This window comes from Rattus norvegicus, chromosome 1, assembly GCF_021556685.1.
Source record: "Rattus norvegicus strain SHRSP/BbbUtx chromosome 1, alternate assembly SHRSP_T2T, whole genome shotgun sequence".
NCBI lineage: Eukaryota > Metazoa > Chordata > Mammalia > Rodentia > Muridae > Rattus > Rattus norvegicus.
Window position 1 is genome coordinate 69,494,959 of NC_141534.1, and position 72,089 is coordinate 69,567,047.

Genomic DNA, 72,089 nt, shown 5'->3' on the forward strand with positions numbered 1-72,089 from the left:
TTTTTTGTCTAGTGCTGAGGCTTAACAAATAACACAAAAGCATCGCCTTCCATATTAAATGCTGTCTGGGCAGTAGTAAGCGTAGGAAAAGGCTTTTATTCCAGCTTTCCTTGTCTTCCAGGCTCTCCAAGAAAGGAACACAGTGCCCACAGCCTCCCTCTGTTATTTCATCAAACAAAAAAAAATTAAACTGTCATCATAGAAGAGATTGAGGGACAATCACCACAGCAAAGATCAGATAAGTATTCTTCTTCAGCACTATCTACTGTTTAGGGCTACTCATATCTCATTTTGTCGTGCTTTAAATGGCTCATATACAATTCAAAATCTTGTTGAGTATTCACTTTCTATTTCCATTATGTATTCTTGTGTACGCCTGGAACAAATTCACTTGTTCGCTATCTTCCCTCTGCTAATTAGTCTGTTGATTTTTTTCTGATATTCAAATGTCAACTTAACTTGTCCCTAATCTCTGTTTCAGTGGATTTTCAATCAGAGACTGCAAATTGCTCCAAATTTGTCAGTCCTAGGTGTTTCTGATGGAATTTCCAACAAACCTGAATATTTACAATCTAGATAGCTCCAAAGTGGCTAACAGCAAATGCTCTACTCTCACAGACTGCTCCAACATGATCAGGATTTTTCTAGAGATGATCTTGGAGCTTCAGAACACTTCATGTGCTCTAAAACGTGGAGACCACATGGCTAGGGAAAATGGGTCCCTGCTGTAAAATATATTATAAAATATATAAATATATATAAATAAAATATATAAAATATATTATATATATATAAATATGTTATATATATATATATATATATATATATAAAATCTATTAATTTATACATGACACTGGCCTGGATGGAAGTTTTTATTTAGTGTCCTCCAGAAAAACCTGTGAGGTAAATGTTATAATGCTCATTTTACATAAAAAGAAACCAAGACTCTACTATATTCAGTGAAATATAGAAAGCCAGTTCTTGGAGATAGGAGAAGGATGTCCAGGAAGAAGAGAAAGACGGTAATGGAATAAATATTATGAGAACAGAAATGGGGACTATTTGGGTGGTGAGGATCAAACAAGAATATCTCCTCCAACACTGAATTTATATAAGTGATTTTCTCTTTGAGCTCCACTTTCCCTCCTGTGTCTCTTGGGACAAAGATTGCATCAGAGATTGCACAATGACATAATGACATATATAGGTAGTAAGCCAGCTCATGGTCTCCAAAGCTAGCTCTGAGTTTCAGTGCCCAGAATTTGAGGATACTGGTCTGTTCTGTAGACAGAATAAGGTTAAGGACTCTGAGATGAGCTCATCCTCTGTGTAGGGTGGGTCCTAAATGCCAGTAAAGCTGAGAAAGTGACTAGAAAACAGGCTGGGCTGTGACGAATTTGTGAGCCAAGCATATTCATTTGTTACAGCTTCCATGGTAACGAAGACTGGTGAGACAACAGAATATTGCTACTGCACAGTTCTGTAAGCTATAAATTCAAGATTAAGGATTTAACAGGACTGTGAGAGATTTGTTCCAAGTCCATAACCCCAAAACTCAGCTGCTACTGATATGTTGACATTCTTTAACAATGTTTTCTGTCTCTCTGCCTTCTCCCTTTCTCTCTTTCTCTCCCCCCTCCCCACTCCCCACCCCCCGTGTCCAGATTTCCCTTTACCCAAAGATTTTGGTCATATTAGATTACAGCTCTACCCTGGTCTGATGTATGTATGTATGTATGTATGTATGTATGTATGTATGTATGTATGTATGTATGTATGTATGTATGATGTAACCTTAACTTAAATAATCATATTTTCAATGGCCTAGTATGCAAACAGGTAACATTCTGAGGCATTTTAGAGTGGTGTTAGAAATTACAAGAAGTTTTATGCAGCTGGGAGAGGGGTGTGCCTGGAAGAAGGGAGAAAGGAAGTTTCTTAGAAAAGTTATGAAGTTTCTCTTCTCCCCTTTTCTTCCCTTTCCCTTCCCTCCCTCCCACTCTTCCCTTCTCCTTTTCTTTCTTTCTTCATTTGAAATAGTGTCTCATACAGCACAGGATAACCTAGAACTTTCTACAAACTGAAAATGATCTTGAAATGATTTTTTTTTACTTCCTGAGTGCTGGGTTGACAGGCATACATTACATAATACCTGGTTTATTTGATGCTGGAGATAGAACTCAGGGATAGAACTTTGTAAGCACCCCTCCAACTTAATATTATCTGCGGATTCAGCAGTAATTTTCTAATTCAATTGCCAACAATTATGTTACAATATCAAACAACAAATAAAACATAGCACATGGCAGGAGAAATGACTTGGCAGTTAAGAGCACTGGTTGTTTTTCCAGAAAATCTGGGTTTGCTTCTCAGTAGCATGGACACTCACAATCATCTGTAAGTCAGGTTCCAGGGAATTCAATTCCACTTTCTGATCTCTGTGGACACCAGGCATGCACATAGTTTACAGGTGTATGTGCATAAATACTCATATACACAAAATAAATCTTTAAAAATAAAGAGAAAGAAAAGTGTCTCTACATTACCCTACAGTCACCAACAGCCAATAGCTTCTCTGCCATGGTGTTGCCTCAGAAGCCCACCCCCAATCCACACTGGAATTCTTAATTAGCTTGATCTTCTGCAGATATTGTATATGTAAAAAGAGCAGTCTGTGTGAGTTCTTATGGGCAGCAGTCATGGCATATCCAGAAGATCTTATTTCACAGCACTTCTCCTCTTCCAGCTCTAACATGTTTTAGCCTCTGCTCTTCCACAATGTTCTGAGACAGAGGGGTTTGATGTAGATGTCTTATGTCTGCTGTATTTAATTTATCTCATTGAATAACATATTAATAATAGGTGCAACATTTTTATGCATACTACACTTCAAAACTTTTACTGAGATGGACAGGACATATTGGGGGCAGAGAGGAAAACCATAAAATTCTTTTTTTCATCTTTATTAATCTGAGTATTTCTTATTTACATTTTGATTGTTATTCCCCTTCCCAGTTTCCGGGCCAACATCCCCCTAACCTCTCCCCCTCCCCTTCTATAGGGGTGTTCCCCTTCTCATCCTCCCCCCATTACTGCCCTCCCCCCAACAATCACGTTCACTGGGGGTTCAGTCTTGGCAGGACCAGTGGCTTCCCTTTCCACTGGTGATCTTACTAGGCTATTCATTGCTACCTATGAGGTTGGAGCCCAGGGTCAGCCCATGTATAGTTTGGGTAGTGGCTTAGTCCCTGGAAGCTCTGGTTGGTTGGCATTGTTGTTCATATGGGGTCTTCAAGCTCTTCCAGTCCTTTCTCTGATTCCTTGAACGGGGGTCCCGTTCTCAGTTCAGTGGTTTGCTGCTGGCATTCGCCTATGTATTTGCTGTATTCTGGCTGTGTCTCTCAGGAGAGATCTACGTCCGGTTCCTGTTTGCCTGCACTTCTTTGCTTCATCCATCTTGTCTAATTGGGTGGCTGTATATGTATGTGCCACATGTGGGGCAGGATCTGAATGGGTGTTCCTTCTGCCTCTGTTCCAAACTTTGCCTCCCTATTCCCTGCCAAGGGTATTCTTGTTCCCCTTTTAAAGAAGGAGTGAAGCATTCGAATTTTGATCATCCCTCTTGAGTTCCATGAATTCTGTTCATCTAGGGCAATTCAAGCATTTGGGCTAATAGCCACTTATCAACGAGTGCATACTATGTGTGTTTTTCTGTGATTGGATTACCTCACTCAGGATGATATTTTCCAGTTCCATCCATTTGCCTACGAATTTCATAAAGTCATTGTTTTTGATAGCTGAGTAATATTCCATTGTGTAGATGTACCACATTTTCTGTATCCAATCCTCTGTTGAAGGCCATCTGTGTTCTTTCCAGCTTCTGGCTATTATAAATAAGGCTGCTATGAACATAGTGGAGCACGTGTCCTTGTTATATGTTGGGGAATCTTTTGGGTATATGCTCAAGAGAGGTATAGCTGGGTCCTCAGGTAGTTCAATGTCTAATTTTCTGAGGAACCTCCAAACTGATTTCCAGAATGGTTGTACCAGTCTGCAATCCCACCAACAATGGAGGAGTGTTCCTCTTTCTCCACATCCTCGCCAGCATCTGCTGTCATGGGAGCTTTTGATCTTAGTCATTCTGACTGGTGTGAGGTGGAATCTCATGGGTTTTTGGTTTACATTTCCCTTATGACAAAAGATGTTGAATGCTTGAATTACGCTAGATGCCTAGAACAAATGAAACTCAAGACGGATGATCAAAATGTGAATGCTTCACTCCTTCTCTAAAAGGGGAACAAGAATACCCTTGGCAGGGAAGAGAGAGACAAAGATTAAAACAGAGACTGAAGGAACACCCATTCAGAGCCTGCCCCACATGTGGCCCATACATATACAGCCACCCAATTAGACAAGATGGATGAAGCAAAGAAGTGCAGACCGACAGGAGCCGGATGTAGATCGCTCCTGAGAGACACAGCCAGAATACAGCAAATCCAGAGGCGAATGCCAGCAGCAAACCACTGAACTGAGAATAGGACCCCCGTTGAAGGAATCAGAGAAAGAACTGGAAGAGCTTGAAGGGGCTCGAGACCCCAAAAGTACAACAATGCCAAGCAACCAGAGCTTCCAGGGACTAAGCCACTAACTAAAGACTATACATGGACTGACCCTGGACTCTGACATCATAGGTAGCAATGAATATCCTAGTAAGAGCACCAGTGGAAGGGGAAGCCCTGGGTCCTGCTAAGACTGAACCCCCAGTGAACTAGACTGGTGGGGGGAGGGCGGCAATGGGGGGAGGGTTAGGAGGGGAACACCCATAAGGAAGGGGAGGGGGGAGGGGGATATTTGCCCGGATACCAGGAAAGGGAATAACACTCGAAATGTATATAAGAAATACTCAGACCCAACCGCCTGGTCAGGTGGGCACTCCTGAGGCTGCAGAGCGGAAGAGACCACGAACTCTGCTCACCCCTGCCCACATCCCTGGCCCAAGAGGAAACTGTATAAGGCCTCTGGGCTCCCGTGGGGGAGGGCCCAGGAGCGGCAGGACCCCTGCCTGAGACACCACCAGAACCTGAAAGAAACAGACCAGATAAACAGTTCTCTGCACCCAAATCCCGTGGGAGGGAGAGCTAAACCTTCAGAGAGGCAGACAAGCCTGGGAAACCAGAAGAGACTGCTCCCTGCACACACATCTCGGATGCCAGAGGAAAAAGCGAAAGACCATCTGGAACCCTGGTGCACTGAAGCTCCCGGAAGGGGCGGCACAGGTCTTCCTGGTTGCTGCCGCTGCAGAGAGCCCGTGGGCAGCACCCCACGAGCGAACTTGAGCCTCGGGACCACAGGTAAGACCAAATTTTCTGCTGCAAGAAAGCTGCCTGGTGAACTCAAGACACAGGCCCACAGGAACAGCTGAAGACCTGTAGAGAGGAAAAACTACACGCCCGAAAGCAGAACACTCTGTCCCCATAACTGACTGAAAGAGAGGAAAACAGGTCTACAGCACTCCTGACACACAGGCTTATAGGACAGTCTAGCCACTGTCAGAAATAGCAGAACAAAGTAATACTAGAGATAATCTGATAGCGAGAGGCAAGCGCAGGAACCCAAGCAACAGAAACCAAGACTACATGGCACCATCGGAGCCCAATTCTCCCATCAAAACAAACATGGAATATCCAAACACACCAGAAAAGCAAGATCTATTTTCAAAAACATATTTGATCATGATGCTGGAGGACTTCAAGAAAGACATGAAGAACTCCCTTAGAGAACAAGTAGAAGCCTACAGAGAGGAATCGCAAAAATGCCTGAAAGAATCGCAAAAATGCCTGAAAGAATCGCAAAAATCCCTGAAATAATTCCAGGAAAACATAAATAAACAAGTAGAAGCCCATAGAGAGGAGACACAAAAATCCTTGAAAGAATTCCAGGAAAACACAATCAAACAGTTGAAGGAATTAAAAATGGAAATAGAAGCAATCAAGAAAGAACACATGGAAACAACCCTGGATATAGAAAACCAAAAGAAAAGACAAGGAGCTGTAGATACAAGCTTCACCAACAGAATACAAGAGATGGAAGAGAGAATCTCAGGAGCAGAAGATTCCATAGAAATCATTGACTCAACTGTCAAAGATAATGTAAAGCAGAAAAAGCTACTGGTCCAAAACATACAGGAAATCCAGGACTCAATGAGAAGATCAAACCTAAGGATAATAGGTATAGAAGAGAGTGAAGACTCCCAGCTCAAAGGACCAGTAAATATCTTCAACAAAATCATAGAAGAAAACTTCCCTAACCTAAAAAAAGAGATACCCATAGACATACAAGAAGCCTACAGAACTCCAAATAGATTGGACCAGAAAAGAAACACCTCCCGTCACATAATAGTCAAAACACCAAACGCACAAAATAAAGAAAGAATATTAAAAGCAGTAAGGGAAAAAGGTCAAGTAACATATAAAGGGAGACCTATCAGAATCACATCAGACTTCTCGCCAGAAACTATGAAGGCCAGAAGATCCTGGACTGAAGTCATACAGACCCTAAGAGAACACAAATGTCAGCCCAGGTTACTGTATCCAGCAAAACTCTCAATTAACATTGATGGAGAAACCAAGATATTCCATGACAAAACCAAATTTACACAATATCTTTCTACAAATCCAGCACTACAAAGGATAATAAATGGTAAAGCCCAACATAAGGAGGTAAGCTATACCCTAGAAGAAGCAAGAAACTAATCGTCTTGGCAACAAAACAAAGAGAATGAAAGCACACAAACATAACCTCACATCCAAATATGAATATAAAAAGAAGCAATAATCACTATTTCTTAATATCTCTCAATATCAATGGCCTCAACTCCCCAATAAAAAGACATAGATTAACAAACTGGATACGCAAAGAGGACCCTGCATTCTGCTGCCTACAGGAAACACACCTCAGAGACAAAGACAGACACTACCTCAGAGTGAAAGGCTGGAAAACAACTTTCCAAGCAAATGGTCAGAAGAAGCAAGCTGGAGTAGCCATTCTAATATCAAATAAAATCAATTTCCAACTAAAAGTCATCAAAAAAGATAAGGAAGGACACTTCATATTCATCAAAGGAAAAATCCACCAAGATGAACTCTCAATCCTAAATATCTATGCCCCAAATACAAGGGCACCTACATACGTAAAAGAAACCTTACTAAAGCTCAAAACACACATTGCACCTCACACAATAATAGTGGGAGATTTCAACACCCCACTCTCATCAATGGACAGATCATGGAAACAGAAATTAAAAAGTGATGTCGACAGACTAAGAGAAGTCATGAGCCAAATGGACTTAACGGGTATTTATAGAACATTCTATCCTAAAGCAAAAGGATATACCTTCTTCTCAGCTCCTCATGGTACTTTCTCCAAAATTGACCATATAATTGGTCAAAAAACGGGCCTCAACAGGTACAGAAAGATAGAAATAATCCCATGCGTGCTATCGGACCACCACGGCCTAAAACTGGACTTCAATAACAATAAGGGAAGAATGCCCACATATACGTGGAAATTGAACAATGCTCTACTCAATGATAACCTGGTCAAGGAAGAAATAAAGAAAGAAATTAAAAACTTTTTAGAATTTAATGAAAATGAAGATACAACATACCCAAATTTATGGGACACAATGAAAGCTGTGCTAAGAGGAAAACTCATAGCTCTGAGTGCCTGCAGAAAGAAACAGGAAAGAGCGTATGTCAGCAGCTTGACAGCACACCTAAAAGCTCTAGAACAAAAAGAAGCAAATACACCCAGGAGGAGTAGAAGGCAGGAAATAATCAAACTCAGAGCTGAAATCAACCAAGTAGAAACAAAAAGGACCATAGAAAGAATCAACAGAACCAAAAGTTGGTTCTTTGAGAAAATCAACAAGATAGATAAATCCTTAGCCAGACTAACGAGAGGACACAGAGAGTGCGTCCAAATTAACAAAATCAGAAATGAAAAGGGAGACATAACTACAGATTCAGAGGAAATTCAAAAAATCATCAGATCTTACTATAAAAACCTATATTCAACAAAATTTGAAAATCTTCAGGAAATGGACAATTTCCTAGACAGATACCAGGTATCGAAGTTAAATCAGCATCAGATAAACCAGTTAAACAACCCCATAACTCCTAAGGAAATAGAAGCAGTCATTAAAGGTCTCCCAACCAAAAAGAGCCCAGGTCCAGACGGGTTTAGTGCAGAATTCTATCAAACCTTCATAGAAGACCTCATACCAATATCATCCAAACTATTCCACAAAATTGAAACAGATGGAGCCCTACCGAATTCCTTCTACGAAGCCACAATTACTCTTATACCTAAACCACACAAAGACACAACAAAGAAAGAGAACTTCAGACCAATTTCCCTTATGAATATCGACGCAAAAATACTCAATAAAATTCTGGCAAACCGAATTCAAGAGCACATCAAAACAATCATCCACCATGATCAAGTAGGCTTCATCCCAGGCATGCAGGGATGGTTTAATATACGGAAAACCATCAACGTGATCCATTATATAAACAAACTGAAAGAACAAAACCACATGATCATTTCATTAGATGCTGAGAAAGCATTTGACAAAATTCAACACCCCTTCATGATAAAAGTCCTGGAAAGAATAGGACTTCAAGGCCCATACCTAAACATAGTAAAAGCCATATACAGCAAACCAGTTGCTAACATTAAACTAAATGGAGAGAAACTTGAAGCAATCCCACTAAAATCAGGGACTAGACAAGGCTGCCCACTCTCCCCTACTTATTCAATATAGTTCTTGAAGTTCTAGCCAGAGCAATCAGACAACAAAAGGAGATCAAGGGGATACAGATCGGAAAAGAAGAGGTCAAAATATCACTATTTGCAGATGACATGATAGTATATTTAAGTGATCCCAAAAGTTCCACCAGAGAACTACTAAAGCTGATAAACAACTTCAGCAAAGTGGCTGGGTATAAAATTAACTCAAATAAATCAGTTGCCTTCCTCTACACAAAAGAGAAACAAGCCGAGAAAGAAATTAGGGAAACGACACCCTTCATAATAGACCCAAATAATATAAAGTACCTCGGTGTGACTTTAACCAAGCAAGTAAAAGATCTGTACAATAAGAACTTCAAGACACTGAGGAAAGAAATTGAAGAAGACCTCAGAAGATGGAAAGATCTCCCATGCTCATGGATTGGCAGGATTAATATAGTAAAAATGGCCATTTTACCAAAAGCAATCTACAGATTCAATGCAATCCCCATCAAAATACCAATCCAATTCTTCAAAGAGTTAGACAGAACAATTTGCAAATTCATGTGGAATAACAAAAAACCCAGGATAGCTAAAGCTATCCTCAACAATAAAAGGACTTCAGGGGGAATCACTATCCCTGAACTCAAGCAGTATTACAGAGCAATAGTGATAAAAACTGCATGGTATTGGTACAGAGACAGACAGATAGACCAATGGAATAGAATTGAAGACCCAGAAATGAACCCGCACACCTATGGTCACTTGATTTTTGACAAAGGAGCCAAAACCATCCAATGGAAAAAAGATAGCATTTTCAGCAAATGGTGCTGGTTCAACTGGAGGGCAACATGTAGAAGAATGCAGATCGATCCATGCTTATCACCCTGTACAAAGCTTAAGTCCAAGTGGATCAAGGACCTCCACATCAAACCAGACACACTCAAACTAATAGAAGAAAAACTAGGGAAGCATCTGGAACACATAGGCACTGGAAAAAATTTCCTGAACAAAACACCAATGACTTATGCTCTAAGATCAAGAATCGACAAATGGGATCTCATAAAACTGCAAAGCTTCTGTAAGGCAAAGGACACTGTGGTTAGGACAAAACGGCAACCAACAGATTGGGAAAAGATCTTTAGCAATCCTACAACAGATAGAGGCCTTATATCCAAAATATACAAAGAACTCAAGAAGTTAGACCACAGGGAAACAAATAACCCTATTAAAAATGGGGTTCAGAGCTAAACAATGAATTCACAGCTGAGGAATGCCGAATGGCTGAGAAACACCTAAAGAAATGTTCAACATCTTTAGTCATAAGGGAAATGCAAATCAAAACAACCCTGAGATTTCACCTCACACCAGTGAGAATGGCTAAGATCAAAAACTCAGGGGACAGCAGATGCTGGCGAGGATGTGGAGAAAGAGGAACACTCCTCCATTGTTGGTGGGATTGCAGACTGGTAAAACCATTCTGGAAATCAGTCTGGAGGTTCCTCAGAAAATTGGACATTGAACTGCCTGAGGATCCAGCTATACCTCTCTTGGGCATATACCCAAAAGATGCCTCAACATATAAAAGAGACACGTGCTCCACTATGTTCATCGCAGCCTTATTTATAATAGCGAGAAGCTGGAAAGAACCCAGAAGCCCTTCAACAGAGGAATGGATACAGAAAATGTGGTACATCTACACAATGGAATATTACTCAGCTATCAAAAACAACGAGTTTATGAAATTCGTAGGCAAATGGTTGGAACTGGAAAATATCATCCTGAGTGAGCTAACTCAATCACAGAAAGACATACATGGTATGCACTCATTGATAAGTGGCTATTAGCCCAAATGCTTGAATTACCCTAGATGCCTAGAACAAACAAAACTCAAGACGGATGATCAAAATGTGAATGCTTCACTCCTTCTTTAAATGAGGAAAAAGAATACCCTTGGCAGGGAAGGGAGAGGCAAAGATTAAAACAGAGACTGAAGGAACACCCATTCAGAGCCTGCCCTACATGTGGCCCATACATATACAGCCACCCAATTAGACAAGATGGATGAAGCAAAGAAGTGCAGACCGACAGGAGCCGGATGTAGATCGCTCCTGAGAGACACAGCCAGAATACAGCAAATACAGAGGCGAATGCCAGCAGCAAACCACTGAACTGAGAATAGGTCCCCCGTTGAAGGAATCAGAGAAAGAACTGGAAGAGTTTGAACGGGCTCGAGACCCCAAAAGTACAACAATGCCAAGCAACCAGAGCTTCCAGGGACTAAGCCACTACCTAAAGACTATACATGGACTGACCCTGGACTCTGACCCCATAGGTAGCAATGAATATCCTAGTAAGAGCACCAGTGGAAGGGGAAGCCCTGGGTCCTGCTACGACTGAACCCCCAGTGAACCAGTCTATAGGGGGAGGGCGGCAATGGGGGGAGGGTTGGGAGGGGAACACCTATAAGGAAGGGGAGGGGGGAGGGGGATGTTTGCCTGGAAACCGGGAAAGGGAATAACACTCGAAATGTATATAAGAAATACTCAACTTAAAAAAAAAAGATGTTGAGCATTTCTTTAGGTGTTTCTCAGCCATTTGACACTCTTTAGCTGTAAATTCCTTGTTTAGGTCTAAACCCCAGTTTTAATAGGTTTATTTTTCTCCATGCAGTCTAACTTCTTGAGTTCTTTGTATATTTTGGATATAAGCCCTCTATCAGTTGTAGGATTGGTAAAGATCTTTTCCCAATCTGTTGGTTGCCGTTTTGTCCTAACAAGTGTCCTTTGCCTTACAGAAGCTTTGCAGTTTTATGAGATCCCATTTGTTGATTCTTGATCTTCGAACATAAGCCATTGGTGTTTTGTTCAGGAAATTTTCTACAGTGCACATGTGTTCAAGATTCTTCCCCACTTTTTCTTCTATTGTTTGAGTGTATCTGGTTTGATGTGTAGGTCGTTGATCCACTTGGACTTTAGCTTTGTACAGGGTGATAAGCATGGATCGATATGCATTCTTCTACATGCTGACCTCCAGTTGAACCAGCACCATTTGCTGAAAATGCTCTTTTTTTCCCCATTGGATGGTTTTGGCTCCTTTGTCAAAAATCAAGCGACCATCGGTGTGTGGGTTCATTTCTGGGTCTTCAATTCTATCCCACTGGTCTATCTGTCTATCTCTGTACCAATACCATGCAGTTTTTATCACTATTGCTCTGTAATACTGCTTGAGTTCAGGGATAGTGATCCACCCAGAAGTCCTTTTATTGTTGAGGATAGTTTTAGCTATCCTGGGTTTTTTCTTATTCCAGATGAATTTGTATATTTTTCTGTCTAACTTTATGAAGAATTGGGTTTGAATTTTGATGGGGATTGCATTGAATCTGTAGACTGCTTTTGGGAAAATGGCCATTTTTAGTATATTAATCCGGCCAATCCATGAGCATGGGAGATCTTTCCATCTTCTGAGGTCTTCTTCAATTTCCTTCTTCAGAGGCTTGAAGTTCTTATCATAAATATCTTTTACTTGCTTGGGTAAAGTAACACTGAGGTATTTTATATTATTTGGGACTATTATGAAGGGTGTCGTTTCCCTAATTTCTTTCTCGGCTTGTTTCTCTTTTGTGTAGAGGAAGGCTACTGATTTATTTGAGTTAATTTTATACCCAGCCACTTTTCTGAAGGTGTTTATCAGGTTTAGTAGTTCTCTGGTGGAACTTTTGGGATCACTTAAATATACTATCATATCATCTTCAAATAGTGATATTTTGACTTCTTCTTTTCCAATGTGTATCCCTGTGATCTCCTTGCTCTGGCTAGAACTTCAAGAACTATATTAAATAAGTAGGGAGAGAGTGGGCAGCCTTGTCTAGTCCCTGATTTTAGTGGGATTGCTTCAAGTTTCTCTCCATTTAGTTTAATGTTAGCTACTGGTTTGCTGTATATGGCTTTTACTATGTTTAGGTATGTGCTTGAATTCCTATTCTTTCCAGGACTTTTATCATGGACAGGTATTGAATTTTGTCAAATGCTTTCTCAGCATCTAATGAAATCATCTTTTGGTTTTGTTCTTTCAGTTTATTTGTATAATGGATCACGTTGATGGTTTTTCGTATATGAAACCATCCCTGCATGCCTGGGATGAAGCCTACTTGATCATGGTGGATGATTGTTTTGATGTACTCTTGGATTCGGTTTGCCAGAATTTTATTGAGTATATTTGCGTCGATATTCATAATGGAAATTGGTCTGAAGTTCTCTTTTTTGTTGGGTTTTTGTGTGGTTTAGGTATAAGTATAATTGTGGCTTCATAGAAGGAATTCGGTAGTGCTCCATCTGTTTCAATTTTGTGTAATAATTTGGATAGTATTGGTATGAGGTCTTCTATGAAGGTTTGATAGAATTCTGCACTAAACCCGTCTGGACCTGGGCTCTTTTTGGTTGGGAGACCTTTAATGACTGCTTCTATTTCTTTAGGAGTTATGGGGTTGTTTAAATGGTTTATCTGTTCCTGATTTAACTTTGTTACCTGGTATCTGTCTAGGAAATTGTCCATTTCCTGCAGATTTTCAAGTTTTGTTGAATATAGGCTTTTATAGTAAGATGTGATGATTTTTTGACTTTCCTCTGAATCTGTAGTTATGTCTCCCTTTTCATTTCTGATTTTGTTAATTTGGACACACTCTTTGGGTCCTCTCATTAGTCTGGCTAAGGGTTTATCTATCTTGTTGATTTTCTCAAAGAACCAACTTTTGGTTCTGTTGATTCTTTCTATGGTCCTTCTTGTTTCTACTTCGCTGATTTCAGCTCTGAGTTTGATTATTTCCTGCCTTCTACCCCGCCTGGGTGTATTTGCTTCTTTTTGTTCTAGAGCTTTTAGGTGTGCTGTCAAGCTGCTGACATATGCTCTTTCCTGTTTCTTTCTGCAGGCACTCAGAGCTATGAGTTTTCCTCTTAGCACAGCTTTCATTGTGTCCCATAAGTTTGGGTATGTTGTATCTTCATTTTCATTAAATTCTAAGAAGCCTTTAATTTCTTTCTTTATTTCTTCCTTGACCAGGTTATCATTGAGTAGCGCATTGTTCAACTTCCATGTATGTGTTTTCACTCTTCTCTTATTGTTATTGAAGACCAGCTTTAGCCCATGGTTGTCTGATAGGACGCAGGGGATTTTTTCTACCTTTCTGTATCTGTTGACGCCTGTTTTATGACGAATTATATGGCCAATTTTGGAGAAAGTACCATGAGGTGGTGAGAAGAAGGTATATCCTTTTGTTTTAGGATAGAATGTTCTATAAATATCTGTTAAGTTTATTTGGTTCATGACTTCTCTTAGTCTGTCTATGTCTCTGTTTAATTTTTGTTTCCATGATCTGTCCATTGATGAGAGTGGGGTGTTGAAAACTCCTACTCTTCTTGTGTGAGGTGCAATGTGTGCTTCAAGCTTTAGTAAAGTTTCTTTTATGCATTTAGGTGCCCTTGTATTTGGAGTATAGATATTTATGATTGAGAGTTCATCTTGGTGGATTTTTCCTTTGATGAATATGATGTGTCCTTCCTTATCTTTTTTGATGACTTTTAGTTGAAAATTGATTTTATTTGATATTAGAATGGCTACTCCAGCTTGCTTCTTCCAACCATTTGCTTGGAAATTTGTTTTTCAGACTTTCAGTCTGAGGTAGTGTCTGTCTTTCTCTGTGAGGTGTGTTTCCTGTAGGCAGCAGAATTCAGGGTCCTCATTGCGTATCCAGTTTGTTAATGTATGTCTTTTTATTGGGGAGTTGAGACCATTGATGTTGAGAGATATTAAGGAATAGTGATTATTGCTTCCTGTTATATTCATATTTGGATGTGAGATTATGTTTGTGTGCTTTTCTTTTCTTTGTTTTGTTCCCAAGATGATTAGTTTCTTGCTTTTTCTAGGGTGTAGCTTGCCTCCTAATGTTGGGCTTTACCATTTATTATCATTTGTAGTGCTGGATTTGTAGAAAGATATTGTGTAAATTTGGTTTTGTCATGAAATATCTTGGTTTCTCCATCTATATTAATTGAGAGTTTTGCTGTATACAGGAACCTGGGCTGGCATTTGTATTCTCTTAGGGTTTGTATGACATCTGTTCAGGATCTTCTGGCTTTCATAATCTCTGGTGAGAAGTCTGGTGTGATTCTGATAGGTCTGCCTTTATGTTACTTGTCCTTTTTCCCTTACTGCTTTTAATATTCTTTCTTTGTTTTGTGCATTTGGTGTTTTGAATATTTTGTGATGGGAGAAGTTTCTTTTCTGGTCCAATCTATTTGGAATTCTGTAGGCTACTTATATGTTTATGGGCATCTCTATCTTTAGGTTAGCGAAGGTTTCTTTTATGATTTTGTTGAAGATATTTACTGGTCCTTTGAGTTGGGAGTCTTCACTCTCTTCTATACCTATTTTCCTTAAGTTTGACCTTCTCATTGATTCCTGGATTTCCTGTGTGTTTTGGACCAGTAACTTTTTCCATTTTACATTATCTTTGACAGTTGAGTCAATGATTTCTATGGAATCTTCTGCTCCTGAGATTCTCTCTTCTCTCTCTTGTATTCTGTTGGTGATGTTTGTATCTATGGCTCCTTGTCTCTTCCTTTAGTTTTCTATATCCAGGGTTGTTTCCTTTTGTGCTTTCTTTATTGCTTATATTTCCATTTTTAATTTTTCACCTGTTTGATTGTGTTTTCCTGAAATTCTTTCAGGGATTTTTGTGATTCCTCTCTATAGGCTTCTACTTGTTTATTTATGTTTTCCTGCGTTTCTCTAAGGGAGTTCTTCATTTCTTTCTTAAAGTCCTCCAGCATCATGATCAAATATGATTTTAAATCTAGATCTTGCTTTTCTGGTGTGTTTGGATATTCAGTGTTTGCTTTGGTGGGAGAATTGGGTTCCGATGATGCCATGTAGTCTTGGTTTCTGTTGCTTGCGTTCCTACCCTTGCCTCTTGCCATCAGTTTCTCTCTGGTGTTACTTTGTTCTGCTCTTTCTGACAGTGGCTAGACCGTCATATAGGCCTGTGTGTCAGGAGTGCGGTAGACCTGTTTTCCTGTTTTCTTTCATCGCATTATGGCAACAGAGGGTTCTGCTTTCGGGTGTGTAATCTTTCCTGTCTACTGGTCTTCAGCTGTTCCTGTGGGCCGGTGTCCTGAGTCCACCAGGCAGGTTGCTTGGAGTAGAAAAGTTGGTCTTACCTGTGGTCCCGAGGCTCAAGTTACTCGTGGGGGACTGATTTTGGGCTCTCCGTGAGGGGGGCAACCAGGAGGGCCTGCGCTGCCTTTTCCCTGCCCCCCCTTGCACAGGGCTCCCGGATGGTATTAGGTGTTTTCCCCTGGAGTCAGAAATGTGGGCAGAGTGTAGTCTCTTCTGGCTTCCCAAGCATGTCACTCCCTTTGAACTTTTAGCTCTCCCTCCCATGGGTTTTGGGTGCAGAGAACTGTTGACTGGGTCCCTTCAGGTCCGGGCGCTGTCTCCATAACATTCTTGAAATTGGAGCAAGGATTACATTCCAGCCTGCTCTAACCATCACAGTACCTGACTGGGGAGGGAACCCTGTTCATGTGGAAGAGAAACTGGGGGACTTTTCATTTCTGATTTCCAAAAATCAAAGCCTCTGCCTATTGTGCGGTATGGAATTTAAGCAGGCCACCCACTCCTGATGGAAATAATAAGGCAATAGAATGAATTTGTCAGATGTTACATCTCTACCCTAGAAGTAGTCCAGATCTTTCGGTTTCATAGCAGACATATGCTTTGTGTTCAGACATTCCTATCCTCAGACTTGGTGTCTTCGCAGTCTACCCTCTGTACCTCTAGACTTTCAGATGAAGGATGGGGTAGGAAAGGAGTGGAAATGATTTTAAAGTCGTTTCATTTGTTTGTTTGTATGTAGGGAATGCATAGTGTTAAACAATGTATCCACATGGTGACACAGAGTATAACTTAAAGGAATTATTTCTTTTCTTTCAGGAATGCTTGGGCTGGAACTCAGGTCACTGGACTTGCTAACTAGAGTGTTTACCTGATAAAGCATCTTGGGCCCCAGATATGAATTTTCACTGGTTTTTCCTGTTCTGCCATGCTCAGCTGCTAAACACTTTAAAAGCCATCTTTCATTTGTTACATGCCAGGAAATACTCTCTTGCTCCCTCTGCTTTTTCTCTCTTTTTTCTCCATCCCTATACGTTCTTAATCTTTGTCATTTCTGGCCCTTCCTTCTCTTTATTTTCAGTAAAAAAGGATACTATACACAGAAAACATTGTACTTAGCACAGACCATTGCTTGATAAATCTTTACCTGTTTAATATGTCTGTGTTGACTCTGCTCCCAAACCCCGTGGGAGAGAGACCTCACCGCCTGATCAGGTGGGCACTCCTGAGGCTGCAGAGCGGAGGAGACCACCAACACTGCCCACCCCTGCCCACATTCCTGGCCCAAGAGGCAACTGTATAAGGCCTCTGCGTTCCCGTAGGGGAGGGCCCAGGAGCGGCAGGACCCCTGCGCCTGAGACACCGCCGGAACCTGAAGGAAACAGACCGGATAAACAGTTCTCTGCACCCAAATCCCGTGGGAGGGAGAGCTAAACCTTCAGAGAGGCGGACACGCCTGGGAAACCAGAAGAGACTGCACTCTGTGCACATCCAGACTCCAGAGGAAAACACCAAACGTCATCTGGAACCCTGGTGCAAGGAGGCTCCCGGAAAGAGCGGTGCAGATCTTCCCGGTTGCTGCCGCCGCAGAGAGGACTTAGGCAGTACCCCACGAGCAAACTTGAGCCTTGGAACCACAGGTAGGACCAACTTTTCCCCTGCAAGAAACCTGCCTGGTGAACTCAAGACACAGGCCCACAGGAACAGCTGAAGACCTGTAGAGAGGAAAAACTACACGCCCGAAAGCAGAACACTCTGTCCCCATAACTGGCTGAAAGAAAACAGGAAATCAGGTCTACAGCACTCCTGACACGCAGGCTTATAGGACAGTCTAGCCACGGTCAGAAATAGCAGAACAAAGTAATACTAGAGATAATCTGATGGCGAGAGGCAAGCGCAGGAACCCAAGCAACAGAAACCAAGACTACATGGCATCATCGGAGCCCAATTCTCCCACCAAAGCAAACACGGAATATCCAAACACACCAGAAAAGCAAGATCTAGTTTCAAAATCATATTTGATCATGATGCTGGAGGACTTCAAGAAAGACATAAAGAACTCCCTTAGAGAACAAGTAGAAGCCTACAGAGAGGAATCGCAAAAATCCCTGAAAGAATTCCAGGAAAACACAATCAAACAGTTGAAGGAATTAAAAATGGAAATAGAAGCAATCAAGAAAGAACACATGGAAACAACCCTGGACATAGAAAATCAAAAGAAAAGACAAGGAGCTGTAGATACAAGCTTCACCAACAGAATACAAGAGATGGAAGAGAGAATCTCGGGAGCAGAAGATTCCATAGAAATCATTGACTCAACTGTCAAAGATAATGTAAAGCGGAAAAAGCTACTGGTCCAAAACATACAGGAAATCCAGGACTCAATGAGAAGATCAAACCTAAGGATAATAGGTATAGAAGAGAGTGAAGACTCCCAGCTCAAAGGACCAGTAAATATCTTCAACAAAATCATAGAAGAAAACTTCCCTAACCTAAAAAAAGAGATACCCATAGGCATACAAGAAGCCTACAGAACTCCAAATAGATTGGACCAGAAAAGAAACACCTCCCATCACATAATTGTCAAAACACCAAATGCACAAAATAAAGAAAGAATATTAAAAGCAGTAAGGGAAAAAGGTCAAGTAACATATAAAGGCAGACCTATCAGAATCACACCAGACTTTTCGCCAGAAACTATGAAGGCCGGAATATCCTGGACAGATGTCATACAGACCCTAAGAGAACACAAATGCCAGCCCAGGTTACTGTATCCTGCAAAACTCTCAATTAACATAGATGGAGAAACCAAGATATTCCATGACAAAACCAAATTTACACAATATCTTTCTACAAATCCAGCACTACAAAGGATAATAAAGGGTAAAGCCCAACATAAGGAGGCAAGCTATACCCTAGAAGAAGCAAGAAACTAATCGTCTTGGCAACAAAACAAAGAGAATGAAAGCACACACATAACCTCACACCCAAATATGAATATAACAGGAAGCAATAATCACTATTCCTTAATATCTCTCAACATCAATGGCCTCAACTCCCCAATAAAAAGACATAGATTAACAAACTGGATACGCAATGAGGACCCTGCATTCTGCTGCCTACAGGAAACACACCTCAGAGAAAAAGACAGACACTACCTCAGAGTGAAAGGCTGGAAAACAACTTTCCAAGCAAATGGTTTGAAGAAGCAAGCTGGAGTAGCCATTCTAATATCAAATAAAATCAATTTTCAATTAAAAGTCATCAAAAAAGATAAGGAAGGACACATCATATTCATCAAAGGAAAAATCCACCAAGATGAACTCTCAATCTTCATCTTCGATTGGTTTATATACAAGTGTGCAATTTCTAGGCTTGAAAGTAAAATGATGCTATCTGGTGCTGGATAGAGGAGCCTTATTTTTTTTTTTTTTTACATTTTTTTTTATTAACTTGAGTATTTCTTATATACATTTCCTTATGTTATTCCCTTTCCCGGTTTCCGGGCAAACATCCCCCTCCCCCCTCCCCTTCCTTATGGGTGTTCCCCTCCCAACCCTCCCCCCATTGCCGCCCTCCCCCCATAGTCTAGTTCACTGGGGGTTCAGTCTTAGCAGGACCCAGGGCTTCCCCTTCCACTGGTGCTCTTACTAGGATATTCATTGCTACCTATGGGGTCAGAGTCCAGGGTCAGTCCATGTATAGTATTTAGGTAGTGGCTTAGTCCCTGGAAGCTCTGGTTGCTTGGCATTGTTGTCCATATGGGGTCTCGAGCCCCTTCAAGCTCTTCCAGTTCTTTCTCTGATTCCTTCAACGGGGGACCTATTCTCAGTTCAGTGGTTTGCTGCTGGCATTCGCCTCTGTATTTGCTGTATTCTGGCTGTGTCTCTCAGGAGCGATCTACATCCGGCCCCTGTTGGTCTGCACTTCTTTGCTTCATCCATCTTGTCTAATTGGGTGGCTGTATATGTATGGGCCACATGTGGGGCAGGCTCTGAATGGGTGTTCCTTCAGTCTCTGTTTTAATCTTTGCCTCTCCCTTCCCTGCCAAGGGTATTCTTTTTCCTCATTTAAAGAAGGAGTGAAGCATTCACATTTTGATCATCCGTCTTGAGTTTCGTTTGTTCTAGGCATCTAGGGTAATTCAAGCATTTGGGCTAATAGCCACTTATCAATGTGTGCATACCATGTATGTCTTTCTGTGATTGGGTTAGCTCACTCAGGATGATATTTTCCAGTTCCAACCATTTGCCTACGAATTTCATAAACTCGTTTTTGATAGCTGAGTAATATTCCATTGTGTAGATGTACCACATTTTCTGTATCCATTCCTCTGTTGAAGGGCATCTGGGTTCTTTCCATTTTCTGGCTATTATAAATAAGGCTGCGATGAACATAGTGGAGCATGTGTCTCTTTTATATGTTGAGGCATCTTTGGGTATATGCCCAAGAGAGGTATAGCTGGATCCTCAGGCAGTTCAATGTCCAATTTTCTGAGGAACCTCCAGACTGATTTCCAGAATGGTTTTACCAGTCTGCAATCCCACCAACAATGGAGGAGTGTTCCTCCTTCTCCACATCCTCGCCAGCATCTGCTGTCCCCTGAGTTTTTGATCTTAGCCATTCTCACTGGTGTGAGGTGAAATCTCAGGGTTGTTTTGATTTGCATTTCCCTTATGACTAAAGATGTTGAACATTTCTTTAGGTGTTTCTCAGCCATTCGGCATTCCTCAGCTGTGAATTCTTTGTTTAGCTCTGAACCCCATTTTTTAATAGGGTTATTTGTTTCCCTGCGGTCTAACTTCTTGAGTTCTTTGTATATTTTGGATATAAGGCCTCTATCTGTTGTAGGATTGGTAAAGATCTTTTCCCAATCTGTTGGTTGCTGTTTTGTCCTGACCACAGTGTCCTTTGCCTTACAGAAGCTTTGCAGTTTTATGAGATCCCATTTGTCGATTCTTGATCTTAGAGCGTAAGCCATTGGTGTTTTGTTCAGGAAATTTTTTCCAGTGCCCATGTGTTCCAGATGCTTCCCTAGTTTTTCTTCTATTAGTTTGAGTGTGTCTGGTTTGATGTGGAGGTCCTTGATCCACTTGGACTTAAGCTTTGTACAGGGTGATAAGGATGGATGGAGCCTTATTTTTTATTATGGCAGCTTGCTATTTTTGTAACATGGTGATTTGGTTGAACACAATAAAGTACAGTAGTAACTGATCTCCTTCTCTTCCTGGATGAGTGAGGAGATGATTAAATGTTGATGTCAGCATCCATGAGCATATTCAGATGAGCTTCTGCTTCTGTTGAAAAGGATCCTGTGTTTGATTGTGGTCCGAATCTTTGAAGCACTACTTGGCATCTCCTTCCTTGGAGGTCTCACTGTTTAAACATAACAGATTTGATATCTTGTTGGTAAGGTGAGGTCCAGCTTGTCTCCACTAGGTCATCTTCATGTGAATCCGGTGGTTATACGGTTTTGTTCTAGGGATATTTCATTTTTTTTAATAACAGTTTTAGCTGACATTCATGGAGAGAATGAATCCTTAGAACTGTGCCACTAGTGAAAGGAAATCCTGTCTAGAGTATGTTTCTTTACAAAGCTGTGTCACACCATCCTTTGGGCCCTCTGCTGGAAAAGTAGAATCAAGTCTCAAATAATGCCTTTTAAATTGTATCCTCTAGTATTATAGATGTAGGACAGTACTGTATCATACCTCTGTGGATGTAAAATAGCTTGTACCTGCTTTATGATACGTAGTAGTGACCGTGCTTTATCAGAGCTGTTTTTAATGATGTTGCTCAGAATGTTTTCTTTCCAGATGATGATTGAGAAGCTAATTTAAAAAAAAATGGTGCCAGGTACCACAAGAGTAACAGAACTGTGCTGTTTTCTCGGGTTTTGTTTTTTTACTTTTTTTTTTTAATGAAGTATGCTGGATGTCTCTACAGTTTTGTTCAGATGACTGCAGAACCTGGAAAAGCTGTTGCTGCTGTTGATGCATAACACACTGCTATTATTGGTCTTTTTATATAAATATAAATATATATATATATAAAAAATATATGTCTGTGTTGAGCTTCCAGGGATAAACCACTACTAAAAGACTATACATGGATTGACCCAGGGCTCCAACTGAAGCTATGTAGCAGAGAATATCTTTGTTGGGGCACCAGTGAGAGGGGAAGCCCTTGGTCCTGCCAAGGTTGGATCCCCAGTGCAGGGGGACAGTAAGGGGGGTGGATGGGGGGGATACCCATAAGGGGGAGAGGGAGGGGATTGGGGTCTTATGGACAGGAAACCAGGAAAGGGAATAACATTTGAAATGTAAATAAAGGAATATATCTAATAAAAATATGTCTGTGTTAACAGGTCTATGTAATCAACAGTAGATTAGGAAGGAGAGTATCCTTGAGCCCCCTCTCAATCTCCACTCTAAGTGTAAACATTGTCACACCTGTACTTGACAAATGGTGCCCTGGGACCAGGCCTGCAGATTCTTAGGCAACATGATACAAAATTCTAGCCAGTCTGGCACTACAGTTGAGTTCAAAGCTATCCTAAGCAATTTAGTGAGATATTACCTGAAAAAAATTTTAAACAGGCAATGGATCCTGGTGTGATGTCACACACCTTTAATCTTAGTACTTAACTGGAGAGGCAAGAGGATCTCTGAGTTCAAGGTTAACTTGGTCTACATAATGATCACAAGGATAGCTAGAACTACATACAGAGATGCTGTTACAAAAGATCAGTTAATTAATTATTTGCAAAGTGGAAATATAAGGAAAGGTGAAAAATGTAGCTCACCAGCAGAAAATAAATTGCCTAGATGTACTAAGTGAAGGACTGGGCAGGACTCAAAGTTAGAATTCCTATGTAGAATCTCCTAGTGAGGAACTGAGGTGGCTTGGTGGCAGAATTGTTGCCTAGAATCCACAGTGAGGGTCTGGGGTTCTGTTTCATTCTAAGAACTATGGCATTTGTTCCTCATATATAAGGGTCTGGTTTCTGTTCTCTGTATCACTCCCACCCAAACAAATAAGGAAAAAACCAACAGAAAAATACCATAAACACCATAAATGAGAGAAACTAAAACAGAAATATCCATCAAACCTTTAAATCAAAAAGTAAAAATAAAGGCTACAGAGCATGCATTATTTGCCTCCTTTTATTCACATTCATTATTATTATTGTTGTTATTATTATTATTATTATTATTATTATTATTTGTGTGTGTGTGTGTGTGTGTGTGTGTGTCTAAATCAAAATGTATGTATTGAGGTCAGAGAAGAGCTTGTAGGAATCAGTTGTGTCTTTTCTTCATGTGTGTTTGTGGATTGAATTCAAAACACCTTTTCCTACTGAGCCATCTTGTTGGCCCCTAGCTGCCTTATTTTTCAGCCTTTTATAGCTGGAACTTTACCTAGGGTATCTATTTTTGCTCATGGTATCTTTCATAACTTTATGTCTGTCAAGCACATCCACAGTAGCTGATGTAGTGACAATTTACTCCTTCGTGCTATTGAACAATGACTTTTGTCTTTGTGGTATGTAATCCTGTCTTTGAGGGATTGTCAGTAAATTCATTATTTCATTGGTTTCTACTGCTATGATAAACACAATGATTTTCGTCTTAAAACCTGTAGTTCACAATGAAGGGGAGTAAGTCAGGGCAGGAACTCAATGAAGGATCTGGAGGCAGAAAGTGAGGCAGAGACCATAGAGGAGTGCTGCTTACTAGTTTGCTTGCTTGCTTCCCATGGCTTGATCAGTTTGTCATTGTCTCCTCCAACAATTTATTCATTTTATTTTATGTATATTAGTCTTTTGTCTGCTTGTATGTGTGTGTATCACATGCATGGACCTGGTACCTGCAGAAGCCAGGACTCACTGTATCTCCTGGAACTGGATTGATAGATGTTTTCGAATCACCATGTTGGTGCTGGAAACCAAACCCATGTCCTTTGCAAGAGCAATCAAGTTCTCTTAACCACCAAGTTGGTTTTCCAGACCAACAACCTGCCTGTTATATGACAGAATACAACCTGCCCAGGGGTGGTACTGCTGACAGTAAGCTTGGCCCTCCCATGTCAATCATGAAGAAAATTACAGACATGCCTACAGGTCAGTCCCTCATTTTACAAACCAGATGATGGAAGCTCAGAGAGATGAAATTCTGAGTTCCAGGAGTCTGTTACTCTTCTCTACCCTTACCTCTTCTTGACTTCTGGGTCTAACTCTATGGCTTCTGGTCCTTAGTGAAATGTGTCTCAACCTTCCGGGATTTCTGAACAGAATTGAGAAAATAAGGGGGCTGGGTAGGTTGGGGCTACTTGAGTAACAGGAAATCAATGTTTCTTCTGATTTTCAAAATGCAAGGGATGTGGTTTAACTGTGTCTTCACAACTAGTGGTTAAGACAGAGCCTTTTGGAACTAAGGTAAGACCCAGTCCTCCCAATCATAAGCTCCTCACACTCTCAAGTTCACTATAACCCAAGCTTCCATTCACATTGTACTCTTCACCTTAGTGTTTGTTTTGTTATCCTCTGGAATGGGATCTAAAGAGAAAACTGTATTTACTTATAGATCTTGTGAAAATAGATGTATGGAGGTTTCTCTTGTACTAAACAATCCTCTAATTCTTAGTTGATACCTTCTCCAAGTCCTACCACTTGATTCAATTCTGATGCTATTTCGTCTACATTTGTGAAGACCCAGAGATGAGAATTACTCTGGGCTAACAGTTTAATAGTATCAGGCTAAGAATACAGTTCTATTAGTAGCCTGCTTGCCTGATAGGCAGGAAGCTCTGAATTCAGTCACCAGCACCACACAAAACGGGTATAGTGATATGTGTTTGTAATCCTATCTTGCAGGCAAGATGGCCTGTTCCTGGGCTAGGGAGAGATGGCTCACTGGGTAAAGTGCTTACAGTGGAAGCATGAGGACCTGACTTCAGATCTCCAGAACCCATTTAAAAGATGAGAGCAGCAGTGCACACCTAGGATACCAGAGCTAGGGATGGCAGAGATAAGCAGAACTCCAGAGTACATTGGCCATCTGGTTTAGCAAATTGGTATTCTCTGGATTCACTGAGAAGTTCATTCTCAAAACAAGGGGGGAGGGCAACAGAGGAAGGTATCTGATATTAACTTCTCACATCCAGATGCATCTACACACAAACACATTCATAGGCAAACACATACACACTCATGCTCAAGTACACATTTTTATATATAAACATGCACACACACACACACGCACGCACACACACACACACACACACACGCACACAGGATTTAAAGGTTATCCTTGGTTTAGAGTGCATGAGATCTTTTCAAAAACAAACAAAAACCCAACCAACCAAACAACAACAAAAAACAGGCTTTCACAGTTATTTGCACATCTGTGTGATTCGTTGCAAGTCAAATATTTTCTCAGAAGGTTTTTCTTTTAAAAATTTGTTTCCAATTTTTATTAGTTCTTTGAAAATTTCATACAATGTATTTTCATCATAGTAATCTCCTCACCTAATTCTTCCCGGATCTACTTCCAGTTCCCTGCCTTTGCAGCTTTGTATAGTCTTATTTTATTTTATTATTATTATTTTTTTGTAAAACCCATTCAATACAGTTTGTGCTTCCTACATTAATTTCTGATGTGTGGCTTTCCAGTGTAGTTTGGTTGATCTAACAGACGCTATACCCCTACCAAGAAAAAAATAAAAATAAAAAAACCCAACAAAAACAAAAACAAAAACCATACCTCCCATAAGCTCTGATTGTCAGTAGATCCTCATTGTCATTTCTCCTTTACATACTGGGATGTGATCTGGTTTGAGTTTGCACAGGCATTGTTCACACTGTTATAACCGCTGTGATGATCCTTGAACCTTGGGAGGGTAGTTTGTGATATACATTTCTTCATTTAGGGTTGAACATTCATTAGTCTCTTTTTCTCCACACCTTAACCAACTGTGGGTCTCTGTGTTCATTTTTATCTCCAGGACATAAAAGCTTCTCTGATGGGAGTTGAGGGATATGCTAAGCTATTTATAGAATGATAATCACTACTAGTTGGTTAACATTATGTCTATATAGCAGAATAGGAGTAGAAGGTTCTGTCCTAGGGTATTTGAGCTCCCTAAACATAGGTTAATACCTCTAATAATGGTAGCAGATATGAGTTTTGATTTGTGGAGTGGGCCTTAAATCCAATAAGAAAGTGCTTGATTACTCCCGTTATAGTTATGCCAGTATTATACCAATAGGTATATGTTACCAGGATGGTTGCTCCTGCAGCTCTCAGTGTTCACAAATGGGTAAGACTGGCAATTCTTTTTATCTTCTGATAGTGTGAATAGAACGTTTTAACAATTTATAGCTACGCTATAGATCAATACCTATCCAATAAAAACAATATGACAGTGGCCTATAAGCAAACTCATTGATCACAGAAATAGGACTGAAAATCCAGATATAATTCCACACTCCCAAAAGCATGTAATTAAAAAAGACAATATTTACCTCATTTTTCTCCTCTTAAGGACCCCTTTTGTCTCCATTTAAGAACCAGGCCTGATTTTGGAAAAAAAAAAAAAGGCCATATGGCACAAGTTGCAGGAACAGACCATAATGACCAGAAACTAGGCCATAGACACCAGCTCAAGAGACAGACCATAAAATCCAGAGCAAGATCATAAAACCCCTTCCTAAAGAATAACCTGAGCATAATCTCTCCAAAATGGAGAAATATCTTATTTCAGAATAGGCCATTTATGCTGGGCATCCGTCTGTCATACTATGCTTAAATGTTTATGGCATAGTAATACAGACCACTGACAATCTCTGCCCACCTCCCAGCACCCACCAATAAAATTTTAGATTGCCTAGTCCTTCTAGAAAGTTCGCCCTGGTTTCCTATAAGGAGGCCTGTACGTGCCCCAAAGTGGGATCCTGCTCAAAGGGAGGGCCCAAACCTGAAACTAATAAACCTGAAGCTATGGGATGTCCACAAAAAGGGACTTACCATGACTGCTCTCCAAAAGACCCAACAAACATCTGAAAAAAATCAGAGGCAGATATGTGCACCCAACCAATGAACAGAAGCTGCTGACACCTCTGGTTGAATTAGGGAAAAGCTGGAGGAAGCTAAGGAGGAGGGCAACCCTGTAGGAGGACCAGCACTCTCAATTAACCTGGACCCCAGAGATCTCTTAGACACTTGATCATCAACCACGCAGCACGTACCAGGTGAGCTGAGGCCTCCAATAAATATATTTCAGAGAATTCCTGAGTCTGGGTTCAGTCAGAGAAGATGCACCTAACCTTCAAGAGACTACCGGAAGCCCCAGGAAGTTTAGAGATCTGGTGTGGTGGCTGGGGTGGGGACATACTTGTGAAGATGGGGGAGGTGTGGTGCATGGGGTGGGGGGAGGAGGTATGGGATGTGGAACTCATGGCGGGGAAAGGTAGACTGGGAGGAAAATAAAATCTGGAGTGTAAAAAAAAAAAATAGAAGGCCTGCACATTTTTGTTTGGGGTTACCACTTCAAAGAATTGTTGACCTCCATATGCTGCTTGTTTCTGTAGAATAAACACTCTTTGTTTTTGCATACTATTGAATCGGAGGTCTTCCTTCAGTTATATTTCAGACACATTAATATTTAATGAAAAGACCAGTAGTACATATGGCTGGATAAAACTGATAGCTACATGTAGAAGAGAAAAGCTAAATCTTTATTCTTACTGCACAAAAATTCAGATCTGAATGGATCAAGGATCATACTATCAGATGTAGTGCCCTGAATCTGATATAGAAAAAAAGCAAAGAATATACTTGGTATAGGAAAACTCATTGGTATAGGAAAGGATATTTTCTTTTCTTTTCTTTTTTTTTATTTTATTAACTTGGGTATTTCTTATTTACATTTCAATTGTTATTCCTTTTCCCGGTTTCTGGACCAACAGTCCCCTAAGCCCTCCCCCTTCCCTTCTCTATGGGTGTTCCCCTCCCCATCCTCCGCCCATTACTGCCCTCCCCATCCTCCCCCCATTACTGCCCTCCCCAAAACAATCCCATTCACTGGGGGTTCAGTCTTGGCAGGACCAAGGGCTTCCCTTCCACTGGTGCTCTTACTAGGCTATTCATTGCTACTTATGAGGTTGGAGCCCAGGGTCAGTCCATGTATAGTCTTTGGGTAGTGGCTTAGTCCCTGGAAGCTCTGGTTGGTTGGCATTGTTGTTCATATGGGGTCTCAAGCCCCTTCAAGCTCTTTTAGTCCTTTCTAAGATTCCTTCAAGGGGGTCCCGTTCTCAGTTCAGTGGTTTGCTGCTGGCATTCGCCTATGTATTTGCTGTATTCTGGCTGTCTCTCTCAGGAGAGATCTACATCTGGTTCCTGTCAGCCTGCACTTCTTTGCTTCATCCATGTTATCTAGTTTGGTGGCTGTATAAGTATGGGCCTCATGTGGGGCAGGCTCTGAATGGATGTTCCTTCTGCCTCTGTTCTAAACTGCCTCCCTATTCCCTCCCAAGGGTATTCTTGTTCCCCTTTTAAAGAAGTAGTGAAGCATTTGCATTTTGGTCATCTTTCTTGAGTTTCATGTCTTCTGTACATCTAGGGTAATTCAAGCATTTGGGCTAATAGCCACTTATCAATGAGTGCATACCATGTGGGTTTTTCTGTGATTGGGTTACCTCACTCAGGATGATGTTTTCCAGTTCCATCCATTTGCCTATGAATTTCATAAAGTCATTGTTTTTGATAGCTGAGTAATATTCCGTTGTGTAGATGTACCACATTTTCTGTATCCATTCCTCTGTTGAAGGACATCTGAGTTCTTTCCAGCTTCTGTCTATTATAAATAAGGCTGCTATGAAGAAAATATGGAACGCTTCATGAATTTGCGTGTCATCCTTGCGCAGGGGCCATGCTAATCTCCTCTGTATCATTCCAATTTTAGTATATGTGCTGCCGAAGCGAGCACAGAAAGGATGTTTTCAAATAGGACTTTAGCCAGGTGTGGCCCTGGTGGAAATAGAGTGCCATGATTCCTGCCCCTGAGACAGGGCCCCAATGTGGGCCTCCACGAGTGTCAATGGCTGCTGTGGGTTATGGCTTATTTATATAATAATGTATATATTTCACATTTTTTGAGGAATGTCCTCCCTATTCATGATAATGACTCTGTGATAATGAGAAATAGCTCCAGTCCAGGAGTTGAGGGTATGGGTATGTCTCAGTAAAATAGTAAACACTGGGTACTTCAAGACAGCCATTGAGGCTATGGGAAAGAGCTCTAAGTATATGAGTTCAAAAATATATACTTTCTTAACTACAAAATATGAGGATGCAGTATGAAGTATGAGGGGCTTTATGAATCTAAACTAATAAAGGCAGCTGCATTAATGAGCTAGCTTGTCAGAAAGATAACAGGCAGGTAGATTCCTATATTCAAGGTCAGCCTGGGACACAGCAAAACCAGGCCAAATGTGGTAGAAATGGTAATTTCAGGGCAGAGTTCCATCCAACTGGTTTATCACCTAGGATTAACAAAGGGAGACAGATCTCTGAATTCTTTTGCAATGTTAAGAAAAAAATATATACTGTCTCCTAAGAATCAGAGGGTCATGGGATGCTGATTCATAAAGGAAAACCTGGAGTAAATAACTGGATCGATATGTAAAGTAAAAGACTACCTTTGCTCTGCAGGAGATGAGCTATCTACAGAATTTTTTAGGATAAAAAGAGAGAGCTGCTTGTATGCACACACATACACATGTGAACACACACACACACACACACACACACACACAGAGGACACGGACAGAGAGATCTCTTAGAATAGCGAGCATGCAGAATATAGACAGAGAGATCTCCAGAGGGAAAGCAGAACATAGTGAGAAGCAGACTGGAAATGCTGTATCAATCAGAACACAATGTCCACTTGGCTCCATGATTTGATTTCAAGTCATTCGTTTTGTAGCTCCCAGACATCCCTTCTCTCAGAACCCCTTTCCAAGACAAGGATGGTCCTTGGCGCATCTGACAGAGGGATATTATCTAAAATGTACAAAAAGCCCTAAATAACAACAACAACAACAACAACAACAACAACAACAACAACAATACACAATCAAAAACAGCCAAGAAAATGAACAGAGGTTTTTCAAAAAATGAATTATTAATGGCTGAAATACATTTGATGGATATTCAAAATCCTTAGCCAGCAGGAAACTGTAAATTAAAAGTACTTTGAGATTTCATTTTACTGTAGTTAGAATGACCAAGACCAAAGAACCCAAATGCCATCAAATGTGTGTGTGTGTGTGTGTGTGTGTGTGTGTGTGTGTGTGTGTGTGTGTTGGGGTATGATACTTATTTACTGCCATTGAGAATGGGAACAGGAGTTCTATTCTGGATTCATTCCCTTTAGAACATGTACGTCAAATGCCAGATACAATATAAACTATACTAATTTAGGTGTGGCTACACTGAGAGCCACAAGTGAAAACACTTGTCTCATGGTGGCAACAGATAGACCAAATATTACAATAAAAGAGATTGGGTCGTTGCAATAAAAGAGCTCAAGGGACAGAAGTCTTTCCCCATTTGGCTTCAGTTTCTTTTTCTTTTTTTTTTTGCATTTTTATTGGATATTTTATGTATTTATATTTCAAATGTCATTCCCTTTCCCAGTTCACCCCCTTCTGTCATACTCCCTTCTCCTAGTGCTAAGAGGAGGCTTTCCCTCCTACCCACCCACTCCCATCTCCCCACCCTGGCGTTTCCCTACACTGGGTAAATGAGCCTTCACAGGACCAAGGGCTTTCCTCCTATCGATGCAAGACAATGCAATATATACAACTGGAGCCATGGGTCCCTCCATGTATACTCTTCGGTTGGTGGTTTAGCCGCTGGGAGCCCTAGGGGGTCTGGTTGGTTGATATTGTTTTTCTTCCTATGGGGATGCAAACCCCTTCAGCTCCTTCAGTTCTTTCTCTAACTACTTCATTGGGGTCCCCATGTTCAGTCTGATGGTTAGCTGTAAGCATCCTCATCTGTATCAGTAAGGCTCTGGCAGAGACATCCACATCAGGTTCAGGAGACATCCACATCAGTCTCCTGTCAGAAAGCACTTCTTGGCATCAGCAATAGTGACTGGGTTTGATGGCTGTACATGGGTTGGATTCCCAGGTGGCACAATCCCTGGATGGCCTTTCCTTCAGTCTCTGCTTAACTCTTCTCTTTGTCCCTGTAATTCCTCCCATGAATATTTTGTCCCCCCTTCTAAGAAGGACTGAAGCATCCACACTGTGGTCTTCCTTCTTCGTGAGCTTCTTATGGTCTGAATTGTATCTTGGGTATTCCGAGTTTTTGGGCTAATATCCACTTATCAGTGAGTGCATAACATGTATATTTTTTGATTGGGTTGCCTCACTCAAGATGATATTTTCTAGTTCCATCTATTTGCCTAAGAATTTCATGAAGTCATTGTTTTTAGTAGCCAAGTAGTATTCCATTGTGTAGATGTACCACATTTTCTGTTTCCATTCCTCTGTTGAGGGACATCTGAGTTGTTTCCAGCTTCTGGCTATTACAAATAAGGCTGGTATGAACATAGTGGAGCGTGTATCCTTGTCATATGTTGTAGCATCTTTTGGGTATATGCCAAGAAGTGGTATAGCTGGGTCCTCAGGTAATACAATGTTTAATTTTCTGTGGAACTGTTTGAGACTGATTTCCACACTGGTTGTACCAGATTGAAATCCCACCAACAATGGAGAAGTGTTCCTCTTTCTTCACATCCTCATCAGCATTTGCTGTCACCAGAATTTTTGATCTTAGCCATTCTGACTGGTGTGAGGTAGAATCTAAGGGTTGGCTCCCTTTTCTAAAGGGAGCATATACCTATTTCCTGCAAAAGGACACTCACTAGAATTTTCGAGTTTACAACTTAAGAGTGGACTAGAAATGGACCATACTGGTAATGACACTATAGTATTGTCATTTGTAATTATTTCAGTCTATATGGTTTTTTCTTTATTGGCCACCTTGGGTTGAGGTACAAAAGTCTAAAAGGTCATTTCAAGTTTTCCTAATGAGCCTGTAGCCTGAAAGTCAACAAGGAGTGACTATAGCACAGTGGAACTCAAAGCATGTGAATCTGGAAGCTAAAGCCCTGTTTTTACATTGCATTTGCTGGGTTTTCAGGAATAGAGTTGGCTCCCAAGTTGGTGCCTGTGTCACTGGTTTGAGCTGAGTCCTCACTCAGGGCCCTCTCTAGACTGGCAGGTAGGGAGTGGATTAGTCTTTGTCTGAAGTCCTGGCCCATGAAGACATAAAGGATTGGGTTGAGGCAGCTATTGAAGAAAGCCAAAGAGCTTGTGATTTTCATAGCAGTTAGAGTGCTTTGAGGTATGTTCCTCAAGTGTTCACGGATTTGGATTGTGCGTATGAGGCCCACTACTTGAAATGGGCACCAGCAGAGGAAAAAGGCAGCCACAACAAAAGAGAGAACTCGCAAGGGACGGCTGGATTTGATAAGACCTTGCCTGTGGATTTTAGTGGCTATTAACCCATAACAAATAGCTACAATGGACATGGGAGTGCTGAACCCAAGGATGAACCTGATTATTCCTCTGACAGTATACATGGTGATAGCTACTTTATCCTTTTCTGCACGATCTTTGGTCCAGGGTGAGAAGTCTAAAGCACAGGCTGTTTTCCCTGGTCCAAGTCGATTAGGGACTGTGGTCACACGAATGATAACTGGCAAAGTAAGGAGAAATGCACAAATCCAGGGTACAATGATTACCTTCTTGGCCAGGGTCACGGTGCGGTGGTTCTGAGCCCAGACTGGATGCAGGACACAAACACAGCGATCCAATGCTATGAGGGCAATCAGAAAGACACTTCCAAATAGGTTTATGTCTATTACAGTATATATGAACTTGCACATGAACCAACCAAATGGCCATATTCCTCCCATGACCAGGCTGACGATGTAAAATGGCAAAGTGGAGGTGAAGCAAAAGTCAGCAATGGCCAAGTTCAAGTAAGAGATGGTGGTGACAGTGCGTTTCATGCGGAAACCGGCCACCCAGATCACGAGCCCGTTGCCCAAGACTCCAAGCACAAAGGTGAGTGCAAAGATCAAATATGAGAAGATATCCAGAACAATGTAGCCAGCAGATACTGATCGAGTACTCCCAGACATATTCATGAAGTTCACTGCAGACATGTTGGTGTCCATCTTGTAGACTCCTAGAACATTAAGAAAGCAGGGTGTTTATTTATTGGTCTTACCTTTTTTTTTCTCCATGACACAAGGTCCTTGCTAGCCTAGGACTTTCTCTGTAGACAAAGGTGGCTGCAAACTCTTAGAAATCTGCCTGCCTTTTCCTCTTTTGTGTTGGGATTATGCCTGGCTTTATGTTTTAATTTTTCATGTGTGGGTGTTTTCTACATATGCATGAGTGTATGTATGTATGGGTATGTTTGTGTATGTACATATGTACACATGTATGTGGAGCCCTGAGATTGATGTTAGGCATCACCTTCTACTGCAACTCCACCTAACTCACTTAGACAGGGTCTCTGAACCAAATTCAGAGCTCATTGCTGTAACTAACCTTGATAGGTAGATTGCTTCAAGAATTGGATTTTTCTAACTCCTGTGGCTGTAATTATAGGTGAACCTCTCTGTCCAATGGTCACAGTTTTCTGCGGATACAAACCTCAACCCTCACACTTGGATGTAAGCATTATAAAAACTGAACCATCTCTTCAATGCTGCCTCCAAGTAGTTTTCCTTTCCTTTATTAGTATACCCAGTCTACTTCCTTTGCAAGTCTTTCACACTCAAGCTAGAAAAAACTCACCACTTCTTGCCATGCTTATGCATATTGTTACCTTTTACCAGATGGGGGAAGGTGTGCCTATGCTTCCACAATTGCCAATATGCACTCTGCTCACAATAAAATTAGTTGGCTAATGTAAATCCTTAACTTGCAAGAGAAAAACACAACAAAACTGGGCAAGCTGTACATAAGTAAGATTTATGTTCACCACTTCAATACAAGATCAAGCCCACAGGATGAGTCAATATTCCAGCAGATAGTCCTAATTTGACTGTTAAAAGCAGGAGGAGAAGACATCGTGGTGGAGGAGAATGTGCTGGGAGATGTCATAAGGATGATTATGTATGTAACTGTCAAAGCAAAAATAGAAGTTATTGTCAAAAAACTTGTGTTCAAACAAGAGTTGTGCACAAATTTTATTGTAACATTTCTCATTATAGCTAGAATATAAAAACAACCTGTCTTAGCTTTTTTTCAAGAATTTGAGAAGAAAAGGGTTTATTTCAGTGTACACTTTATAATCTATTGGGAAGGGTAATCAAGTCAGGAACCTGGAGCGAAGAACTGAAGAGTGGCCATGGAGTAATGCTCTTCTTTGGCCTGATTTCCATGATGGCTCAGCATGCTTTCTTATACAAATTAGGACTATCAGCCCAAGGGTGGCACCACACACAATGAGTTGAGTCCTCCTATATCAATCACTAATCAAGAAAATGCTTCACAGACTTGTCTATAAACCAATGTCATGGAGGCAGTTTCACAGTTTAAATTCCCTCTTCTCAGATAACTCTAGCATGTGTCTAGGTGAGAAAAATTAAATAAATATATTGGATGTATGAAGTGTGATATTTCCAATTGATGTATAGCTTTTAGACATAAAAAGGAATGAAACACATTGATTGTGGTAGCATGTACCTGTAATCATAGTGCTTGGGATGTGAAGGCAGGATCATGGCAAATTTGAGGCCTGAATTATGAAGGATATACAATGGACCTCTCTCAAAAGGCTAAACAAAGCAATGAAAAATGTATATATAGGATGACAGATATACTTTAACGGTATACAAAAAGGAATCTAGACATAAAATGTTATACGATGCATTATTCAACTTATAACAAGTAACCAGAATAGTTAAGTTTACAAGAAGTAGCATGTTAGTGGATTCAGGGGCCTGAGGGAGGGGGGAGCAAAGAATTATCACTCAAAGGGTATGGGATTTGTTTTCTTTTGAATGATGAAATACATCTAGAATTAGATAGGGATATGGTTGAAAAACATTTTAAATACACTTAATGACACTTAATTTTAAAGTGGTAAAATTTAATCTGGGTGTGGTGGTGGTGTACCCTTGTCATTGCAAGTCTTGGAAGACAAGGAAGAAAGATTTTACTCTGTGGCTGGCATGGGCTGCCTAGTAAGTTTAAGTACAGACTGGAATGCATAGATAGATCATGTCTCTGTACAATAAGGGGCTGAGAAGATTGCTCAGTCAGTAAAGTAATTGCTACAAAATCATGAGAACATAAGTTTTGATGTCCAACTGTGTAGAGAGAGTGGTAACATTACATGTGCCTGTCTAAAATCTGAGTACTAGAGGAGCAGAAATGGGAGACTCCTCAGGGCAACCAATCAAACTAAACTGGTGAACTCCAAGTCCAGTGAGAATCTTTTCTCAAAAAATAAAGTTGATCACCTCTTTGGGCAAGCCACAAAAACAACAGTAAGAAAAAAGCAGCAGGTTAATTTTTATTACATTTGTTTTAGCACAGCTTAAATAAAATGGTGTGTGGATATGAGGAAACTGATTGAAGACAGCATTATTGACCCAGAGAGATAATGATCAGCTATCACTCTGCATGAATATTTCATTACACACCTACCTTCTTTCTTACTAGGGCTTCGACAGAGGCTCCTTTCCTCTGCTAAGAGGGAACATTTACATGAGTAATGGCTTCAGGGAATATCTCGGAATTTGTCTCCTTTACATTGTCTCTTTTAAATTTGATATAATTTCACCATTGCCCCTTTCCTTTATTCCTTCCAAACCATCCATCTCATATGCTCTCCCACTCCCTCTCTGCTCTCTTTCATGGGTATAGCCTCATTTTTTCATTAATTGCTGTTCACACACACACACACACACACACACACACACACACACACACACGAGAGAGAGAGAGAGAGAGAGAGAGAGAGAGAGAGATACAGAGAGAGTCCTAAATTCAACTTACTTAGTCCATATAATGTGATTTGTATGTATATTTTCAAGGCAGATCATTTGGTATTGGACAACTAATTGAAATTAGCTTTTAAAATTAATTATGCATATATGTGCATGAGTGCAGAGGTCCAAGAACGCCCGAGATGTGACATGCCTGACTTATATGTTGACAACTGGATGCAGAACCTATTTGACAGCAGCAATCACTCTTAACATCTTTCTAAGAAGTGTCTCTCCAGCCTCTTCTTGAGATTTTCTTGGTGGAAAGACATAATATTCTCTTTACCTGTGAGATCTCTTCAATATGCTTTAAGGTAAGACAGGGCAAGAGAGAAAGGAAGATTCCAACATGTTGTGGGTAGGAGATTTCACAGGATTATGTATGTAAAATATTATTTATGTAAAAATGGCTTCCCCTAATATTGACTGCAGACTTCCTTAAATGGAGCAGAGGGAGTAAAATCAGTTAACAGGAGAGGGCATGAATTAATGATTTACAAGTAGCACTGAATAATCAGAGTTTTTTTCATGTATGTGTATTTGTGAACATTCATGTCAGAGGTCAATGTCATGTGACTTCTTAATTACTCTTCACCTTATGTTTTTGAGACAAAGTATTTTACTAAACTTATTGGTTGATCCATGAGTTCTAGATATCTGCCTATCTCCTTTTTGCCGCCACATGCCAGTCCCAATGCTGAGGTGAGGACCCACACTACTACACCTAGCTTTGATATGGGTATTGGTGATGTGAATACAGGTCCTCATTATACACCAAAGAATTTATTGACTAAGACATCTCTTCTGCCAGAGGACTTACTTTTTTTTTTATCATGACACTGGAAATGAGAAAAGAAACCTGGCACATATTATCCTGAGTGAGGTAATCTAGTCATAAAAGAACACACATGGTAAGCAGCTCCAAAGCTCAGAATAACCATGAAACAATTCACAGACCATAGGAAAATTAAAAAGAAAGAAGACCAAAGTGCCTCAGTTCTTAGAAGGGGGAACAAAATACTCATGGGAGAAAATACAGGAACAAAAAGTAGAGCAGAGACTGAAGAAAAGGCCATAGAGAGGCTGCCCCACATGGGGATCCATAAAATATACAGCCACCAAACCCAGTCACTACTGCTGATGCCAAGAAGTGCTTGCTGACAGGAGCCTGATATGGATGTCTCCTGAGAGGCTCTGCCAGAGCCTTACTGATACAGATAAAGATGCTTACAGCTAACCATCAGACTGAGCATGGAGACCCCAATGCAGGAGTTAGAGAAAGGACTGAAGGAGCTGAAGGGGTTTGCAACCCCATAGGAAGGACAACAAGACCCCCTAGGGCTCCCAGTGACTAAACCATCAACCAAAGAGTACACATGGGGAGGGGGGGAAAACCAAAGCTCCAGTTGCATATGTAGCAGAGGATGGCATTGTCTTGCATCGATAGGAGGAAAGCCCTTGGTCCTGTGAAGGTTCATTTCCAGAGTGTAGGGAATGCCAGGGTATTGAGGTGGAAATATGTGGATGGGAGGGGAAGCATCCTCATAGAAGAAGGGAGAGGAAATATGGGAGAAGGGGGATCCAGGAAAGGGGATAACATTTGAAATGTAAATACATAAAATATCCAATAAAAGATTAACTTCTTTTTTTTCATCTTTATTAACTTGGGTATTTCTTATTTACATTTCGATTGTTATTCCCTTTCCCAGTTTCCGGGCCAACATCCCCCTAACTTCTCCCCTTCCTCCTCTCTATGGGTGTTCCCCTCCCCATCGTCCCCCCATTTCTGCCCTCCCTCCCACAATCCCGTTCACTGGGGGTTCAGTCTTGGCAGGACCAAGGGCTTCCCCTTCCACTGGTGCTCTTACTAGGCTATTCATTGCTACCTATGAGGTTGGAGCCCAGGGTCAGTCCATGTATAGTCTTTGGGTAGTGGCTTAGTCCCTGGAAGCTCTGGTTGGCTGGCATTGTTGTACATACGGGGTCTCAAGCCCCTTCAAGCTCTTCCAGTCCTTTCTCTGATTCCTTCAATGGGGGTCCCGTTCTCAGTTCAGTGGTTTAATGATGGCATTCGCCTATGTATTTGCCATATTCTGGCTGTGTCTCTCAGGAAAAAATTAACTTCTTAAAATTACTTAATTTCTCAGTCTGAAATTTCAGCAATGGTCAATTTCTGGCCCTGTTGTGTCATACTGCTTTTGCAGATGGGTTGACTCACATAATATTGACTTCAATTTGAGATGTGAAAGAGCAACAATGATCATCAAATTTAAAATTCTATGGAGGAATCAACTTGCAATATCTCATTAATAAAGTTTACAGTCCTTGACAACATACTGATATGAAAGTTTGGTTAGATAATGTTATGGAAATGTTAAACAAATATTGGATTAAAGTTAATCTCTTTCCAATTCCTTCCTTGCTCTCTCTCCCCCATTTTCTCCTCCTCCCCTCCTCCTGTCTTAAGTAAGTTCTTCCTATGTAGCCCTGGTTGGCATACAACTTTCTATGTATGTCAGGATGGCTTTGAACTTATAACAGTCCTCCTACTTGTGCTTCTCAAGTAGTACAATTACATATGTGTGCTATCAAAAGCAGATATCTCTCATTTTCCTTCTATTTCCTCATCCTCTTTTTTTTTGTCTTTTGAGACATGGTTTTATGAATCTTAATTTTGTCAAGGATAGGCGTAGGCTTCTTGTCCTTCTTCCTTCACTCCACGATTCTGGGATGCAGGTATCAACAATCCTCAATTTACAAGATGACTGACTTCAGAGCTTATGAGTTAGACACATACTCTTCCTTCTGTGCTACAACCCTTCCCTGCCTTTTCCCTTTTTCTTTAAAGCACCCACAGGACAGCCTAAAATCATCTGTGTAGATCACATTACTATTGAACTTGAATGGTTTACAGTTTGGAAATTGTTTGTCTCCTCTTTCTCCACATTCCACCAACCACCAATCACCAAACTGTGCTGAGGACTGTTCGTTCTTAAGAATCTATGAGGCAATGACTTAACTTCTTAAAATTACTCAATCTCTCAGTCTGAAGTTTACAAAATGAACAAAGAAAATTCTACAATGACAGGTACAGCATACAAGAGCAGAAGAATTATAAAATATAGCCCCAGCTACAATTGGAAGAACAAGATTGCAGTTTGGGATGAATAAGAATGTTGTAGGACAGCATTTACAGAGTCATTTAAATCTTTCAATCACTGTACAATATCCTCCCCTTCGACAGACTCTGATAAGTTTGAACTTGATTAAACATTATCCACATTGTGATAGAAGAAATTTAGACTTTGAGAAGGGAAAACAACAAAAATTCTTGAGAAGACAGTGGCAAATTCATGAAGGATCTGGGACCTGTTTGCTTGAGGGATCACCACTGCCCTCATAGATTCCACCCCAACACCTGCACAGCCACTGCTCTCCGCTCTCCTGATGCACCTTCTTTAGCGTCATATCTATGAAACAGGTGATAGCTATTACAGCCTTAGACCTGGCACCTACTTTTCCCATAGATTTTTCACAACCTACTTTTTCCGGTAGTGCTATTTCTGACTAGTACACACTCAACACTTTTCTTTGATTCCTCCCTACAAATGAACACACCAGTATTCACTAGAACATTTTATCTTCAATCAAAGTTATCATGCACTTTCATGTCAACCTTTAATTTCCAACTTTTGAAACCTTTGGCTCTCTTTAGTGGCAAAACATCCAGAAAGAGTGATATGTGTTGCCCATATTTACCTTTTTATCTTATGGTTTTCCATGGATGAGCTTTTGTCCTACAGGCTCTCATATAGTCTAGGCTGACCTCAATTTACTATACATAGCCAGGGATTACCTTCCTCTTCAGATTCTCTTGCCTCTATGTCTCCAATGTTGAGATTGCAGGAATGTGCCACCGTGTCTGGTTAATGTGCTACTAGAGATAAACCTCAGATTTGTGTGTGCTAGGCAAGCATTCTACCCATTAAGCTATATCCCCATCTCTATATTGCACAGTTCAAAGTCTATTGTGCTGCCAATCTACAGAATGCATTCTCACCAAGTTGTGCAGATTTCTAGTCAAAGTTTTCTCACCTGCAGTTCCCAACAGCTGTGGGCCTTCCTCTGGCAGATCTATGTCTGAAAATGAGTCTTTCTCTAATTGGCTCAGCAGAAAATATAGAAAAACAACAGTGGGAGGGGAAACAGCAGAAATTGGGTAACCAGGAAACAGGGAACAGGAAACCAGGTTTTGCTGTGATTTACAATGACCCTAAGATTATACCTAAATAACATTTTTCTTAACAGCATTTGGTAAGTAGGCTGGATCCTTCTGGAAACTTGAGAGTCTAGAAACCTTTCTCTGCTTTGTTTTTCGTAGAATACAGAGATCCAACATTCTCCACATCAGAGCAGAAGGAATATCGGATAAGGAAGCTTCTAATCATAAGAAAAAGCAAGGAAGATCATGTAAGGAAAACCTATGATAATGAAAGGCAGAGATGGAGAGGAGAGGAAGAGGAACTACATGCCCAGAGAAAGATACATGTGGATAGTTCAAACAGTCAAAAAAGGTCAGCTACTCTACACTTAGACACAGTCTCCAAGATCCATCACACAATATTCAACCCTTCTGTCAGCATATCTTTTTGATTATTTATAACAAAAACCTTTTAGAAAGTTCCCAAGGAAGGGAGATGCTGTGTGTGTGTGTGTGACTTTGCCTGGAGGGATATCAAACGATGTTTATTTACCTGAGATAGGATATGGAGGACAAAGAAAAATAATGAATAAGTCACATCCAACTTGGCAAATCAGAGGTCTTACTGGAGTGAAGTTATGCAAACTCAAAAGGAACTCACAGAAATAGTGGTAAGTGCTATGATTTTTACATAGTGAAGGACTCAGATCCCAAGAGAAAACAAGAAAGAGAATCAGTAGAGAGTAACTGCTGAACAGAGTGTCAGATTGTTTGAACTCTGATTGTTTCTCTTGAAGATGGTTTGATGGGAATCCAGTTCCTCCACACCCCACCACCCCTATTACTGAAGCTTTATTCTTTTACACCAAATAGCCCATGATTACCACACAGCATCTGTGAAAATAGTGAGGCATGTGTGTTTTGGGTATAATTTAGAGGGTGAAGGAAATAAGGAAAGTCTTAGGGTGCACTTCTGTTCTGTGTAGTCCCATTTGCACAATTTAGGCAAACCCACAGGAAATGGCACTGCATTGTGCTGAGTTGGGGTAATCGCTGCTTGAGATACCTAATCATTATGGTCAGATAATGGACTACTAGCAATTGTGCAGGTTCTCAGTTAGAGCTGGACCTGGGTAAGTCACTAGTTGGGTGATAAGATAAGCCATTTAAGCAGGGCTGAGCATTTTATATCAAGGGTGAGAAAGTTAATATTTAATACCAGGCAGGCTTCAGGGTCCTAGGCTCATATTTATAGCAAGAGTACATGAAAAACATTCTAACAGTGCATCATTTAAAAACATAGTAGTTGGAGAAGGGAGCCGGATAGAGGGGAGAAACCATGGCAGGTGATGTTAAGATTCTGCTCTGTGTATTTACAGGTTGTTATTAATGTTCTCAAGGGATGGATGGTACTGGGCTTTGTATGTTTAAGTGGGCAATTATATCTTACCAATTGGATCAAAGATTATTGTGTTGTGTGTTCTTTTATGGGGGGGGGGGTTTGAGTGTAGGCAAGTGCGGCTGGGATGTGTTTCCACCAAAATATCTAGCAGATATCTGGGCACCTTGGTGCAGACCTAGCGGGGTAAAAGACTATACTTTTTTATTTTTATATTTTTACAACAACAGATGGCGTGCCAAGGAGATGGTCAAGAATCCACTAGTAATCCTGAGAGTTGAGAGAAAGTTTTTATTTTCTAAGTAAGATGAGGCCGGCGCCATGTTAAGTCATGTGATATCTTAAGCTGGGGGGGGGGGAGGGGAAATTCAAACAAAGAAAGGGGAAGCCACCAGGGCTGGCAGGCTGTAGGTCCCCTGCTGTGTGATAAGTAATGTCAGATCAGAGAGTCAGAGATTAAAAGCTGCTTTTTAAAGAAAGTTGTTTAGAAAGTCTTTCAGGATACTCATATTCTTTTTAATGTGGGCTCCACGGGAAGTTTGGGTTGAAATCCTAGTTAGACAGGCTACTTCTTAATTACAGGTATTATTAAAAGGTGATTGAGTTTGTTTTTAGAAAGAAGAGAGTAAAGAGATTACCTGAATCAGGTGGGGATTTTCATCCATGGTTCAGAACTTAGATAGGGGAAAAATTAGTCACTAACTCCAAGTAGAGAGTTGTGATAAATGTAACACCAGGCAGAGTGAATGCAGACATATATTATAGAAGTTATTAAGGTTAAAGAAAAATCTGTGGCTCCGGGTAGAGAGCTTAACAGATTGAGATATTTTGGGATAAAGTCCTGGTTTGATGTGTTGCTTATTGATACTGGAATTGATAAAAGGTATTTGGTTTGTTTTATGAATTACACTGCTAAAGGCCATATGGCTCATTGATGCTGGCTAGCGAGGGTTACTTTTGATATATACCACAACAGGAAGCTCGAATTCTCTTAACGTGGGCTCCACGGGAACTTTGGGATAATTTCCCGATATCACAGAGTAAAAAAGCCCATCAGGCTCATTGTTTAGCTTACTTTTTAAAAAATTTGCTTAATATTCATGATGGGTGTGACTTTGCGTTTTATGGTTATATTATTACTCTGGGAGAGAGTACAAGATACAAGCTTTTCTGGTTTCAGACTAAGGAATACAGTATTTTGGGAGAAAGATTTTGTCTTTGTGTTTTTATAAAGTGTGGTTAGGCTCTGGAAACCTCCCAGAGTCATACTGATCAGATTTGATAGAGGTAGACCGCCTGAAAAATTTATTCAGGAGAATCAAACAAAAAGATATCTCGATTCTAAACTTTTTCTTGAGAGTTGTATTTTACAGAGCGTGCCGACCTACTTGGAATCCTGGTCTCAAGGACTTTCAGCTGGGTCCAGTCAGGACACATCCTGCTACAGCATTTGCTTCATTCTTCCTACCCCCTGCCCCCAAGGATATCTCAACACTCATGTACAGCTTGAAGAAGTTATGGAGGAGTCATCACCCCAATTCTGTGGACTTTGGGGGGCTGAAAATGGTTATTCTAAAGTTGTTTTTATGAGGAATTTAAAATTGGTTGTAATTTGACAGGGAGGAATTAGCTAGATTGAATTGTACAGTCATAATCTCATTTGGTAACTAAGCTTAAATCGTATCTTTGTTTTGTTATAGAATTTTTTTGTCAAAAAAGTTTACAAGGTTTAGAGCCAGTTCTTCTATTGTTGTCATTACAAACTTCTGAGTTGATTACACCTGTGAGTTAAGATTCAAATAGCAAAGTCATGGCTCTGAGTTTGTGAGAGAACTTTCAAGATATTATTAAGATATAAAGACAACAGTCCAGATTGTCTTATATAGATAGGTGGTTTTCAAAAACGTCAGAAATTCACAAAATTTGAGATTTAAAGTTATTTATCTTTTGTTGAGACATATCTGTTCCTAACAGTTACCCTTTGGTGGATTTAATGAAGAATGTGAACATCTCTACCTCCAGGTGAGGCAATACTTTGTGGCTAGGCAGCCACTATACAAAATTGCCTCTTTCATCTGCAGACTAATACTGTCCAGAAAAGGACAAATTATGCAGAATAGTTGACTGATAAACTCTGCCAAGACAGGGTGATCAGCCCCTCAAAATCTGCATTTCTAGAGTCTGTCAGTTGATTTTGGGCCAGAAGGCTGAAGACTTGTGCTCACATGTTGCTAACAGGGGACTGTGCTAGCGGAGATTTGTCTCTACAACCTCTCAGTTCTGGAAGCCGTGTTAGGCTTCCTATGTGTATAGATATTTGGTCATTCCCAGATTTCTGATGGGGTTGAAGACATTATAGTCTCATAGCCTATCAGGCTGTTTAACTCTAAATATACATATTTTATTGGATAGTTATCAGGAAATATACAAGCTAGCCAAGATATAGTACAGATTTTAAGCCTTTCTTAAGCTGGAATGGATAACTAAATGTTCTGTTTAACTGATAAAGTGTTGGACTGGGTGTTAGATATATTTTATGCTCTTAATTACAAAATGATAGTAGTTGTGCTCAGCTTATATTTGAGAGAAAAGTTTTTTTTTTAATTAGACAAAAAGGGTGAAATGTAGGATGATGCCACAGGTGAGGCAGGTACAGGATAGAAGGAGGCCTGTCACTGGAGGAGAAGGAAGGATGGGCGGGAGAGAAGTTTGAAGGAAGAGGAGGAGACTAGGGGAGAGAGGAGGAGAAGGGAACCGGAGAGAGGGGAGAAGCCATGGCAGGTGATGTTAAGATTCTGCTCTGTGTATTTACAGGTTGCTATTAATGTTCTCAAGGGATGGATGGTACTGGGCTTTGTATGTTTAAGTGGGCAATTATATCTTACCAATTGGATCTAAAAAAAAAAAACAAAAAAAAACATAGTAGTTGGATTTCATATCACTTCACACGTCATATTTCATTCTTTTGTTGTTGTTCTGTCAAAAATGCAAATAAAAATGAAACAAAACAAAACAAATAAGAAAGCTCGTCCTGGCTTGCAGGCTGTTGGTGTTGGTGGGACTGGAGAGAGGGCATCAGTGGTTAAGATCACTTGAAGTGATGGCTGGATGTGACTGACCATAGTTGATGAGGCTGAGTCATTTTACCAGTGAATTCAGAGTCATAATAGTTACAAATATAATTTTCATTGAGTAGAATAGACAAGATAAGTGATACAGAGTATGTACCACAAATTCCAATGTAGTAAATATTATCTAGATCTTAAAAACATTCGCATCTCCTGACAGGCTCTCTGTGAAGTATCCATCACATCTCATGCCAATCACTGACTACCTTTTAGACCTTGCTTTTGAAATCAAGGCACATAATAGGTTCACTTTTCCCTTTAGGGCCCCCTGTAGAATCTTCTCTCATCAACTTTTAACATAATTTTGTCTTTTGCGGAAACTGGCATCTCCTTCATTCTCAAGTTAAAGCCCAAATTCCCATTCCATCGGAATGTGACTATTCAGATTTAGGGTATTTAAAGAACCAATTAAAACTAAATGAGGCCATAAGGGTGGGTCTCTAATCCAATATAAGTCCTGTCTTTTTGAGAGGAAAGAAATACCCAGGGTAGTGTAAGCTTACAGAATTGTCTATGTGAGGCCACAGAGAGGAGAAGATGGCCACCTGCAAGCCAAAGAGAAGCCCTGCGACCAACATTGTGATCTTGGACTTTCAGCATCCTGAAGTGTGACAAAATCAGTTGCTACACTTTAAGACACCCAGTGTGTGGTGATTTGTAGTGACAACCTTTGCAAACTAACCCGTTTCGCTTTAGTTTGGGGATTCCTGCATCTATAATGAGCATAAATCAATTCAATTCTCACAGTACATTAAAAAATATGACTCTGGGCTGGGGATTTAGCTCAGTGGTAGAGCGCTTACCTAGGAAGCGCAAGGCCCTGGGTTCGGTCCCCAGCTCCGAAAAAAAAAAAAAAAGAACCAAAAAAAAAATATGACTGTGGAATGTGGGTATAGATCAATTAGCAGAGGGACTGTCTAACCTGCAGGATGTCTTGTACAAACAGGTGATGAGAGTGTGTGGCTGTAATTCCATAACTCAAGTGGTAAAGACAAGAGGATCAGAAGTTCAGATGTCTACTTTGTGTTTTTAAAGACAGCTTGGGCTCATGGGAACCAGTTTTCAAAATATGGGGGTGAGGGAGTGGCTGGTGGGGATATGAAGAGACAAAGAGACAGAGACATAGCACCACAAACTAAAGAATGTGACCATGAGATTTGTTTTCACATTTCTCTACCTGTGGTAGTGTCTATGTCCTCTTTCTTTACATGTGAGTTAGGAAAGACCTGAATTGTTAGGCTACCCAGTGCTTGTCCACAGAGAAGTGTGGAATTTCTTGGTATGGAAAGAAACTGATACATGTACTGTTAGAACTCTATAATAAAGGCTCCAGCTGCATATGTAGCAGAGGATAAACTTATCAGGCATCAGTGGGAGGGGAGGCCATTGGTCTTGTGTAGGCTTGATGCGCCAATGTAGGGGAATACTAGTGTGGTGAGGGAGGAGTGGTTGGTTGGGTGGGTGGGTGGAAGAGCAACGTCATAGAATCAAGAGGTATAGTGGATGAGGTAGAAGGTTTATGGGGGGAAAATTGGGAAGGAGAGAACAGTTGAAGTGTAAATGTACAAAATAACCAATAAAAACTAATACAAAAATAAATTTCAAAAATCTGTGTAATAAGCAGAAAGGCAAGATTGTGATTGTTATCATATCAGTCTTCACGTGCATATGTGCTTGTGTCTGTAGAGGCCAGGAGCAGATGTCTAGTCTCTCTGGATCTGCACTTATAGGCAGTTACGAGCTGTTCAATATGGGCTTGGGAAATGAAGTTTGGTCCCCTGTGAGAGCAATAAGTGTTATTAACCATTGAGACGTCTATATGGCTAACCTTCTTTGTGTTTTAAAAGCAGGATCATTGTTCTTAAATGTATGGGTGTCCTATCTTCATGTACGACTATATATTGTATTTGTGTCTGGTACCTGCAGAGGCCAGAAAAAGGAATTGAATCCCTTGGAACAGTAGTTGCTGATGGTGTGAGTCACCATGTGGATTACTAGAATCAACCTTGGGTCCTCTGTAAGAGCATTCAGTGCTTTTAATCTCAGAGACATCCTTCTAACCCCAATGCCTCCCATTTTTTTCTTTTCTTTTTTTTTTTAAATTTATTTAATACTTAATAATAATTCTTTGGTTTCCGGGCAAACATCCCCCTCCCCCCTCCCCTTCCTTATGGGTGTTCCCCTCCCAACCCTCCCCCCATTGCCTCCCTCCCCCCAACAGTCTAGTTCACTGGGGGTTCAGTCTTAGCAGGACCCAGGGCTTCCCCTTCCACTGGTGCTCTTACTAGGATATTCATTGCTACCTATGATGTCAGAGTCCAGGGTCAGTCCATGTATAGTCTTTTGGTAGTGGCTTAGTCCCTGGAAGCTCTGGTTGCTTGGCGTTGTTGTACCTACGGGGTCTCGAGCCCCTTCAAGCTCTTCCAGTTCTTTCTCTGATTCCTTCAACAGGGGTCCTATTCTCAGTTCAGTGGTTTGCTGCTGGCATTCGCCTCTGTATTTGCTGTATTCTGGCTGTGCCTCTCAGGAGCGATCTACATCCGGCTCCTGTCGGTCTGCACTTCTTTGCTTCATCCATCTTGTCTAATTGGGTGGCTGTATATGTATGGGCCACATGTGGGACAGGCTCTGAATGGGTGTTCCTTCTGTGTCTGTTTTAATCTTTGCCTCTCTATTCCCTGCCAAGGGTATTCTTTTTTCCTCATTTAAAGAAGGAGTGAAGCATTCACATTTTGATCATCCGTCTTGAGTTTCATTTGTTCTAGGCATCTAGGGTAATTCAAGCATTTGGGCTAATAGCCACTTATCAGTGAGTTCATACCATGTATGTCTTTCTGTGATTGGGTTAGCTCACTCAGGATGATATTTTCCAGTTCCAACCATTTGCGTACGAATTTCATAAACTCGTTGTTTTTGATAGCTGAGTAATATTCCATTGTGTAGATGTACCACATTTTCTGTATCCATTCCTCTGTTGAAGGGCATCTGGGTTCTTTCCATTTTCTGGCTATTATAAATAAGGCTGCGATGAACATAGTGGAGCACGTGTCTCTTTTATATGTTGAGGCATCTTTTGGGTATATGCCCAAGAGAGGTATAGCTGGATCCTCAAGCAGTTCAATGTCCAATTTTCTGAGGAACCTCCAGACTGATTTCCAGAATGGTTTTACCAGTCTGCAATCCCACCAACAATGGAGGAGTGTTCCTCTTTCTCTGCATCCTCGCCAGCATCTTCTGTCACCTGAGTTTTTGATCTTAGCCATTCTCACTGGTGTGAGGTGAAATCTCAGGGTTGTTTTGATTTGCATTTCCCTTATGACTAAAGATGTTGAACATTTCTTTAGGTGTTTCTCAGCCATTCGGCATTCCTCAGCTGTGAATTCTTTGTTTAGCTCTGAACCCCATTTTTTAATAGGGTTATTTGTCTCCCTTCGGTCTAACTTCTTGAGTTCTTTGTATATTTTGGATATAAGGCCTCTATCTGTTGTAGGATTGGTAAAGATCTTTTCCCAATCTGTTGGTTGCCGATTTGTCCTAACCACAGTGTCCTTTGCCTTACAGAAGCTTTGCAGTTTTATGAGATCCCATTTGTCAATTCTTGATCTTAGAGCATAAGCCATTGGTGTTTTGTTCAGGAAATTTTTTCCAGTGCCCATGTGTTCCAGATGCTTCCCTAGTTTTTCTTCTATTAGTTTGAGTGTGTCCGGTTTGATGTGGAGGTCCTTGATCCACTTGGACTCAAGCTTTGTACAGGGTGATAAGCATGGATCAATTTGCATTCTTCTACATGTTGACCTCCAGTTGAACCAGCACCATTTGCTGAAAATGCTATCTTTTTTCCATTGGATGGTTTTGGCTCCTTTGTCAAAAATCAAGTGACCATAGGTGTGTGGGTTCATTTCTGGGTCTTCAATTCTATTCCATTGGTCTATCTGTCTGTCTCTGTACCAATACCATGCAGTTTTTATCACTATTGCTCTGTAATACTGCTTGAGTTCAGGGATAGTGATTCCCCCTGAAGTCCTTTTATTGTTGAGGATAGTTTTAGCTATCCTGGGTTTTTTGTTATTCCAGATGAATTTGCAAATTGTTCTGTCTAACTCTTTGAAGAATTGGATTGGTATTTTGATGGGGATTGCATTGAATCTGTAGATCGCTTTTGGTAAAATGGCCATTTTTACTATATTAATCCTGCCAATCCATGAGCATGGGAGATCTTTCCATCTTCTGAGGTCTTCTTCAATTTTTTTCTTCAGTGTCTTGAAGTTCTTATTGTACACATCTTTTACTTGCTTGGTTAAAGTCACACCGAGGTACTTTATATTATTTGGGTCTATTATGAAGGGTGTCGTTTCCCTAATTTCTTTCTCGGCTTGTTTCTCTTTTGTGTAGAGGAAGGCTACTGATTTATTTGAGTTAATTTTATACCCAGCCACTTTGCTGAAGTTGTTTATCAGCTTTAGTAGTTCTCTGGTGGAACTTTTGGGATCACTTAAATATACTATCATATCATCTGCAAATAGTGATATTTTGACTTCTTCTTTTCCGATCTGTATCCCCTTGATCTCCTTTTGTTGTCTGATTGCTCTGGCTAGAACTTCAAGACCTATATTGAATAAGTAGGGAGAGAGTGGGCAGCCTTGTCTAGTCCCTGATTTTAGTGGGATTGCTTCAAGTTTCTCTCCATTTAGTTTAATGTTAGCAACTGGTTTGCTGTATATGGCTTTTACTATGTTTAGGTATGGGCCTTGAAGTCCTATTCTTTCCAGGACTTTTATCATGAAGGGGTGTTGAATTTTGTCAAATGCTTTCTCAGCATCTAATGAAATGATCATGTGGTTTTGTTCTTTCAGTTTGTTTATATAATGGATCACGTTGATGGTTTTCCGTATATTAAACCATCCCTGCATGCCTGGGATGAAGCCTACTTGATCATGGTGGATGATTGTTTTGATGTGCTTTTGGATTCGGTTTGCCAGAATTTTATTGAGTATTTTTGCGTTGATATTCATAAGGGAAATTGGTCTGAAGTTCTCTTTCTTTGTTGGGTCTTTGTGTGGTTTAGGTATAAGAGTAATTGTGGCTTCATAGAAGGAATTCAGGAGTGATCCATCTGTTTCAATTTTGTGGAATAGTTTGGATAACATTGGTATGAGGTCTTCTATGAAGGTTTGATAGAATTCTGCACTAAACCCGTCTGGACCTGGGCTCTTTTTGGTTGGGAGACCTTTAATGACTGCTTCTATTTCCTTAGGAGTTATGGGGTTGTTTAACTGGTTTATCTGTTCCTGATTTAACTTTGGTACTTGGTATATGTCTAGGAAATTGTCCATTTCCTGTAGATTTTCAAGTTTTGTTGAATATAGGCTTTTATAGTAAGATCTGATGATTTTTTTTTATTTTTTTTTTTATTTTTTATTTTTTTATTAACTTGAGTATTTCTTATATACATTTCAAGTGTTATTCCCTTTCCCGGTTTCCGGGCAAAATCCCCCTCCCCCCTCCCCTTCCTTATGGGTGTTCCCCTCCCAACCCTCCCCCCATTGCCGCCCTCCCCCCATAGTCTAGTTCACTGGGGGTTCAGTCTTAGCAGGACCCAGGGCTTCCCCTTCCACTGGTGCTCTTACTAGGATATTCATTGCTACCTATGGGGTCAGAGTCCAGGGTCAGTCCATATATAGTCTTTAGGTAGTGGCTTAGTCCCTGGAAGCTCTGGTTGCTTGACATTGTTGTACTTTTGGGGTCGCGAGCCCCTTCAAGCTCTTCCAGTTCTTTCTCTGATTCCTTCAACGGGGGACCTATTCTCAGCTCAGTGGTTTGCTGCTGGCATTCGCCTCTGTATTTGCTGTATTCTGGCTGTGTCTCTCAGGAGCGATCTACATCCGGCTCCTGTCGGTCTGCACTTCTTTGCTTCATCCATCTTGTCCAATTGGGTGGCTGTATATGTATGGGCCACCTGTGGGGCAGGCTCTGAATGGGTGTTCCTTCAGTCTCTGTTTTAATCTTTGCCTCTCCCTTCCCAGCCAAGGGTATTCTTTTTCCTCATTTAAAGAAGGAGTGAAGCATTCACATTTTGATCATCCGTCTTGAGTTTCGTTTGTTCTAGGGATCTAGGGTAATTCAAGCATTTGGGCTAATAGCCACTTATCAATGAGTGCATACCATGTATGTCTTTCTGTGATTGGGTTAGCTCACTCAGGATGATATTTTCCAGTTCCAACCATTTGCCTACGAATTTCATAGACTCGTTGTTTTTGATAGCTGAGTAATATTCCATTGTGTAGATGTACCACATTTTCTGTATCCATTCCTCTGTTGAAGGGCATCTCGGTTCTTTCCATTTTCTGGCTATTATAAATAAGGCTGCGATGAACATAGTGGAGCACGTGTCTCTTTTATATGTTGAGGCATCTTTTGGGTATATGCCCAAGAGAGGTATAACTGGATCCTCAGGCAGTTCAATGTCCAATTTTCTGAGGAACCTCCAGACTGATTTCCAGAATGGTTTTACCAGTCTGCAATCCCACCAACAATGGAGGAGTGTTCCTCTTTCTCCACATCCTCGCCAGCATCTGCTGTCACCTGAGTTTTTGATCTTAGCCATTCTCACTGGTGTGAGGTGAAATCTCAGGGTTGTTTTGATTTGCATTTCCCTTATGACTAAAGATGTTGAACATTTCTTTAGGTGTTTCTCAGCCATTCGGCATTCCTCAGCTGTGAATTCTTTGTTTAGCTCTGAACCCCATTTTTTAATAGGGTTATTTGTTTCCCTGCGGTCTAACTTCTTGAGTTCTTTGTATATTTTGGATATAAGGCCTCTATCTGTTGTAGGATTGGTAAAGATCTTTTCCCAATCTGTTGGTTGCCGTTTTGTCCTAACCACCGTGTCCTTTGCCTTACAGAAGCTTTGCAGTTTTATGAGATCCCATTTGTCGATTCTTGATCTTAGAGCATAAGCCATTGGTGTTTTGTTCAGGAAATTTTTTCCAGTGCCCATGTGTTCCAGATGCTTCCCTAGTTTTTCTTCTATTAGTTTGAGTGTGTCTGGTTTGATGTGGAGGTCCTTGATCCACTTGGACTTAAGCTTTGTACAGGGTGATAAGCATGGATCGATCTGCATTCTTCTACATGTTGCCCTCCAGTTGAACCAGCACCATTTGCTGAAAATGCTATCTTTTTTCCATTGGATGGTTTTGGCTCCTTTGTCAAAAATCAAGTGACCATAGGTGTGTGGGTTCATTTCTGGGTCTTCAATTCTATTCCATTGGTCTATCTGTCTGTCTCTGTACCAATACCATGCAGTTTTTATCACTATTGCTCTGTAATACTGCTTGAGTTCAGGGATAGTGATTCCCCCTGAAGTCCTTTTATTGTTGAGGATAGCTTTAGCTATCCTGGGTTTTTTGTTATTCCAGATGAATTTGCAAATTGTTCTGTCTAACTCTTTGAAGAATTGGATTGGTATTTTGATGGGGATTGCATTGAATCTGTAGATTGCTTTTGGTAAAATGGCCATTTTTACTATATTAATCCTGCCAATCCATGAGCATGGGAGATCTTTCCATCTTCTGAGGTCTTCTTCAATTTCTTTCCTCAGTGTCTTGAAGTTCTTATTGTACAGATCTTTTACTTGCTTGGTTAAAGTCACACCGAGGTACTTTATATTATTTGGGTCTATTATGAAGGGTGTCGTTTCCCTAATTTCTTTCTCGGCTTGTTTCTCTTTTGTATTGAGGAAGGCAACTGATTTATTTGAGTTAATTTTATACCCAGCCACTTTGCTGAAGTTGTTTATCAGCTTTAGTAGTTCTCTGGTGGAACTTTTGGGATCACTTAAATATACTATCATGTCATCTGCAAATAGTGATATTTTGACTTCTTCTTTTCCGATCTGTATCCCCTTGATCTCCTTTTGTTGTCTGATTGCTCTGGCTAGAACTTCAAGAACTATATTGAATAAGTAGGGAGAGAGTGGGCAGCCTTTTCTAGTCCCTGATTTTAGTGGGATTGCTTCGAGTTTCTCTCCATTTAGTTTAATGTTAGCAACTGGTTTGCTGTATATGGCTTTTACTATGTTTAGGTATTGGCCTTGAATTCCTATTCTTTCCAGGACTTTTATCATGAAGGGGTGTTGAATTTTGTCAAATGCTTTCTCAGCATCTAATGAAATGATCATGTGGTTTTGTTCTTTCAGTTTGTTTATATGATGGATCACGTTGATGGTTTTCCGTATATTAAACCATCCCTGCATGCCTGGGATGAAGCCTACTTGATCACGGTGGATGATTGTTTTGATGTGCTCTTGAATTCGGTTTGCCAGAATTTTATTGAGTATTTTTGCGTCGATATTCATAAGGGAAATTGGTCTGAAGTTCTCTTTCTTTGTTGTGTCTTTGTGTGGTTTAGGTATAAGAGTAATTGTGGCTTCGTAGAAGGAATTCGGTAGTGCTCCATCTGTTTCAATTTTGTGGAATAGTTTGGATAATATTGGTATGAGGTCTTCTATGAAGGTTTGATAGAATTCTGCACTAAACCCGTCTGGACCTGGGCTCTTTTTGGTTGGAAGACCTTTAATGACTGCTTCTATTTCCTTAGGAGTTATGGGGTTGTTCTTAGGAGTTATGGTTTATCTGTTCCTGATTTAACTTCGATACCTGGTATCTGTCTAGGAAATTGTCCATTTCCTGAAGATTTTCAAATTTTGTTGAATATAGGTTTTTATAGTAAGATCTGATGATTTTTTGAATTTCCTCTGAATCTGTAGTTATGTCTCCCTTTTCATTTCTAATTTTGTTAATTTGGACGCACTCTCTGTGTCCTCTCGTTAGTCTGGCTAAGGGTTTATCTATCTTGTTGATTTTCTCAAAGAACCAACTTTTGGTTCTGTTGATTCTTTCTATGGTCCTTTTTGTTTCTACTTGGTTGATTTCAGCTCTGAGTTTGATTATTTCCTGCCTTCTACTCCTCCTGGGTGTATTTGCTTCTTTTTGTTCTAGAGCTTTTAGGTGTGCTGTCAAGCTGCTGACATATGCTCTTTCCTGTTTCTTTCTGCAGGCACTCAGCGCTATGAGTTTTCCTCTTAGCACAGCTTTCATTGTGTCCCATAAGTTTGGGTATGTTGTATCTTCATTTTCATTAAATTCTAAAAAGTTTTTAATTTCTTTCTTTATTTCTTCCTTGAGCAGGTTATCATTGAGTAGAGCATTGTTCAATTTCCACGTATATGTGGGCATTCTTCCCTTATTGTTATTGAAGACCAGTTTTAGGCCGTGGTGGTCCGATAGCATGCATGGGATTATCTCTATCTTTCTGTACCTGTTGAGGCCCGTTTTTTGACCAATTATATGGTCAATTTTGGAGAAAGTACCATGAGGAGCTGAGAAGAAGGTATATCCTTTTGCTTTAGGATAGAATGTTCTATAAATACCCGTTAAGTCCATTTGGCTCATGACTTCTCTTAGTCTGTCGACATCACTGTTTAATTTCTGTTTCCATGATCTGTCCATTGATGAGAGTGGGGTGTTGAAGTCTCCCACTATTATTGTGTGAGGTGCAATGTGTGTTTTGAGCTTTAGTAAGGTTTCTTTTACGTATGTAGGTGCCCTTGTATTTGGGGCATAGATATTTAGGATTGAGAGTTCATCTTGGTGGATTTTTCCTTTGATGAATATGAAGTGTCCTTCCTTATCTTTTTTGATGACTTTTAGTTGGAAATTGATTTTATTTGATATTAGAATGGCTACTCCAGCTTGTTTCTTCTGACCATTTGCTTGGAAAGTTGTTTTCCAGCCTTTCACTCTGAGGTAGTGTCTGTCTTTGTCTCTGAGGTGTGTTTCCTGTAGGCAGCAGAATGTAGGGTCCTCATTGCGTATCCAGTTTGTTAATCTATGTCTTTTTATTGGGGAGTTGAGGCCATTGATATTGAGAGATATTAAGGAATAGTGATTATTGCTTCCCTTTATATTCATATTTGGATGTGAGGTTATGTTTGTGTGCTTTCATTCTCTTTGTTTTGTTGCCAAGTCGATTAGTTTCTTGCTTCTTCTAGGGTATAGCTTGCCTCCTTATGTTGGGCTTTACCATTTATTATCCTTTGTAGTGCTGGATTTGTAGAAAGATATTGTGTAAATTTGGTTTTGTCGTGGAATATCTTGGTTTCTCCATCAATGTTAATTGAGAGTTTTGCTGGATACAGTAACCTGGGCTGGCATTTGTGTTCTCTTAGGGTCTGTATGACATCAGTCCAGGATCTTCTGGCCTTCATAGTTTCTGGCGAGAAGTCTGGTGTGATTCTGATAGGTCTCCCTTTATATGTTACTTGACCTTTTTCCCTTACTGCTTTTAATATTCTTTCTTTATTTTGTGCGTTTGGTGTTTTGACAATTATGTGACGGGAGGTGTTTCTTTTCTGGTCCAATCTATTTGGAGTTCTGTAGGCTTCTTGTATGTCTATGGGTATCTCTTTTTTTAGGTTAGGGAAGTTTTCTTCTATGATTTTGTTGAAGATATTTACTGGTCCTTTGAGCTGGGAGTCTTCACTCTCTTCTATACCTATTATCCTTAGGTTTGATCTTCTCATTGAGTCCTGGATTTCCTGTATGTTTTGGACCAGTAGCTTTTTCCGCTTTACATTATCTTTGACAGTTGAGTCAATGATTTCTATGGAATCTTCTGCTCCTGAGATTCTCTCTTCCATCTCTTGAATTCTGTTGGTGAGGCTTGTATCTACAGCTCCTTGTCTCTTCTTTTGGTTTTCTATATCCAGGGTTGTTTCCATGTGTTCTTTCTTGATTGCTTCTATTTCCATTTTTAATTCCTTCAACCGTTTGATTGTGTTTTCCTGGAATTCTTTCAAGGATTTTTGTGTCTCCTCTCTATGGGCTTCTACTTGTTTATTTATTTTTTCCTGGAATTCTTTCAGGGATTTTTGTGTCTCCTCTCTATGGGCTTCTACTTGTTTATTTATGTTTTCCTGGAATTCTTTCAGGGATTTTTGCGATTCTTTCAGGCATTTTTGCGAATCCTCTCTTTAGGCTTCTACTTGTTCTCTAAGGGAGTTCTTCACGTCTTTCTTGAAGTCCTCCAGCATCATGATCAAATATGTTTTTGAAAATAGATCTTGCTTTTCTGGTGTGTTTGGATATTCCATGTTTGTTTTGATGGGAGAATTGGGCTCCGATGGTGCCATGTAGTCTTGGTTTCTGTTGCTTGGGTTCCTGCGCTTGCCTCTCGCCATCAGATTATCTCTAGTATTACTTTGTTCTGCTATTTCTGACAGTGGCTAGACTGTCCTATAAGCCTGTGTGTCAGGAGTGCTGTAGACCTGTTTTCCTCTCTTTCAGTCAGTTATGGGGACAGAGTGTTCTGCTGTCGGGCGTGTAGTTTTTCCTCTCTACAGGTCTTCAGCTGTTCCTGTGGGCCTGTGTCTTGAGTTCACCAGGCAGCTTTCTTGCAGCAGAAAATTTGGTCTTACCTGTGGTCCTGAGGCTCAGGTTCGCTCGTGGGGTGCTCCCCACGGGCTCTCTGCAGCGGCAGCAACCAGGAAGATCTGTGCCGCCCCTTCCGGGAGCTTCAGTGCACCAGGGTTCCAGATGGTCTTTGGCTTTTTCCTCTGGCGTCCGAGATGTGTGTGCAGGGAGCAGTCACTTCTGGTTTCCCAGGCTTGTCTGCCTCTCTGAAGGTTTAGCTCTCCCTCCCACAGGATTTGGGTGCAGAGAACTGTTTATCCGGTCTGTTTCTTTCAGCTTCCGGCGGTGTCTCAGGCACAGGGGTCCTGCCGCTCCTGGGCCCTTCCCCACGGGAGCCCAGAGGCCTTATACAGTTTCCTCTTGGGCCAGGGATGTGGGCAGGGGTGAGCAGAGTTGGTGGTCTCTTCCGCTCTGCAGCTTCAGGAGTGCCCACCTGACCAGGCGGTTGGGTCTCTCTCTCACCGGGTCTGGGACCAGAGAGCTGCTGCGGGCCGGGATCCGCGGGTGTGGGACTTCCGGTAAACATAGAACGTGCCCGGTCCTAGAGAAATTCTGCTTTCCTGTGTCCCAAGCTCACCAGGCAGCTTTCTTGCAGCAGAAAATTTGGTCTTACCTGTGGTCCCGAGGCTCAGGTTCGCTCGTGGGGTGCTCCCCACGGGCTCTCTGCAGCGGCAGCAACCAGGAAGACCTGTGCCACCCCTTCTGGGAGCTTCAGTGCACCAGGGTTCCAGATGGTCTTTGGCTTTTTCCTCTGGCGTCCGAGATGTGTGTGCAGGGAGCAGTCACTTCTGGTTTCCCAGGCTTGTCTGCCTCTCTGAAGGTTTAGCTCTCCCTCCCACGGGATCGATCTGATGATTTTTTGAATTTCCTCTGAATCTGTAGTTATGTCTCCCTTTTCCTTTCTGATTTTGTTAATTTGGACACACTCTCTGGGTCCTCTCGTTAGTCTGGCTAAGGGTTTATCTATCTTGTTGATTTTCTCAAAGAACCAACTTTTGGTTCTGTTGATTCTTTCTGTGGTCCTTTTTGTTTCTACTTGGTTGATTTCAGCTCTGAGTTTGATTATTTCCTGCCTTCTACTCCTCATGGGTGTATTTGCTTCTTTTTGCTCTAGAGCTTTTAGGTGTGCTGTCAAGCTTCTGATATATGCTCTTTCCTGTTTCTTTCTGCAGGCACACAGCGCTATGAGTTTTCCTCTTAGCACAGCTTTCATTGTGTCCGATAAGTTTGGGTATGTTGTACCTTCATTTTCATTAAATTCTAAAAGTTTTTAATTTCTTTCTTTATTTCTTCCTTGACTAGGTTATCATTGAGTACAGCATTGTTCAATTTCCACATATATGTGGGCATTCTTCCCTTATGTTATTGAAGACCAGTTTTAGGCCGTGGTGGTCTGATAGCACACATGGGATTATTTCTATCTTTCTATACCTGTTGAGGCCCGTTTTTTGACCAACTATATGGTCAATTTTGGAGAAAGTACCATGAGGAGCTGAGAAGAAGGTATATGCTTTTGCTTTAGGATAGAATGTTCTATAAATATCCATTAAGTCCATTTGGCTCATGACTTCTCTTAGTCTGTCTACGTCTCTGTTTAATTTCTGTTTCCATGATCTGTCCATTTTTTCTTTTTCTTTTTTTTTATTGGAATTTTTTTATTTACATTTCAAATGTTATTCCCTTTTCTGGTTTCCTGGACCTAAGCCTCCTATTCCATCCCCCTCACCTTCTTTTATAAAGGTGTTACCTTTCCCAACCACTCCCTTTCCCCACCCATACCCCCAGACATTCCGCTACACTGAGGGGTCCAGCCTTGGCAAGACCAAGGGTTTCTCCTTCCATTGGTTCCGATCAAGGCCATCCTCTGCTACATATTCAGCTGGAGGCATGGGTCTGTTCAAGTGTACTCTTTGGGTGGTGGTTTAGTCCCTGGGAGCTCTGGTTGGCATTGTTCTTATGGAATTGCAAGTCCTTCAGCTCTTTCAATCCTTTCTCTAATTCGTCCAACAGGATCCCGTTCTCAGTTCAAGGATTTACTGCAAGCATTTGCCTCTGTATTTGACATGCTCTGGCTGAGTTATCTATCTATCTATCTATCTATCTATCTATCTATCTATCTATCTATCTATCTATCTGTATATGGACTGTATACCCATGTGGGACAGGCTCTGAATGGTCATTCCTTCAGTCTCTGCTCCAGACGTTACCTCTAAATCCCCTGCTATAAATATTTTTATTCCCCCTTTTAAGAGGGAGTGACACATCTGCACTTTGGTCATCCTTCTTCTTGAGCTTCCTGTGGTCTGTGGATTGCATCTTGGGTAACTCGAGCTTTTGGGCTAATATCCACCTATCAATGAGTGCATGTCATGCATGTTTTTCTGTGATTGGGTTACCTCACTCAGGATGATATTTTCTACTTCAATCTATTTGCCTATGATTTTCATGAGTCATTGTTTTTGATTGCTGAGTAGTATTCCATTGTGTAGATGTACCACATCTTCTGAATCCATTCCTCTGTTGGAGGGCATCTGGGTTCTTTCCAGCTTCTAGCTATTATAAATAAGGCTGCTGTGAACATAGTGGAGCATGTGTCTTTGTAGTATGTTGGAGTATCTTTTGGGTATACGCCAGGAGAGGTATAGCTGGGTCCTCAGTAGTGGGATGTCCAATTTCCTGAAGAACCTCCTGACTTACTTCCATAGTGGTTGTACCAGTTTACAATCCCACCAACAATGAAGAAGTCTTCCTCTTTCTCCACATCCTTGCCAGCATCTGTTGTCACCTAAGATTTTGATCTTAGCTATTCTGATTGACGTGAGGTGAAATCTCAGGGTTGTTTTGATTTGCATTTTCCTGATGACTAAGGATGTTGAGCATTTCTCTAGGTACTTCTCAGACATTCAATAATCCTCAGCTGAAAATTCTTGTTTAGTTCTGTACCCCATTTTAAAAATAGGGTTATTTGGCTCTTTGGAGTCTAACTGCTTGACTTTTTTTGTATATTTTGGGTATTATTCTTCTATCAGATATAGGATTGACAAAGATCTTTCCCCAAACTGTTGGTTTGCCATTTTGTACTGGAATAGTGATTGTTGCCCCTATATTCCTCTTCTTCGAGGCCCTATACAGTCTCCTCTTGGGCCAGGGATGTGGGCAAAGGTGTGCAGAAGTGGCAGTCTCTCCTGTCCTGCAGTCTCAGGATTGCCCGCACGTCTGGACGATGAGCTCTCTCTACCACTAGGTTTTGGAGCAGGGAGCTATAAGTCGGGATCAGTGAGGATCGGGCGCCAGCTAGAAACTGGAAATGTCTGGTCCCAGAGGTCTTTTGCCTTTTTGTGTCCTGAGATCACCAGGCAGGTCAGTAGGAGGAGAAAAGTTCATCTTACCTCTGGTCTTGGTCTTGAAGTCGCTCTTTGGGGCAATCACTATTTGTTAATATCTTTCAACATCAATGGACTCAATTCCCCAATAAAAAGACATAGACTAATGGATTGGATATGTAAACAGGACCCAGCATTTTGCTGCATGCAGGAAACACACCTCAGAGACAAAGATAGACACTACCTCAGAGTAAATGGCGGGAATACAACTTTCTAAGCATATGGCCTGAAGGAACAAGCTGGAGTTGCCATTCTAATATCAAATAAAATTGAGTTTCAACCAAACATCAGTAAAAAGCTAAGGAAAGACACTTCATATTCATCAGAGGAAAAATCCACCAAGATGACCTCTGAATCCTAAATATCTATGCTTCAGATACAAGGACACCTACATTCATAAAAGAAACTTTACTAAAGCTCAAAGCACACATTACACCTCACATGATAATAGTAGAGGATTTCAAAACCCCTACTATTGAGCAATATTAAGGAATAGTGATTGTTGCTTCCTGTTATTTTCGTATGTGATATACACATAGAACTCTAAGTAAAACTTCCATATATATAAAAATTGGAGTGAAACAAAATGATTCCAATAGCATTACATTTGCATGGCTTTTAGCAGTCTTAAGAAACCTCAAGTTTGTATGACAAGATTGACTTCAGCTTTCTTGTTCCTCTCAGAGTTTTCATAAGTCTCTGCTGAGAGCCAAGTACTTCAGTTGCATCACAGGATCCAGGAGTGAGCCAGAGGAAGGAGACCTCATCTGGTTGTAAGTTGTTTCCAGCAACTGAAAACTTATTTTTTGAATGGCTGTTATATATGATAGAGGCTTTTTAAATCATTTGAAGAGATGTGTAGTATCATATTTACTTTCACTAGATAGCTGCTGAGTTCTTAGAATGTGTGCAGAAGAGAAACACTTGAAAGTATAGGGAAATGTCTATCTATCTATCTATCTATCTATCTATCTATCTATCTATCTATCATCTATCTATCTATCTATCTATCTATCTATCTATCTATCTATCTATCTATGCATGCTTCCATTGCAAGCATGCAGAACTGAGTTGAAGACACTTCTAAAAAAATCAAGTGGAGGAATTTGATCCTTGTGCTTTTATATATCCAGCCACCAAGCTATACAGGTAACTAACAGTGTATTGTGCGTGTATCTCTTTTCAAATTAAAGCATAAGAAAAATGTGTTTTAGGAAGAATGAACAGGGCTTAATTGGTATTGTTCCATGGGAGGTATCAGGATAAAAATTGAGAACTTTTGGTTTGGCTGTCTGGAGTCCACATCCATGAAGGTGGAAATTTGGTGCAATGCCAAAGACCCAAGTGAATATGGAGTGAATTAATGAGGAGGTATGAGATTAAAAAAAAGGTATAAAGAACATTTATGGGTCCTAGAATTGGGCTGTGAGTTCTTTTAAGAGAAAGAAGTCTGTTTAACAAAACAGAGCTTATCAATTCTCTTTCTTATTTCTGCCTCTTGCCTCAATTCTCTACTGAATTTAATGTTTCTCATAGTCTAGTTAAATGCTGTGCTTATAATCATGCTCCTCACTGAGGGATCCTAAGCAGGTCGTTTACCACCAATTCACACTCTTGGTCCCTCACTACTAAGGGATTCTAGGCAGATGCTCTCCTGTTGAGCTACATTCCCAGCATTCAGTTTACTTTTTGAAATTTTTTTTGTATGTATGGGAATTTTTCACATTCGCGTATCTGTTTGCCATGTGCTTGCTTTCTTGGTGCTTAAACCTACATGACATTGCTGGGAACTGAACTGAAATCTGTAGGGAGAACAGGCAAGGCTCTTAAGTTCTTAAGCTCCTTTTTATTTTTTATTGTGTAAACACAATCCCAGTAAATTATCAAACTGGAACTTTTCCTGTATCTTAGACAGGACTTGAATTTGCCCTTCTTATCTCTGCCTCTAAAAACAGTTAGGATTGTTGGTGTGAAAGACCATGTTTGGCTGGATCTTTAGGGAGATATATTAACAATTCATATGTTAATGAGAATGCTCTATTGGAAAGTATATCCTTTTTTTGTGTATGCTTGTATGTTTGTTTGTTTTTGTTGTTTTTATGGTTTTTGTTTTTGTTTGTTTTCTTTGGTTTGTTGTTTTCTCTTGGCTTGTAAGAAAAGAAGGAAAAAAACTCAAGAGTTGTATTTCTGGGAGGCTGTGAGACATATACTGAGCTAGTGCATGTATAGAGGCCATGTGAAAGAATGACAAGTCTTGCTTCTCCAGAAGTGGTACTCCAGCTTGGAGAGATGGCAGCTCCTATAGAAAAACATACCCAAGAATTGGTGCCTTTAAAAAAAAGTACTTTGGGAATGGCAAAAGAAATTATATAGATTGAGAAGTCATCAAAGTGTTAAAATAATCATTTTACTATGTTTTGTTCGTGTGTTCATGTTTGTGCATGTGAGGAGAAACATTAAAGACATAACTTTGACACTCTGTATGTTTTTGAATTTTTATTTGGTTAGATCCTCTTCTTGAGCCTGTAACTTATTTGTGGTCTGTGTAGTCAGGCCAAGAAGTTTCACAGATTAACCTGTCTCTGCCCTCTCTCAAAGCTGGAGTTCTAGATGTATGCCACCATGCATTGTTTTCACATGGGTTCTATAGATCTGAACTTAGGCATGTATTGCATGGTAGATGCTTTATAGCGAGCCATCTCCGCAGCCTGGAGTAAGCAATTCATAGACAGAAAATGAGCGTGAAAAATAGTAGAAAGAGCAAAAATATGCTATTTCTGAAAGTTACTTCTTCAGAGCCATGGTTTCATTTGTAATAGAATGGTGATATGTGTTCCAAGCTAGTTATAACGAGATAATTGGCATGTGTTAGGGTTTCACCACATAAAGACCATCCTATCTTCTATGTTATCTTCTATGGCTCTCCTGTCTTAAACAAAAGAGTGGTGGACCTTTAAGCACATTTGTCTCTCTACCTGCTATTTTCTTTCTTAATTAGGGTGTATAAACTGCTGTAAAAAAACACCATGCCCAGATTAACTCTTATAAAGGAAAACACTTAATTGGGGCTGGTATTCAGTTTCAGAGCTTTAGTCCTTTATTGTCCTGGTGGCAAGCATGGCAGCATGTAGGCACACACAAGGCTAGAGGATCTGAGATTCCTACATCCTTAGCCACAGGCAGCAACAGAAGAATGTGTCACTGAATGTAACTTGAGCATATATAATACCTGAAAGCACAACTACACAGTGAACCACTCAATCCTACTCCAGCAAGGCCATACTTTTTAATAGTGCTACTTTCTATGAGCCAAGCACTCAGACACCTGAGTCTATGGGAGCCATTTCTATTTAAACCACCCCATTTTCCTCCCTTGCTTTGTCAACATTTTCATATCAATGATTTAAAGTTTTTGGAGTGCACTGTAACTTTAAGTGGCTTTTGGGGTCCTTGGAGGAGGGAGGAAGAAAACCTGTATCCAGTGAGGTACATAGGGTGGACAGGGTAAAGAGTTGTGCTGGGTCCAAATGGTGGCCTTGCCTCATTCCAACAAAGAGCTTCACATCCAACTGTGCAATGGTTATGCTCATTATTAATCATATTATTCAATATTCATAATATCTCAGGATGCACATAATGCTTTACATTATTTACTGCTACAATTTGCAAGAGCTACTAGGATAAGTTGTAATTTCTTAATGAACTTGTTCAAGTTTGGACAATGTCCAAAGAACCAGTTTTATTGTCACAACCATGGTGTTCTTCTATGTAGCTCTTCTCTTGAACCCAATATACAGTCAAAGATGGCCTTAAACTTCTGATCCTCATGCCCACACATGTAGTTTGTTAGTATTAAAGATACATATCACCATACTCAGTTTTGTGTAGTTCTATGGATCGATTCCAGAGCTATGAGCATTCTAGTCTAATACTTTCCCAGCTGAGGTACATTCTAAGTCACAGAAACATGTTCTTATCTAAAATGCAAAGTTCTACAATGCTTAGCTCACAAGTAAGTCTTGGAACACTGTTCAGAGCATGATGAAGACAGAGTCAACATTTATTAAATATCCTCTCTGTCTAATAGGGACAGTTTCTGTATATTTTCTCATTTTCTAGTTACTTGAAAAATTATTCTCCACCATTAAATCATTCTTAATCAGCAGAAGAAGAAATTGAAGGTCAAAGAAATGACACTGGCAGCATTAGAGATGTGACTAGAACACAGATACATCATGACTTAGTGGGTAAAGTGCTTGCAGGACTTTGCTTAGATCCCAAGGACCTACACAAAACAAAACAAAATAAAATAAAACAAAACATCCCCAAAAGGATCAGACACAACAACACCCAAATGTAATGTAATACTAGGGAGGCAGGGATGTGAGAAGTTCTGGGAGGCTGGTGTATTATTTTTTCAAATCTATTTTATTGGGTTCTTATACCTCTACCTTCCTTCTAAACCTTATTCTACCCTAATCCCTCTCAACCCCCAAACACTATGTAGCAGAGAAATAAGATTGGAGAGGAAAGGGGGTATTGACTTCAATAAGCTACTTCCTGTTGATTAGGGGGTATTAGGTTCCTTAAGGCAAGACCAATCTTCATCTTCAGAATATCTATCAGTGTAGTACACCAGCAACCCAGCAATTCAGCAATAGCATATACATCAGTAGGGGAACAGGAGTCAAAATCTATTTGTTTGGAGTCCCTCCTGTCCCTCTAAGGTATTATTTCCTTTATAGAGTCCCCAGACTATCAGCAGCTGGCAAAAAAAAATCATAGAGTGTATCTTAGGACCCAGTCCATTGTAGTTAATGACTGTGAACAATCTGAAGTGTGGCTACCTATCACACACCTAGAATTAAAAGGAAGCAAAATTTGCATTATACTGGATTTCATTAGCAGACAAAGTGCTAGATCTGTAAGGCTCAGCTTCAGTAAGAGACCATATATCAACAAGGAAGGTGGAGGGTCAATTGAAACAACAGACACTGGCTTGTGACATACACATGTACAAGACCAGAAGCATGGGTGTACACAGGGGTGCAACCAAGTGGATCATATACACACAAAATGAAAAGATTATTTATCTGATTGTAGAGCCCAGGAAATTTTATATCATAGAAGTCGTTTCAACTGTGGTTCATTAAGTCTGCCAGAGCATACTTGCCATCTAGAGATATTTTTGGTTATCATAGCTGGACAAGAGTTGCTCCTAGAGTCTCCTAGATGAGGTCAAAGGGTTGCTACATATCCTGTGGTGTACAGGACTCTACCACACCCAACCACAATTAAGTACTGACAGATGTCAACAGTTCTAGGGTTGAGAAATCTTGAATAACATTACACAATGTCCTGGTTAGGATCTTGGTGAAAAAGACAGGCGAGAAAGAGAAAGAAGGCACTGTTCTGAGACATAGAAGGAGAGAAATCACCATCACATCACCATGTGGGTATATTCAGCTAATGTGGCAGGTTCATGTCACGTGAAGCACTTTTGTGATGGAAATTTTGAAGCTCTGAAATTAGATACACTATGGTTTCAATGTTTTCCATTGAAAAAACCAAAGACAAAACCCTACCAAAATCCTCAGAATATGGCTTTGGCTTGCTAAAGCTGTGATGTTGCTGTCTCTCAATATTGCCATGAGAAATATAGGTAAGCAACTTACGAGCGTGAATTTCGTGAGTTTTCCTTAGGAAACATGTCATGCATATTTACGCACCCCAGCAAATCCACGACCGACTAACATAATAACTACATCAAAGTACAATTCTGTGAACCGATGCCTTCTAGCATGCCTTTGTAACTTATGCACTCTGAAGGCTGAAGATTAGGAGTATGAGGTCAGCTGAGATACATAACTAGATCTTTTCTCAACCACACATCAAACAACCAACCAATCAACCAAAGAAGTGCTCAGTATTACCATTCCTTTGTAAAGATAGATTGATAGGTCTAAAACTTTTATAGTGGTGCAAAATTACCCTATATTTTATGCAGGTACATTTTAAGGCAGGATTAATAAGTAATTGATATAGGTGCATTCTGTATGTTTTTATATTGCTGGAAGATTGAACTTAAGGTTGCTTGCATACTAGGTACATGTGCTACCATTAAGCCCAAGCCCCATATACTCAATGGGTGACTTTAGACAAGTAGATGTTTTACCTTTGAACCATGCCTCATTTTCTCATAGCAGATTCTAGAAAAGCAGTCTATTACTGATAAGACAATCTCAGGCTTATAAATAAATTTGAAAAGATAGCCTGTATGCTGATTTTGTAGTCCCATGCTATAGAATAAGAAAATAAGTCAAGTCTCCTGTACTTGAATGTATTTCAAGCTTTTTTTGTTTTCAAGAAGTTAGAAAAGCAATCAAGAAACTCTCTGAGGACTTCCCCCCATTGTGTTACCATATAGAATTGTGTGCCTGGATCCAGTACTACCTTAGGAAGCAATCAAGACTCACAATACACTCTAGCCTGACTGAATTTGACTGAATTTTCACTCAAAAGTAGATGGTGAGACAATTTCTATAAAGGAATTGTGATTTATTTAGCAGACAGCAAGTGATCACATTCTGGTTTGGAGGGTAGAGGGCACATGGAACAACATCTCTCACATGTCATGTGGTAGGAAGATTCAGATCTAGCTAGATTAGGTAGTTGCCAGGGTCATGTTTCCTCTTAACCTTATTCTAGTGTTAAAAAATGAGAAATAATGAGCCTTTTAGAATTTTTATATAGGGCAATTGAAATTCCAAGCACATTAAATATGGAATTCATTATCTTCAGAGGTCCACAAAGTCCATTAAAATTCATCAGGAGCTACCCTGCAATTGAATAACAGTGGAATATGCAGTCATGCATACTCTTTGTATACTCAATTGTGAGAAACTTCACCTCAAGCAGGCACTGGACTGAATATAGAGACGGTACCTACCCATTCCTTTGTCTAACTGTGTTTAGAATGTTCCCTTCATGTTAAAACCTTGCCCGGAAACCGGGAAAGGGAATAACACTCGAAATGTAAATAAGAAATACTCAAGTTAATAAAAAAAAAAACAAACATTGTCTTTGTATTGTATAAGAAACCAAGACACAAACACCACCAGGAACCACACTTACACATTATTAAAGGATTTGCATGTGCCTTTAGTGTTGTTATGATATCCTTTGAACTGTGGTGGTTTTAACCTCTTTCTTTGTAAAATTTCAAGAGGATCAATACTTACAAATAGCCTTTGATATACCACAAATTTGAACCACAAGGGGTCACCGGATTTCCATGTGTATATCAGTTAGCTCATAAATCCTCACAAAAATGCCTTTGAGGTCTATAGTGCAGAGTCCAATGAACTGCTTGCTATTAATTCTTTAAATTATCCCATCGAATATCTCTGTCTGTCTGTCTGTTTGTCTGTCTGTCTTTCTGTCTGTCTGTCTCTATCTGTGTCTGTATATCTCTTTTTCTTTCTCTCTGTGTTTTTTACTCTTTCTCTTAGAAGCACACAATTCATTGCTTTGGTAAACAAACTTTTTGATTAAGCTTTTTACATCTCTGACCTGAATTATTTCTGTTGTGAATGTAAGAAGTGATGAAAAGCATTCAATGAGGAAGAGTCTACCCTGTCCATTGATTTCCTTGAAGTGCTAAACTCTTTTCACTCGTATTTTGCTGTCTGTTACTCTTAGTTCAGTATCACTGCTGAGACATGGGGGCTTATTATTATTTTTTAATAATTCATTTAAAAGTGAGAATAGTTTTTAGAAGGTGATGAATATGGAGAGCTATGCTACCCCAGAAAGGCATCCAGTAAAGTCCTAGTTTTGGAATGTTACTGCTAAAATAGCTCTCTTGTAGTAGCAGGTGGTGTATTTTCTAAACAAGTGTCATGTGATAAGGAGCCACACATCTAAGAAATGGTTGTTTTTGAAATTTTCAGGTGCAGACAAAATGGAAGCCAACTATTCCATCCCTCTGAATGTATCAGAAGTGGTTGTCTATGATTCTACCATCTCCAGAGTTTTGTGGATCCTCACAATGGTGGTTCTCTCCATCACCTTTGTCCTGGGTGTGCTGGGTAATGGACTAGTGATCTGGGTAGCTGGATTCCGGATGGTACACACTGTCACCACTACCTGTTTTCTGAATCTAGCTTTGGCTGACTTCTCTTTCACAGTGACTCTACCATTCTTTGTCATCTCAATTGCTATGAAAGAAAAATGGCCTTTTGGATGGTTCCTGTGTAAATTAGTTCACATTGTAGTAGACATAAACCTCTTTGGAAGTGTCTTCCTGATTGCTTTAATTGCCTTGGACCGCTGCATTTGTGTCCTGCATCCAGTCTGGGCTCAGAACCACCGCACTGTGAGCCTGGCTAGGAAGGTGGTTGTTGGGCCCTGGATTTTAGCTCTGATTCTCACTTTGCCCATTTTTATTTTCATGACTACAGTTAGAATTCCTGGAGGTAATGTGTACTGTACATTCAACTTCGCATCCTGGGGTAACACTGCTGAAGAACTATTGAACATAGCTAACACTTTTGTAACAGTTAGAGGGAGCATCAGGTTCATTATTGGCTTCATAATGCCTATGTCCATTGTTGCCATCTGCTATGGACTCATCGCTGTCAAGATCCACAGAAGAGCACTTGTTAATTCCAGCCGTCCATTAAGAGTCCTTACAGCAGTTGTGGCTTCCTTCTTTATCTGTTGGTTTCCCTTTCAACTGGTGGCCCTTTTAGGTACAATCTGGTTTAAAGAGTCATTGTTTAGTGGTCGTTACAAAATTCTTGACATGTGGGTTCACCCAACCAGCTCATTGGCCTACTTCAATAGTTGCCTCAATCCAATGCTCTATGTTTTCATGGGCCAGGACTTCCGAGAGAGACTGATTCATTCCCTGCCTTCCAGTCTGGAGAGAGCCCTGAGTGAGGACTCTGGCCAAACCAGTGATACAGGCATCAGTTCTGCTTTACCTCCTGTAAACATTGATATAAAAGCAATATGAAGATTGGGATGAGGGATGTTTTTTGTCTCACTTCAGTTGAATTTCAATTTTGTCTTACCTTATGTTGTGCCTTAGAGCAATTTTAATCTGAGAAAATACTGCTGTGTCTCCTGAATCTGGGAAAAGAAATAAAAGTCAAAGTTAATATTGCTGTTCTTTTGGGTGCTTTTTTAAACTAAGCCTATATAGTCAATTGAGTAAAACTAATGTAGGTAAAATTAGTGAAGCAATGGTTTCATGAGAGGAAAAGAGTAATGCACATTTGCACTGTTTAGATAAGGTAGTAAACATTAAAATTAGAAGTATTATATTAAAGATGCTGAAAATGTATCTCAATGGTTAATAAAAATTTCTGCTTTAATAGAGTACCTGGGTTATTTCCCAGGGACCAGCCCCAGCATGGGTCTTCTTTGTAGTTGGTTCTTCTTGAGGTAGGGGAGGGGGAAGAACATCAGCCAAGGGTAAGACTTTGTCTTAGGAGATATTTAGGGTTGCTGTATAATAATAATTTTACTAATCTAAGTCTAAATTATTATGCTACTTTAGCTGATTTACTTATCTATGGCTAAGTTACTATGCTATGTTACTGTAGCTGACCCACCCTCTGTGTTCCTTGGAGGCCAGAAACTGTAGTCTCTGGTATTTAGCACCTTATTCTAAAACAGCAGGAGATAAATTAAAGGTTTAATTGATAGAGCCTTTACCCTTTTGTCCCTATTCGTCTTTTTTGCCTTGCTATAGGGAATTTTAGAGCAATAAACTTTTTTTTTTGATGCTTGAAACTGATACCACTTTTTATTGCAGCTTCTTTCACATGAAATAAAATTTTAAGGCAAATCTATGAAATTTTCCAGACATAAGTAGTACTCTTTGAGTACTGTGAATGAGTAAATTCATATTAACACAAATTTGAGATTCAAAATTTTTTAATAATGTATGGCTGCAGTTTACTTAGAAATCACATGTTCCTATTAGAAAAACCTTGCACAATCCGAGAGTGCTATCTTCTCATTTCAAAGTATATATTTAAGTATACCTCCATGGTTTCTACTTAATATTTGGCCCTTTATTTTTTTTCTCCATCTTTATTAACTTGGGTATTTCTTATTTACATTTCAACTGTTATTCCCTTTCCTGGTTTTCAGGCCAATATCTCCTTAGCCCCTCCCCCTCCCCTTCTATATGGGTGTTCCCCTCCCTGTCCTCCACCCATTACTGCCCTCCCCACAAGAATCACTTCAGGGGGTTCAGAGGGATTCAGTCTTGGCAGGACCAAGGGCTTCTTCCCCTTCCACCAGTGCTCTTACTAGACTATTCATCGCTACCTATGCAGTTGGAGCCCAGGGTCAGTCCATGTATAGTCTTTGGGTAGTGGCTTAGTCCTGACAAGTTTAGTTCCAACTACCCACAGTACTCAAATTAAATTGCTAGTAATTTCATCTCCAGAGGATCAATTGACACTTGTGTCAGTAAGCATTTATACTCAAGAAATAACAACGTGTAAAATAAAACATTAAACATTATTTTTTTGAGCTGGAACCCGAACCTCGCTGATCCTGGCCCACAGCTCCCTGCTCCCAAACTCTGTGGGAGAGAGAGCTCATCTCCCAGACAGGTGGGTACTCCTGAGACTGCAGGGCAGGAGAGATCTCCAGTATTCCCCATACTTGCCCACATCCCTGGCCCAAGAGGAAACTGTAAAGGGCCTCTGGGAAGAAGAAGATAGGGGCACTCAAACAGCAGGTCCCCTGTGGTCCAGACTGCACCTAGATCTAAAGAGTCCTGGTCAAATAGCTCCCTCCTCCCAAATCCCGTGGGAGGGAGAGGTAGACCTTCAGAAGGACAGACATGTCGGCGCCAGCACTGACACAGTACCGAGAATCGGGCGAAAGCCTACAGGATGAAAGAAACACACACACACACACTCACAGGTTATCATGTCAAGCCAGGAGAGGAAGAGAGAGAGAGAGAGAGAGAGAGAGAGAGAGAGAGAGAGAGAGAGAGAGAGAGAGAGAAAGAGCGGAAGGAAGAGTGAGAGTGAGGAAGAAGAGTGAGAGTGAGGAAGAAGAGTGAGAGACTCCTGTAGCTTTATTCACCACTTATATACCCAAGTCTCCAGGTAGAAAATAACTGGGAAGCACAGTGGGAAACCCTGGCTCGTGACTACCTGGCTCCTGACTTCGGTAACAAAAGACCGATTTCAAGATCTGAATTAATTAGGGAGAAATCCCAGAAGACCAGTTAAATCTCCAGGATAAAGGCTGAGGAAGTAAAAGGCAGAAGTAAATTGACCACCACCCAGGTGTGGTCCAGGTGTGTCGGTTCCACATGCATCAGCCGGGCTCAGCAGAGGTCATGCAGTGGAGACATGGGTGTTTACTACTTGGTCTTTTCTTCCTGTGCCGTAAATACATGGGAGAGGCCTCTGTCCAACAATGCCATGACTTTTACTGTGGCCATGCAGTTACAAAGCAGCCAGGCCCAAATCCAATATGGCACTACACAGACACACCTGGGAAGCCAGAGGAGACTACTCTCTGCCCACATTTCTGACTCTAGAGGAAAATGCTGAGTGCCATTTTGGCCCACTGTGCACAGGGACCCGAGAAAAGGAGGGGCAGACCCTTCTGGTTGCTGCCCTCATGGAGAGCTGAAACTCATCCCTGAGGAGCAACTTCAGGTTCCAGACCAGAGATAAGATGAATTTTTCTGCTCCAAAGTGACCTGCCTGGTGGACTCAGGACACACAAAGGCAAATTACTCTGTGTCCAGACACTCCCAGTTTCTAGCTGGAGCCTGAACCTCATTGATCCCGGCCCACAGCTCCCTGCTCCCAAACCCCGTGGGAAAGAGAGCTCATCGCCAAGACAGGTGGGCACTCCTGAGACTGCAGGGTAGGAGAGATCACCAGTACTGCCCACCCTTGCCCACATTACTGGCCCAAGAGGAAACTGTATAGAGCCTCTGGGAACAGGAAGACAGGGGAACTCAAGCAGCAGGTCCCCTGTGGTCCAGACCATGCCTGAATCTGAAGGGACCCAGTCAAACAGCTCCCTCCCAAATCCTGTGGGAGGGAGAGCTAAATCTTCAGAGGGACAGACATGCCTGGGAAACCAGAGGAGACTACTCTCTGCCAACATTTCTGACTCTAGAGGAAAATGCCTAGTGCCATCTGGGCCACTCTGCACAGGGACCCAAGAGAAGGCAGAGCAGGCCCTTCTGGTAGCTGTCCTCACAGAGAGCTGAAACAAAGTCCGAGAGGAGCAACTTAAGGCCCGAGACCAGAGGTAAGACCAACTTTTCTGCTCCAAGTGACCTGCCTGGTTGACTCAGGACACAGGCCCACAGGAAAAACTGAAGACCAGTAGACAGGAAAGACTAGACACTTGAAAGCAGAACACTCTGTTCCCATAACTGGCTGAAAGAAAACAGGAAAACAGGTCTAC

General features: G+C 40.7%; 2 protein-coding genes and 1 non-coding gene across 3 annotated transcripts; 1 reads left to right on the top strand and 2 right to left on the bottom strand.

The window, feature by feature from the left end:
• Window positions 1–28,840: 28,840 nt before the first annotated feature.
• Window positions 28,841–28,947, bottom strand: LOC120100140 (U6 spliceosomal RNA). The gene has a single exon (XR_015656301.1). It is a non-coding gene; the product is annotated as a U6 spliceosomal RNA (small nuclear RNA).
• Window positions 28,948–31,995: 3,048 nt separating this feature from the next.
• On the bottom strand, window positions 31,996–40,184 carry Fpr1 (formyl peptide receptor 1). The gene is given in 2 exon segments (NM_001106216.2): window positions 31,996–33,227; window positions 40,141–40,184. A coding segment is annotated over 1 exon segment (1,068 nt). The 5' UTR covers window positions 33,217–33,227; window positions 40,141–40,184; the 3' UTR covers window positions 31,996–32,148.
• A 19,918-nt stretch (window positions 40,185–60,102) lies between these two features.
• On the top strand, window positions 60,103–68,788 carry Fpr2 (formyl peptide receptor 2). Its single transcript, XM_087599691.1, has 2 exons — window positions 60,103–60,397; window positions 67,577–68,788. The coding sequence occupies exon 2, from the start codon at window positions 67,588–67,590 to the stop codon at window positions 68,641–68,643; it is 1,056 nt and encodes a 351-aa protein (XP_087455817.1). The 5' UTR covers window positions 60,103–60,397; window positions 67,577–67,587; the 3' UTR covers window positions 68,644–68,788.
• The last annotated feature ends 3,301 nt before the right edge of the window (window positions 68,789–72,089 follow it).

What these genes read in the sequence shown, in the direction of transcription:
- Fpr2 (XM_087599691.1), top strand. Translation starts at nt 67,588, where the DNA reads ATGGAAGCCAACTATTCCATCCCTCTGAATGTATCAGAAGTGGTTGTC.